General features: G+C 38.7%; 2 protein-coding genes across 4 annotated transcripts; one reads left to right on the forward strand and one right to left on the reverse strand.

The window, feature by feature from the left end:
- Nucleotides 1-9244: 9244 nt before the first annotated feature.
- On the reverse strand, nt 9245-14246 carry LOC127988592 (ATP synthase subunit delta, mitochondrial). The gene is made up of 5 exons (XM_052591368.1): nt 14001-14246; nt 12431-12584; nt 10631-10719; nt 9470-9604; nt 9245-9373 (listed from the first exon to the last, which is right to left on the reverse strand). Exons 1-4 carry the CDS (start codon nt 14115-14117, stop codon nt 9482-9484), a joined length of 483 nt encoding a protein of 160 aa, XP_052447328.1. The 5' UTR covers nt 14118-14246; the 3' UTR covers nt 9245-9373; nt 9470-9481.
- Nucleotides 14247-15486: 1240 nt separating this feature from the next.
- On the forward strand, nt 15487-40408 carry cbarpb (CACN subunit beta associated regulatory protein b). 3 transcript variants are annotated; one of them, XM_052591331.1, is made up of 10 exons: nt 15487-15729; nt 18307-18383; nt 20577-20722; nt 25826-25887; nt 26103-26265; nt 27545-27716; nt 29843-29995; nt 30154-30388; nt 34062-34251; nt 35876-40408. In XM_052591331.1, the coding sequence occupies exons 2-10, from the start codon at nt 18333-18335 to the stop codon at nt 37311-37313; spliced, it is 2610 nt and encodes an 869-aa protein (XP_052447291.1). In that variant the 5' UTR covers nt 15487-15729; nt 18307-18332; the 3' UTR covers nt 37314-40408. The 3 variants fall into 3 exon arrangements, with proteins under 3 accessions (XP_052447291.1, XP_052447289.1, XP_052447290.1); XM_052591329.1 differs by having other exon boundaries at nt 15489-15729; nt 25808-25887; XM_052591330.1 differs by lacking the exon at nt 15487-15729 and adding an exon at nt 16908-17939 and having other exon boundaries at nt 25808-25887.
- The last annotated feature ends 17004 nt before the right edge of the window (nt 40409-57412 follow it).

Below are 57412 nucleotides of genomic sequence, written 5' to 3' on the forward strand. Positions count from 1 at the left end.
AGGGTGGATGTGAAGGATTTGAAGTGTTGCATAGAATTGGCATCTTTATGTGCATTCAAATGTGTGAGACATGTGTGGGATATTTGTGGGCGTCTGTGCATGTGTGGGTGAGCAGCATTCCAAACCATCAAAGTCATTCCCGTTCCCATTTTCATGTTTGAGAAATTTTCAACAGTCTGTATCCGTCAGCCCCTTCCCCGCTTGTTGTTTACCCTGATTCTTTTGTTGAAAGATAGAGGGAAGCATTAGGACACGCCTGCCGATGCGTAGGGCCATGGTTCATAGGTCTGTCAACAGGAAGTGGGAATAAATGAATACTGTGGGAATGCAAAAATTACACAGGAATCATTTACACCTCCACCTAATTCACGTGAAAAGGTTACGAAGTAAGAAGACAACAAACTTTGTAAGTGTGTTTGCTTTTACAGTGTGTGGGAGATTTTTGACTACCATTCAGAAGTTTGGGGTTCGTACGATTTTTTTTGTTTTTGGTCTCTTCTGCTTCCCAAGGCTGAATTTGAAGGCCCAAATTTATTTGATCAAAAATACAGTAATATAGTGGTAATGTGAAATATTATTTCTCTTTTAAAATGAATATTTTCTACTTCAATGTATTTTACAGTAAAATGTATTCCTGTGATTTAAAAAAAAAGCAGAATTTTCAGCAACCAGACTCCAATCTTGATTGTCACTTGATCATTCAGAAATCATTGTAATATGTTGATTTGGTAATTCGTATTTGCGACATTGACTTTTAACTGTAAAGCTTACTTAACCAAATAAATAAATAGATTGACATGAAATATTGAAATACCTGTACCTTAATGCTTCCTCTAAAAAGTCCATTATAATGTACTAAACAACTGACCAAGCAAAAAATCTAACAATGCAACAATAAAAGTAATATTATTACCTTTATTCCGATTTTCCACTATTTTTGCAATTGATAGATGCATGATTGCGGCATTTGCATTCATAAGAAAGAAAAATCATCAACAACTACGTGATTGCGCAATACTAGAGAAAAATATAGTAGTGAAGCGAATATTATCTGACCAGTGATCTGTGATTAACCAATGAGATTCGATTCGATCCAGATACCAAGCCACTCAGCCAATCAGAGTTGAGGATGGAAAATAAAGTTTGTAGAAATTATGACATACTTGACCTACGTGATGCAAATAACAGCTTTTTCATTATTGAAAGTGTTTAATCCTCTGCTAATCACAACTCCATTGATGCAGGTATTATACATATATATCACAATATTGCAACTTTTGTTCCAGGCATTAGTAGCTTTGCAGGCATATCGCATTTGTATAGTCTTGCATAAGTAGCCCCCTGCAGTGTTTGACCAGATTATGAAAAAGTTCACGTAAACACTTCTTAATGGAAACCAAGCGCGAGCACTAACAGAATTCACCCAACACATCTGCCAAATTCCAAAGCAAATTAAGTGTGCATTGCTTGTTATTAATACAGATTTCATTTAATATTGTACAAGACATCACATGATGAATTAAGACAGAACGGAATTACAGGAGTATCTTTGTTAGCCTCATGTTCTGCAAGGTTTATTTGTTCTCAGCAAACCCTCGTTATCCACCACCCACTCAGCAGCCCACACTCAAACACACATTCTCCCATGTACTCTCGATGTCCTGCAGTCTTAATCCTGGGTTGGCTCGGATGAGCAACTTCCCACGTTAGGCTAATTTCATCAGAACACCGCTTCTAGAGAGAAGCAATGCATGGGGGCTGTGTGGCACACTGACATTTCACCTGTATCCGCTGTTTGACTGGTCGTGGTAATCTAATCACTGATATGGAAGGTTATTCTGGCCTTCTGATTCAATCTGTGACGTAGGAAGCTCGGTCAACCTGTATCCAGTCAGACTTTAAAAATAGAAACCTACACTTCAGAAGAATGCTATTATTTCCTGTCACTATTTGAGCTGCAATCCCCACGATCTGTGCTAATGCTAATGTTCCTTTTGGCTCACTTCCTTATTTCCCTATGCTGTTTGAGTTCACCACAGAGAGTTCAATTGTGTCGGTCCGGTAAAGCATTTACATGTTGGCCAATGAGCTTGTTTACTTTTACAACTTCCCACATAGTGACGGAAGGAATCAGCGTATGACCTCTATGAAGTGTTCTTGGAAAAAGATGGATTAATCCAAGTCTAAAACATTGCTTGTTTCTTAGACTCAAGGTGATCCTGTACTAGATTGCTCAATTAAGCTTGTCTTCTGAATATGAAGAATATCTTCCTTGATTAGTGTCTTAAGAAGTCAAGTAATAAAAAAATAATGGCTTATAATTACTTAGATTCAAGACTCGAGAGTTGGTGAGGTTTAGCATTAAAACAAGATGTATTTTTACAAGTGTATTGATTGTACCTAGTGTTACCTACTGGAAGAGTTTAAGTTTCAACATTCTTAAATTGCTTGATTTCAAAGGAAATGTAATTTGTTCATGCAAATTAATTCTTTTTTGTGCCTTTCAGTTCCTCATTAGTTGACAGTCAAACAGCTGCAAAGGTATTATGAAGCAAGAATGTGACAACACAAAACTGACAGAATCTGAATTGAATTACAATATATTTAGCATGAAATAAACACAAGAAACAGTATTTTCATCAGTAACATCTCAGGAAATATTTTATATATATATATATATATATATATATAATATACCTGGATAAACCTATCCATCTTCATTCCCAGTCATCTCAATGTCACTTGCTCGGCTGGTGTGAAACCCCATAGAAGTATGCATGTGAAATCTGCAGTCTTTGCTCATGAGTACTTATTTTAGCAGCCAGCCATGTGACTAATCACTCTAGAGCAGTGATCCTCAAATCTGGCTCGCAAGATCCACTTTCCTGCAGAGTTTAGCTCCAACCCTAATCAAACAAACCTACCTGTGATTTTCTAATGATTCTGAAGACACTGATTAGCAAACTCAGGTGTGTTTGATTAGGGTTAGAACTAAAGATGCAGCCAGATTTGAGGATCACTGCTCTAGAGCCAAAGAAAAATGACGCTGTGCTGGTCATAGTGCTGTTTGGATGACAGATGTACACACTGTAAAATCCCAACCGGTTTACTGGAATTTATCTAGTAGTGATGCCAAAAGCAGAGAAACAAAAAAGAGGTGTTAAACCAGACAATGCTAGTCAGCAAAACCTTAACACTTTATTGCATCAAGCATTACTTTGAGATGTTGTACGTTACGTTGCTTAACCCAGGGTTGAAACGACGTTAAGCATAGTGAGAAAAACCTAATAGTAGCTCTCATCAGAGTTTCCAATGTCCAGTGGGAGGAACAGCACTTTCCACTGAATCACAAAACAAACTCTCAATCTCTATATAGTATTAATTTAACAACCCTTAATGCGAAGAGGCGAACAGAAACTGATGCTGTCCATGTTTAGTCATGTCGGCATTTAGCAGTTCAGGTTATTTGATATGTGCAGCCATTCTAATTAATTAGTTGAAGAGGTCTATTTTTGTACTCTTGTTAACCTATCTGGCACTATGAATGAGAATGTGTTTACACGCAATGCTATGTTAATGCTATGCTAAGGTTCCTGAGAACTTACATTAAACTTTCTGAGGTGCATCACTTGTTGTTTGGGATATGTTTGCAGTGCGTCAGCACACTGAAGGCTCATTAGACGGCTTGTACACTGATACTGCACACTGTCCATGAGGTGTTCTTACTTAAATATCTTAATGCAAAACCACACCAGCAACCTTCTACTTATTACATGTAGAGGTTTCCCATAATCTGAGGCCTTGTGAATTCTAGGAGGTGATCTATTTAGGGGCTTGTCCCGGATTGAACCCAGTACCTTCTGTCTGTGTAATACCTTATCAACATTCTGTAACTGCTGTGATAAAATGCAGGCTACACAACACCATGGGTAAAAAGCTAAGATGCACTGACCAGTCAGTAATAAGTGCAGAAGGGACCACTTTGCTTCAAGTCACCCTAAAGCTGAAGCATTTGAAAGCTTTTACTAGCTCGAGTCGATAAAAGCTTGCTTTAGCATGCACGTTGACTTTCTGGAATGATGACGAGCTGGGAGTTCCAGGGAGTATTGCTTCAGAGAGATTGTCACTGCATAACTTGGTGGAAGGGCAACAAGGTGGTAAACATAAAAAAGGTCACCGTCAACCAATCGTTTCAGCTTATAAGGCTAGGCTATTCGTTTGGATAGTGCAAAACTGCTGTCATTACTTGTCGTCACCGTGTCCACCATAAACGCAAGTGACCAATGGTTAACATTGTTTTCCATTGAGTGAGTACAGTCAGTGCATTCCTGACCTCGCCTAACCACACAACCTTCCCCGCCCCACCACCAGCTGCTAATATCGGGCCAGCTGACAGAATAAGATCAATGGCTGGGCTCATGGTTATGTTTGATCTGCTGTCTGCCAGCAATGCAAGGCGTCACACATTTGCATGCGGGTGTGGGGCCTTGTGCCAGAGCCCGGGACTTGTCCGAAACAGCATTAGCATGTAAATGGAGCCAAGTCTACTTGGGTAGAGCTGGATGGAAACTAGCTTGATGGCATATTTTCCTAGTGCTTCAGCACAAGGACTTGTGATTAGGAAACCAGCACAGATCACTATATTGGGTTAGGGCTCAAGCACAAACCTGAATCTACTAGAACTATAAATGTATTAGGACTTTTAATTGAATGTGCTAATTTGTGGCAATTAACAATAATAATAATAATAAAAATAAATAAAATGAACTCATAAAACCCAAACAAATAATGCCACATGACCTGTACATAAATTCAAAAGGAATGTTCTTTTAGCATGGAAGAAATTTAATCTTGAAAATATGCAAAGCATATTTTTACAATTGTTTGTCAAAACCTAGCCTACTACAGGCAATGCACTTTGCTAAACCACAATTACATAAAGCTGGTAACAAAAAAGAAAGGGCGCATTCCTACAAAACGCAATCCTGTAAGCAAAGACACTGATACGAATGAAGCGTATCAAAAGTTGAACTACTTTTAACTTTTAAAGTTGAATTAAAAGTGTAGCAGAGACATCATGCGATGACCAATAGCATCTAATGCATGTGTACGAACACCAACGGGGGCATTTGCAAAGCTATTGATAGAAACTGACTTACGGGCCTGCGGGGCCATTTGCACAGAATGCGTTTTTGCATGACACAGGTGCAGGGCAGTGCATTTTGAAAAGTTGATTTTAACCTGAGAACTGCATTTTTAGAATGCTGTGTCATGCACGAGATGCTACAAAAGATGCAGGTGCAATGGTCAGACACATTCATCTAATACAAGTTTACATAGGAAAAGCAATTTGAAAGCAGCACGGTGGGATGCAAAACAGATTCAATGTGAACGGCCCTTTCTTAAGTTTGACACCCAAGCTGATAAAATGTAGCCTTTACTACATTTTATCAGCTTGGGTGTCAAACTTAAGAACCCGGGTTTGCTAATACTTCATCTCTAAACATGAAGTATTTACATTTTAGTGTAAAAAACTTTCTTATATTGTCAATTGATTGTACGGTGTTCATGTTGGCCCTGCAGTCTTCTGATTTTGTGTGCACTCAACTCACTCAATGTTTTTATCAATCAAGAGGTTCTACTTTGAGACTACAGATTCATGCATAGACATGCGAGTTTACTTTTTTTAGGGAAATGCTATTTCTGTCTGACAACTGAGTTTCCCCAATTGGTTTTCCATGCAGTGCTGCAGAACAGATTGCGCTCATGTAATGCATTGTAAGGGGCAATGTTTTGCACTTCATAAATCAGAGCTGTTTTCCAGCAGGATTCCTTATGTGGGAAAAAGTGATGGGGGCGGTGAGGGAAAGTGTTTCTTGACTAAGTTTAAAGGGGTCATATGATGCTTTTTTAAAGATCATTATTTTGTGTATTTGGTGTAACAGAATATGTTGACAAGCAAAGTCTGAATAACCTCCAATCCTAGGTTCACGAAAAGGTCATCCATAAAATGCGTTGCAGTTCTGTTATAAGAAATCTTAAAGATCACTAAATGCATACACTTTCAGAAGGCCAAATAAAGTGCTTTTGCGATGTAGACACGTGGGGATGTGTTAAAATGAGCCATTTTAGGGGGCGGGGCAGAGTCTGTACAAAAGGTCTTTGTATTCCGACAAGTTTAGGAGGAAGGTTTTGTGAACTGTCAGTCATTTCTTGATGTGTCTTACCTGTTTCACCGTCTCCTCGAAATGAATGCACCACAGCTTCTTTAGCCACAGACATTGTTTAAACCTTTACAGTCCACAATATGAATAGAGATGTTATGAATAATCAAACTAGGTTTTACTAAAACCATACTGTAGAGTTTGTGTACAGGGTTTCACTCTGTGAGAGACCCCTGTGCCCACACCTCACCCTCGCTTTTCCTGGCAACCGATTTAACAACCTCACCCTTCTGGAATGTGACACTTTGCCCAGTGGAACGCAGGACCGCCACAAACATCACTGTTAGCCTGAGGGAGATACCAGTTAGCACAACCTTTGCTTTACTGCAGCCGTAACATGGATTATCTGCAAGCAATAATTAAAAAGTGTGTCCTACCCTTCTGTAGTGGTTTTTGAAGAATTATGTGTGTTTGTGTTCCGGACCAAATGGGTCTATAATAATACAGAAAGTTAGCCATTAACCTTTCCATTCATCTCCATTGCTAAGCTTGGACTAACGGAAGTAAATGCCAAGTAACTAATCCCTCTGGAAAGATATTCGCAGCCAGATGGTCTACTTACGACAATGACTAGCAGGTACTAACTGATCAACGATAGCCAGCCAAAAAAGACCAGTGGAGTCATTATTTTTGCTATTCGGCTCGGCACCTCAAGCAAGATGCCTAACAAGAAGTATATTCAATATGACTGTTATGAAAGAGTTATGAAGAGATGCCATCCTAAATGCCTACATGTACAATTGATTACTTGAAATGATTACTTGAGATGTTTATCACTAGAGCAAAGCTGACAAAAGTTCAACCAAAAGGTTTTGAGGTGTGCTGTGGATTTGCAGGTTTCTCTAGAATGCTTGCTCTATATTCTATTTGTAGACACCTATGCATGTGTGGGTGAGAGCGATAAAAAAGGATGTGGTGTAGGGTCTACATTGAGAAACAGTCCTAAATGGCTGACCTAAGACCAGCTGCTTTTCTCGGAACTCCAGCCTTAGTCAGTTCCAGTAACTGCAGAACTGGTCGCGGATCTGCGCTGGACCGTATGCCTGTGTAGGCGGGAGTGTCAGGCCTCTACGCCCACTCTCAGCTTGCATGCAGTATCTCGCAGCCACCTGGGAGTCTGAAGCTGTGCAGACTGCAAGCGAAACAAGGTCAGAGCTTCAAGCAGCACTTTCTACAAACATCCGAAGCATGATTGTTACACCTAAGCAAGAGAGGTGTCCCATTCTTTTCTGGGAACACCATTCCTGCAGAGTTCAGCTCAGGGGTGGCCAATCTTGCTCTTGGGGAGCCACCTTTCAGATGTGTTTAGCTTCAGTCCAAATTAAACACACCTGAACCAGCTAATCAAAGTCATCGGGAAACTTTCAGACAGGTGTGTTGAAGCTAAGTTTGACATTTGGGAGCAGGATTGGACTGCAAAAGTTTGGTTAGACCAGGGGTGCCCAAACTTGGTCCTGTAGGGCTGGTGTCCTGCACAGTTTAGTTCCAACTTGCCTTAACACACCTGCCTTTAGGTTTCTAGTATAGTAAGAGCTTGATTAGTTGGTTCAGGTGTGTTTAACTGGGGTTGGAGCTAAACTCTTCAGGACACTGGCCCACCAGGACCGAGTTTGGACACCCTTGGGTTAGACCTTTCCCCACACCTGAACCATCTAACCAAAGTCTTTGGGCGCCTGCATTGAAGCAGATTGGATCTGAACTCCATGAAGGTGTCAGAACTGGCCACTAATGTCCTAGCCACTTTATTTGCAATGCAGAAGTATGCTATTGTCTTGCATGATTCATTATAAGTACTATAGATATAGGTAAATAACCAGAAGAACATCAAAGTGCAAACCAGTTTTTTAACAATGGACATCATTTTGTACCAATCTGGAATACTGTGTCTTTAAAACTCTTGATGCAGGACATCTTGTTCCTAAAATTGCGTATCTGCATACAGAGGTTTATACAATTTTTAGGAAGAGTTTTTGCAAGGGCAGGACTTCTGACCTAAAACTGTCTTTTCTCAAGACTGCAGAACGGTAATTACGACTAGAGGAAGTTTAAGAATAGAGGCTATACTCACACTCGAGCTGTAGGAACAAAGTATGGCAACAAGGGAAACATTGTGTGATATAAATAAAACCTTGTGGTTCTTTAAACCAAAGTAATATTAAAATCTTGTTTCAATCTTTGAAACACAGATTTTTGACACCACCAGAATGTGAAAAAGTTAAATGTTAACATACATCTTCATGATAGTTTTCATGCTATTTGGTCAACTATTTAAAAGCAATTCATCACAAATATTCAGTAGACATGCATGTTATGCAGTGCAAGGAACAATTAAGACAAACTAGTGAGCTCATCACCCTAAAAAACATCTTCTCATAGCAAAGAATGAGTCCTTTCTTGTTCGCTGCCAATTCTGTGCATGTGCTACTGGAACAAGCTGCAGCATGTTGCCACGATAGACGTCTGACGTTCATAAAGACGCATGTGGTTTAGTCTCATAAAAATCCAGTCAGCACATGCTTATAGCTCTCGAGCGGCCACGTAAAATTACCCTGTACTTAAGCAAATTCTAGACTTTTACACCGCAATGTCCACTGTCTGTAGGATGTTTTTTCTGGCTGCATAGACTAGCTGTATTTCTAATTCTGTAGCTGAATTGTGAGTGCCTTGAGCCAATTGTCTATCAGTTTTTAAGGATCTAGAAAATGCATATAAATACAACTTGTGTAGACGGACAATTAGCATAATGACTACAAAGCTTGAAAAATGTGAAGAAAGAAAAATGGAGTAAAAATAGTGTATTTTGTACAAAAATAGTGTCATTGATTGAATAATAAAGAGGAATTGATTCGCTCCCGTTTCCTTGGCAAACAGCTTGGAGATCATCTAGGTTCGAACAGTACCATACTGCCCCCTTTATGTCATGAACAGTACTGTATCAATGATAAAAAAAAAATTAGCCAGCAAACACAGCTTAAGTTAATTTTTGTGAAAAGTAATGAACATTAAAATGACACAGTGTGTTATTTCAAATAAATTTATTGTTAACTTTATCCACTGTACAAAGCAAGCAGTCAAGTCTCGCGCTTTGACTTCACTGGGCTGGGGAACAGACAAAGCCGGGGACCTTTTCACACCGACAGAATATTCGACTGAGAAACAGAAATGAGACATAAATTTGACATAAACAACATTAATTATACCGTGTAATGAGTGTGGTCCTGCATATGTTTACAATTTGTACATACCAACACAAACGGTTACTCCAATGCTTTGACGATTGCCTCGTTTGCTTCTATGCTGATCAGAACCTCAGTCCGGGCGGCTTCATCTGAAACGCCCCCCAGGTCCGACTGGGCTTTCTCCAGGTTCGCTTTCGCCGCCTGCACAAAAGACATGGCATACTCCTGACATTTGGTTCACATTCACTGTAATCTTTGACAATGATGTATCAGGCGACAATTCAATCTATAACGGCTGACATTATAAAAGGTGCCATCAATCGGAACGACTGTATCTTCAATATCTTGAAGCACCTTATAAGTGAGAAAACTCACCTTTGCCTTAAAAATCAATGCTACTGCTGCTCGAGCCACATTCTAGACTAGCAGTGTGAGCAAATAAACGTGGCCTCTTTCCTGTGAAGGACATTTGTCACAGTGGCGATTACACAGTGTAAAGGCCAAACATTGCTGGGAGTTAAAGGTCTCTCAGTGGGGATTTGACACATCTGCACCACTTCAACGGTGACTGACCTTTTCTTCCTTATTAACCAGCGAGGCCCCCAAGCACAGCTATCTCTAGGAAGAATAAAAAAGCGGCCTATTTATGTGGAATGAACCCAAAAGTGCTCTTTATTCCGTGTCGGAAAAAAGGGCATGTCCGAGAACATCCCGTTTGAAATGAGCTCATTCTTCGGTGTGTCATTCCCACCGTTTGACTCGTTCTGAGAAAGCGGTGACTAACAGAAAATGAAGACCTTTGTACGTCTGTGGAGGATAAATAGCATGGATACAATCAAACGGTGGCTTGATATGGTTTCAAATGCTAGATTTAAACGATAATCCTATAAACGGGGTGTCTACAAAGGCAAACAGACCGAGAACAAGGCGTTTCCGAAACTGTTCTTGAACTTTCAAATACTGCACGGCTATACAGATTTAACCTTATTAAACAATCCTCTATTATATTCTAAACTGTCTTTGTTTTCTAGCATTATGAAAACTCAAAAGAACTGTGCTTTTAATTCTTGAAATGGCATTCGTAACCCATTTTTATTCCACAATGTGATGCATTTCAAAAAAAAAAATCTTCTTGTACTGGAGTGTGAAAAGTGGAGAACAGAGCCATGCTTGAACGAGTTTTCCAATTATTCTTTGCGTTGAGATAACAGCATAGCAGGGACTCACTGCGAGGTCCAGGCTGTCCAGAGGAACGGCCTCCTCCGCCAGCAGCTGCACCGAAGAGTCGGCATTGACGGTGACTGATCCGCTGCTCACTGCAAAACACAAACCACATTTAATCTCGAGCACGGATGAGAGTTCAAGAGTTATGTCCTATTGTTCATTGACGCTTGAAAAGACTCTGCTTTGTAGGACAAGCCTGACCCCTTCTGGATGAATTTCTAAAACTAAAGGTTGTCTACTAAAGAAGCCAGTGTGTCACAAATGTGTCTTGATGGTGGATCGCATTTGAATCTGCTTATTTCACCACAGACAATCATTAGAAATCTGAATCACTCCCTTTTTAAGTGTGCTAATGAGGACTAAAACACCCACAAATCATAGTCAAATCCATCACCTATTTTATTTCTCCTGGCAAGTGTTTCTATAATTAACATATTAGAATTTAGAAATTATATCAAATGTCTTACCTTATTAACCGCACTCCTTCCAAATTAAATCATAGCATACTAATCAGGTTAGGTATTACCAATCAGACTTGATTTAAATTAAAGGGTTAGTTCACCCAAAAATGAAAATTATGTAATTAATAACTCATGTCGTTCCAAACCCGTAAGACATCCGTTCATCTTCAGAACACGGTTTAAGATATTTCTGATTTAGTCCGAGAGCTCTCAGTCCCTCCATTGAAGCTGTGTGTACAGTATACTGTACATGTCCAGAAAGGTAAGAAAAACATCATCAAAGTAGTCCATGTGACATCAGAGGGTCCGTTAGAATGATTTGAAGCATCGAAAATACATTTTGGTCCAAAAATAACAAAAATTGCAACTTAATTCAACATTGTCTTCTCTTCTGGGTCTGTTTTGAGCCCGTGACACTGCTGAGGCGTTATCTTTGTTATTGGGTGCACCAGAAAACACGTCAGCAGCGCGACATGGACAGTAGACCGTACACACAGTTTCAATGGAGGGACAGAAAGCTCTCTGACTAAATCTAAAATATCTTAAGATGAACGGAAGACTTACAGGTTTGGAACTGCATTAGGGCAAGTCATTAATGACATAATTTTAATATTTGGGTGAACTAACCCTTTAAATAAGGGTCAAATCAGTGTTCTGGAAAATCACCAAAACGAAGATTACTTTTAATATATGTGACATTTTAGCTTATTTTAGTTTAAGCCCAGTAGTTTGATGCCATGTATCAGTTTCTGAACTGGGTCAAATCAAAAATAAGTATGTTAATAAACGTTTAAAGAGTAAATAATAAAAATGTTTTGCATGGCACTAGCAACACCAAAGTCAAGGGTTCAATTACCATTGAATGCATGGAATATTAAAATGCAATACGCCCTACTTTTAATAAAAGTGTCTACCAAATGCATAAATATCTACGGAAATGAGATAAGGGATAAAAAAAAAGAGATCATTTATATAGAGAGAAATAAAATAAGTGATATGTACCCTTTGCTTTATGACTAAAAAAAGATTTTTTCCACTTCAAGAAAGAAATTAAGCACCATAATGCTGAAATTATCCTCATGAACAATCGTTGGTTGGTAGGTTGGTGTTTCAATGCCATGCCAGCTTCCTTCATTGCAAGTTAAAATACTAAAATACCATTTTAAAAACCTATTTCATGGTCACCATTGTAAATTATTTTGCTTTGACTCAGAAACTGCAGTCAGTCTCAGAACTGGTTGGTTTGGAATTCTCAAAAATCTCTTTAAGAGAAAATTGATGGAACCATAGCCACAAGAAGTGAGCATTATAACGGCTGGTGAAACAGAACTAGAGGGCTCACCGAAATACTTAGTAGAGGAACCATCGTCATTGAAGACGGTGACTACGCCGGGCCGGAGCACCTGCAGTGTGGGGACATGGGCTGGGAGGATACCAAAGGCCCCTGTCAGTGTTGGGACATCGATCTGTTTTACATTGGCTTCCTTGAAGAACACCTGCAAAAGGCATAACAAGCTTCACTGCACCAGATGAACAGTCTGATGTTTAACACGAAAGCTGGCAACCAAACTATCAAGTGTTTGAACTTCAAAAAGGAGCAACAAAACCCAATGTTTGAACAAGACATCTGATCGGGTCACTCTAGAGAATATCATTCGAATGACAGTGCACTTAGATACAATTATTAGATCGCATTAGATTAAAATGACACATTTCTAAATACAAAGCACCTGATCAATTGGGAACATTTAAAAAAAAAAAAAAGTTCCCACACCATCTGAATATTGGCAGTGATTACAGACAGACTGATCAGTTGTGATACTACTTAGGACACTTCAAATAATTTTATGATATTTTAATAGTGCATTCACAATAAGGGTAAATAAAGGAATAATAATAAAAAAAGTTATTAATTCCATTTTGAAATTCTGTATAAATAATCATACTCTTAAACTTAAAATTCTGATGAGTCATAATTGTTGTTATGATAATTAATGAGATGACAAGGTATACTTTTTTTTATTTTTATAATGCATTATGCATTCATTATAATGTCTTAAGAATACCCTCATAATGTATTATAAATATGGGCTTCATAGAAAGTGTTACCACAAATCCTTTAAAATTAAATAAGTGCACCTGGAAAGTAAACTATATTTAATAATTAAGTAAAAATAATAAAAATATTTTTTTTCCCTGACACTGATTAGCTGTAGAAATCATAATAATAAAACAATCTAAATACTCTTAAATATTTGCAGGTTTATGCATAATTTTTTTTTTTGCAGGTTTATGCAAAAAAAAAAAAATCTTCAAAGCTTAATATTGAAAATGCTGTGTGACAGTTACCTAAGCAAACACTATAACACTAATATGACAATATTATCCGTGTTGTAAAATTTATTGAGAGGATTAAAACGTAAAACAATAAGATATATATTTCACAAGCTGACATAAAACATTTGAAAAATCTGATATTCGTCCTGATGTGTCAAAAAACAAGTCAAGGTGATCGGTAGCAATGCTAACAGTCTGCTAAAGTCATTCAAACTTGAGTCCATGTTTTGCAAGCTAAAAATACAAACAAACTAACAAATATATATGTATGGTGTTCCCTTTTTACAGTGTTACACTAAGTTGATTCGCTTCAGATTCAAAAATGATTAATCTGGACCACAATATCTAAACAATTGACAAGCTTAGCCACGAAAGTAGCACGCGCAGCTTGCACGGGCACAATCAAATGAAGCTGCAGCTAGAATAAAGAGTATATCCAAGATAACCAGAATGTATACCGTGACATAATAACTTTTTAATAATATGACTAAACTAATCGTAGCCCGGTATCCGTGCTCAGCACTAGCGCGTTATCAGAGTCTGTAGGCCCGAGCGCGGAGTGTCTTTAATGTTACCTGAGTCGGCGACGCAAAAGTGAAGGACATCTGCTGCGACGCGGGCGCATCGGCGTAAGAGCGCGCGTGTCTCAGCGCGGGGACCGCGCGACGAAGGAGAAACCTCGCTGCCATCATTTTTACCACGGAGAAGTGAACCGACCTTTTACAACACGGTAATGCACAAGCCTCAGCTTCCCTGTCCACACAGACAGTCTGACAGAGCGCGGCTGATAGGACAAGGGCACGGGCAAACTTTCCCGTCAGGCCTTGCGAGTACTGATGGGAAATGTAGTTTTTTTTTTTTTACTTGGTTATTATTAATTCAAATAATTATACGTTTTTCAGCATTTGTCAAGCTATTTTTATATACGCTTGTTTTAGTCTCGTCCTAGATTCAGATTCAAAATTAAAAATATAAAAAATTGATCTGAAATAAATTATAGTTATTAGACGTTTGAAACTATTATGATGATTAAACAAAGGGGAAATAAAACAAAACTATTTTATGTATGCATGCATAAATGTATTTATATGCCTTTATATACCCAAAGGGCTTTATCAAGCACCCATCATAAAACAAACAAACAAACTTCATGTAAAATAAACAACAAGTTAAATAAGGTAAATCAGTTAAAATTGTTATTTAAAAAATGATAACTATGATTTACACACACATGCACACACACACACACACACACACACATATATATATATATGTGTGTGTGTGTGTATATATATATATATATATATATATATATATATATATTTATATATATATAAGGGGGGGGGGGTATGTCAATTTTTCACATATGTTTTTTCAAATAAAAAATTAGTGGCACTTGTCATTGAAGAGTATGTTTACAGTCACATATGAGAGTGAGAAGAAAACAGACAATTCAAGGTAGTAATTATCACTTGCAAGCAAATGTTTTTTTTTTTTTTTTTTTTTTTTTTTTTGCATGCTCACTGGTAGACATTGTTTATAGATGTTGATCAAAACAATGCTTTGGTTCTGTTTCTGCTCTCTGATTGTTATTATTATTATTATTATTTTAACTGTATAATGTTGCTTATATGCTTATAAGATCCATTGGGATATATTGTTACAAAATGTATATATTTTCTGGTCAACATCGAAATATTCATATGTCGTTTTTTTTATTTTTTTATTTTAGTCTTACTTAAGTCTGTTTAATAGCCTAACATAATCTTACTGATATCAATTAATCACTGAAGTAAAAATGATGATAGGCCTGAGGATGCAACGGATGACACGAGCACGAGGGGGCGCTGAGTAAATACAAATTTAACATTCACTGCACGACTTGAATTGATCCTTATCCTCAGTGGGTTCAAAGTGAGCATCTGTGTGGAACTGAATAATAATTCAGCCCATAGTGTTATTGCGTTAATCTAATCAGTATTATCATCCATAGCCTATGTTACCCAAAACTGCAGTGAGCCCAGACCGCATGGGGATGCCCGTTACTGAGGATTTTTCACTGACTCAAATGGGGGATTACCTCATTTCCATAACATCAGGAGAGGACGAGGGCGTGATAGACGCTTGTGATAAGTAACGCTGTACCTCACGGTCTGCGCTCCTCACTGGGCGACGGGAGAGTGGGTGTGTTTAACGGGAGACTTCATTCATAAAAACAAGAAGATTTAAAAGCCCAAATTAAAGAGAAGATCGGGGAATCGTTTGCGAGCGCTTTGTCTGATGGAGCACGTGAATTATAGTTAGGTGAGTTTTGTCGGCTTGCCATACACACCGCTTTTGTTTCCGTCACGAGCGTCTCAGTGTCTTATTAGAAAGGCGTCGTGCTTTATTATCGGAAATGAGGGAAATTGTAGTCTAAAAAGCGGAGAGCATTTGTTTGGAAAGACATACATGGGTTATATTTTGTTGTAAGTGGATATCGAGTAGAAATTGTCTAAGCCTGCCCTGAACATAACTGGTTTGGGAATGAGATTTAAATTCATTTATATGAGTTTGTATCGTCTGTCTGTTGATGCTCGCATCGCTTCTATGGCAAGCGGTTTAAACATTCATTCACGTAGACTAACTAGTATCGATTTTTATATTACCAATGCCAATTTTATAATTAGTTGTGAGTAGTCTAATACTGTGTAATAAGTCATTAGTAACTATTCCTTTAGTCATAATGGTAATCTCAATACCTAGTGTCTATTCCAGCTTTACTAGTACTCATTTATAGTATTTATTAGACTACTATATATCGCAGTTGTTACTAGAAATATGTATTTTATTCTCGCAAGTTGCAAGGCATGCTATATTAAATGACCAGGCAGAATAGCTACTTTATAGTTATAATTTAAATATTGCCAGTACAATTAAAATGTTTATTTAAAACTGTAATACTAAAAAAGATTGGCTACTAGTATCTATTCAGTTAGTAGCCTACTAGGAAAACTGAAAAACAGTAACTTTTTAAAAAGTTACCAGTGTTATTTTAGTACCACTGAGGTAGAAATATAACTTTTATTAAAATTTTGAAATTGTTTTTACATTATGTTTTCTGCTTTCGTTTTAATTAATTTAAAATTCTTATCATTGTGTTTATTTGATTTTTTTTATATTTATAATTTTCATTTTTTTATGTCTATATAGTTTTTTGTATAGATTTTTATTTCAGTTTTAGTCATTTTTGCACATAAAAATGAAAAAGAAAATGTAGCCATGGCAACTAGATTAAAATAAAATGAATGTACAGATTTTTCTATTATTTATTTTAGTTCAGTTAGAATGTATTTTAAGATACAAAAGTTTTTTATTAATGCTTTTAGTTGTAGTTAACTATAATAACCACTGTAGTTACAAGTAATTAAAATAAATAAATGTCTCTAATTAATATTTAGTAAAAACGGAATAAATCCCAGCAACAGTTTTTTTACTTGTCTGATTAAATTATATATTTGGAGAAAATAAAAATGAAATAAAATGGAATTTGTTACCAGTAGAAATGGAGTATATTCTTATCATTGTTAAAATAGCTCATTGAACTTAATGGTTAATAAGTAGTGATGATGAAAAAGATAACTGTTGGTATTATATTACTTAATAGTGATTTAAGCATGAAGATGCCAGTTTGTTGTAAGAATTAATGTTGAAATGTAAATAATGTACTATGCAGTTCTACAAATAATCTAAAAGAAATGCTTATGGAGAGATTCTTGAATGTGATACGCCTCTGCAGAGTCTGGCAGGCATGAAAGAGCATATGTTGCATAACCTTCATGGTTTGTTGATTGTGTTAGAGACAGTAAAATATGTTTCTTCAGGTAACCAAAAATGTAGAAACCCAAAACTTACTAGTTTTATTTATGTTAAAGCACAACCTATTCAACCTGACCACTTGAACTATACAAACAAAGGTAGTTTTTTTTTAACATGCATTTTGTACATTGTCACAGTTTAAATTTTTTATTTATTTATTTATTTTTTTTTATTTTTTGCAGTGCATCAATATATATGCAAACAGAATTGGTGCAAACCAAATAAATCACAAGTGAATTGAAAGTGACAAAGTAATTAAACATGAAATCTGGCACACCATTAGATCTGAAAGAACATTCCGGAACATTTCAAACGGGTCTCTGTTGATTTGTTTAATATCTATATCTAATAACACAGTACATTAGACGGCTCTCTGAACACTACAGCAGCATTATGCATCCGAGACACAAAAAACAAGCTTAAATGATCTCAGGAACGCCAAGGACCTGAGATGGAGAAAGAGAGAGAGAGAAGCTATGAAAACAGGTAGGTGGGCAGAAGCTGGATGAGTATGCAGCAGGAGCCTAAAGCTTTGCAGTCCGAGCCTTCAAACACACTGCTATCTCTGCATCTAATGCACACAAACACACGCTGCCTTCAGATAATGGGAGAAAAGGCAGCGTCGCAGCATTAAAGAAACAAGGACTGCTTGGGAGGTGAGTGCAGGAGTGAGAGAGCGGGGTTTTTTTGCGGTTTATGCAGAAAGCTGTGGCGTTGATGGTTTTAAGGGGAGCATATGCTGCTGGGCCTCAGCCACTGGATGAAAGAGGAAATGAAAAGGGATTTCTGGGGGACATTTTGTCACAGGATTGCATAAGTGTGTGTTTGTATGTACAAGAGTTGCAATCAAACATATCTGGGAACTATATTGTGGCTTAAAAGCTGAGTATTTCACAAAGCATTCAAAGGAAACTTCAGGGACGCATTTGTCTTATTTTCCTTGTGAAAAAGAATCCAAATCCTTCTTCAGTGCCATAACCGGCTTCAAAGCAGCTGCCTGACTTCCTGTAATGTCTTCCTCAGGGGGGACACTCTCTCTGGCTTGGACCATGAGCAATGAGTCTGCCATATGGACAAACCAGAACAGAACTTACCCCACCGTAAGTACTTGGGCTTCTCCTTCCTGCGCTGGTTACTCTCATTACGCCCATTCCCTCTCTTTGCAGCGCTATCTCCAGACATGCGAATTGAAAATATCCTGTTCTGTGTCCCTCGTAATTGGATCCGGCGCAAGATCTAAGCAAATTAGCCCTGGCGAGAGAACTTCGAGTCAGACCGAATCCATCGAGCCGTCAGACGATGTGATAGAGCGTCACAACCATGAGTTACTGTGAGGAACTTCAATTACCGGCATAAGCAGCATCATTAGATTAGATTAGAATAGAGACATTAATTAAGGAATAGCGACTAATTCTAGGATGTTCTGGGATTTTGGACCTTATAAATATACAGTTTACCCAAAAAAAATTTATTTACTCCCCTTCATGTTGTTCTAAAACTGTATGACAGACTGGGTAAAAAAAACGAGACATTTTTAAAGAACGTCCTAGCCACTCTTTTACATAGCTTCAAAAAAATTGAACAAAGCACCATAAATTTATCACAAATGTAGTAAATATGATTCATGCTCTATATTTTGTGTCTTCTGAACCCATATTGTAGCTTTGTGCGAGGAATAAAAAGAAGTAGTGAGGTCTAGTTTGTAAATGAATCCTTTTCAATGGAGTCAGTTGACTAAATTGTTCTTAAAAAGAAAGATAGTTGTACAGGTTTGGAACAGCTTGAGGGTCAGCAAATGATCAAAGAATTAGTGATGCACCAAATAATTTTTTAGAAAATATTAAAATTGAAAAAAAGAAAAAATTCTAAACGTCATTTAGCTGAAAACCTTAACCGAAAATATCCTCTCTATATTTCAGCCGAAACAAATTTTAAATTCTACTACCAATTTTCTTTTTTTTTCCACAGACATTTAGTGGATCATTAGGCAGAATTATAATATTTAGGGGAACTATTTATTTAAAGAAGGGATAATTTGGTTATTAAACAAACTCTTGATATCCTCAATGATGGTAAAGTCATATTTACTCCCGATCACATGAAATATGAAAATAACTAGTTTTCACCTGCGAAATGAAAAATTTATTTTATTTTTTTTTGTGACCCAATGTAGTCAGATTCAGTAATGGTTTTGACATAAATAAAAGCAATTAATTTTGATATTACACATTTTTAGATTTCCTTACAAAATATTTACACTTGATTTATATGGATGTTTTTATTTATTTTTATTAAAATGTTCCTTATGTTGCAGGTTCTTGAGATCAGTATCTACAGAATAAAAAGTGTAGAATGTAAACTTTTGAAAGTGTAAATAAATATATATTATAAATATATATATATATATATTTATATATGTTTTATCCATTTTGATGAAAACAAGTTAGCTTGACTTCTTCTTGAGACCTCCCAATGATGCTACTGTCCATGAAAGAGGTTCCAGTTTTCCCTTCCTTTGCTCTTGCCCATCTAGGTTAATGGCAGACTCTGTGATACATAGCCTTCTAGTTTAATGAAGAAAAAATAGTCTTGCAAACTCTTTCATTAACAAAGTAATAGACCTGATCTGAATAAACTCTTTCTAGATCTTCCCCTGAACAATGGCTGGTAATTAGGATGTTCTGCTCCACCAATTGAAAGACTAGATAACGTAAGAGTAATTGTAAGGTGCTTCATCTATAGCCCAAAGGCTCATTCAGGCCTTGTTCTTATGCTCTTATTTAGCATTCTTACCATTGAACATCTCTTGGGGACATGAACGAAGATGACAGTTAAGCAGGTGGCCGGGCGAGAGGTGTTGTATGCCTTTGTGCTTTGATGTCTTTGAGGAAAGAACCTTCTGTCTCTTTCATTCTTGTCTCCGAAGGTCTCCGCCTCTAGATCTTTCTAAACTCATCTTTGGCATGATGAACACTGTACTTAACATCTCAACTCAGACACAAAAGCCCACACATTTGAATGTCCTCTTCTCCAGAAACTGGGCTTTATGTAATATTACCATAGGGACCAGTCTTGAACAAAGGGGTTTTTTATTATTCAAAAAATGTCTGCGGTTAATGTCTGTGTTGGTAAAATGGTAACAGTGAAGGTTTTTGGGGGGCTTTTAAGACCTGAAAAGTTGGACAGTGGAATTGGGGAAACTTATATAATGTGAAAATTGAAGTCATGCAGTTTTACTCGGAGAAGGTATTTCCATTGTGACTGGTTTGTTTCTGTCTCTGGTACTCATCCAGGATGTCCCGTTGTCATCAGGGACACAGAATGGCTATGTCCTCCTGCTGGTCCTCTTGTCCATCTTTGTGGGGGGGACGGTGGTCCTGCTCTCGGTCCTTCTGATTGTCTGTCGCCGTTGTTATGAAGGGGACAGACGCCATGCATGGTAAGACCAATCCCTCACAACATAAACATTCAAAGGATCCTGAACATACTCAGTTCTGGATGAACATTTCTGTCAACCAATCAGGTCTTTTATTTATTTACTTTTTATATATATTTTAGTAATATATCATCCCTGAATTTTCCAATTTGTTCTATGTCCATAAAAAAAGTCACGTGGTGCAACCTAAATATATATTTAAAATAATATATTACCTTCATAATACTCTTAAGTCAATAGCAGTCATAGTAGTAACAGTAGCAAATAGTCAGTAATTGTATTACTAGTATTTACTTAAATCTATTATAGTATTTATTAATGTTTTGAATTATTCTACACACACACACACAGACACACACACATACACATAACATATAGTATGAATCTATACAGTTGTGGCGAGTGGGGCGGGGCCAAGAGGCGTGGGAACGAGGAGTGGGGCGCAGGTGTAGCTCATCTCCAATCACTACACCTGGCCTCACTCCTCGTTCCCACGCCTCTTGGCCCCGCCCCACTCGCCACAGTGGCTCGAGACTGCGCTCTACTCCCCCCCCCCCCCCTTCCCTCCTGGGGGGACCGCTCACAGGGACCTGCAGGAACCTGGGGGTAGGACAGACGAGGCGAGAGAAAAGGAGATGGAAGGATGAGCAACAAGGACGAGAGAGGGGAGAGAGAAAAAAAAAAAAAAATTTCGGTTCCCAGATGCACTGCTGCTCGGCCCTCCACCGGCTGGGTGATCTCCTCCGCGGTGCCCGGCAGTGGCACTGGACGGCCCTCGGCGGACGGCACGACACTCCTCCGCCGCCCGGTGGACGGCGACGGCTCCTCCGATTTTGGGCAGCGGGAGGAGTCCCCCGTTCCCTGCCCATCCGGATTCCGTCACGGAGGCGGCAGGCTCCGGCCCCCTGGCGAACGGCGCCGACTCCTCCGCTCCCTCACGGATGGCAGCCGCCCCTCCATATCGTGGGCGGTCGGCAGCGAGCTCGCCCGTCCCCGGCAACTCGCTCCAGCCCACCGCCTCGAGCGTCCATGGCGGCACATACCTCGCCTGCTCGAGGGCACCGCGGATTCACCACAGCGGCGAGGGATCTTCAGCAGCGCGTCCCTCCTTCTCCCGGGCTTCGGCACCACTGTAACGATACGAACTTCCTAATCATCCGGAAGAAGGAGGCGGGAACCGGCGCACAATCCAAAACACTTTAATAATTCAAAAATAAACAAAACAGCGCGTCAGCCCCTCACGGCGACTGACGCGCACAAATAAAAAGCAAACATAAAATAATGTCCCAGGCCTGGTCCTCTCTCGTCCTTCACTATAGTCGCTCCAGTTTTATATCCTTCCATCTCCTACGTGGGACTCGATACTGGCGGTGGGGCGCAGGTGTAGCTCATCTCCAATCACTACACCTAGCCTCACTCCTCGTTCCCACGCCTCTCGGCCCCGCCCCACTCGCCACAACAGTATATTCAGTTTTAAGTATATTCAATAATTTTAGTTTGAGCAATTTTAGTACTTCAATATTTAGTATTTCAACTACCACAAAAGTTTAATACTTTTAGTAATAATAATAAATTAAAAGTTTTCAAAAAGAGTTTCCAATTTATATATATATATATATATATATATATATTTTTTTTTTTTCAAAGCGACTTTCAATTATATATATATATTTTTTTTTTTCTTTTTTTTCTTTTTCTTGTACTTATCTTTTAAGATCCTCAGGAGTATTTTTATGGATACATTTGTACATATATAGCATTTTGTATAGTGATTGATATTATATTAAATTATTATGACAGATGGTTGCACCAACTGATAAGACTGCATGAGGTTGAGGTTAGGATGCTTTCACACAAGATGTGAAAAAATAATTTTTTTTTAAAATAGCTCAGATAAAATGAAGAAATGTGTACTGTGAATATTGAGAATGTACATTATGATAGTGATGTTTGCTTGTTGACACATGATGCTTATGATTACGTCTGACACTAAATTCCACATCAAATAAACCGTAACACAGAGATTCAACTGGAATAAACTGTTCCTCTGGTGAAGCCAAGGACGCTCGGCCCCGAAAATGTTTTCTGTGCACATTCGTCACAGCCTGGCTGTATTTCTCAGTGGCTGCTGAGAAGTGTAGAGTCTGCCTGCTCTCCAGGCAGCCTGGAGGAGTGCAGGCTCACACAAATGACGAGTATAATGAGATCTCATAGCAGCCATCAGCCACGATAAATCACTCCCGATGCGGGAGAGAGTGCACTCTAGCCAACACCCACTAACACACACACACACACACACACACACACTCGCAGTGTGCCACTGTTCACTGTGGTTAGAGGAATGGAAACCCATTTCCAGTTGCTCATTACCCACAGTGCCTTATGGTGAATGAAACTGTATATTGTCGTAATAAAGCCGGTGTTGTTATTGTGCCTATCATACAGCGTTTATTTAAATGTCAACGCAGGTGAATGTGAATGAGATTTTTTCACTGTTATTCACAGCTGAGACATTTTTAAAATCTGGTGACTTTCTCACTTGCGTGGCGTCTAAAGACCCCAGAAAATCATGTTTTGGCAGGACATCTCAAATGGTTTTGATTACATCGCAGACAAGTACTGTGATTAACTACACTTGGTGGAGAAACAATTTTAACTCAGAAATGTGCTATTAAATTTCACATTTAATTACAAGGAAATGACAAGTAACATAATTAACATTACATTTTGAAGTAGGTTGCAGGTGGAGTTGGGTGGGGGCATATTGATTTGAAACCGCATTTGATTGGACAGAAATCTGTGTAGTGCAGGATGACATCATCAGTATCTTTTTTTTTTTTTTTTAAGAAAAAGACGGTAAATTTACATTTTAGCTATATGTGTGTGTATGTACTGTGTATATTTATTCTGTACACACATACATGTCAATATTTCAGAAAAATAGGTTTTTTATATATTCAATTTAATATACAGTGGGGCTCGAAAGTTTGGGCACCCCTTGCAGAATCTGTGAAAATATGAGTAATTTTCAAAAAATAAGAGAGATCATACTAAATGCATGTTATACTTTATGTAGTACTGTCCTGAGTAAGATATTGTGCATAAAAGATATTAACATTTAGTCCACAAGACAAAAAAATGCTGAAATTATTAAAATAACCCCACTCGAAAGTTTGGGAACCCTTGGTTCTTAGTACTGTGTTCTGTTACCTGATGATCCTCGACTGTCTTTCTGTTTTGTGATGGTTGTGCATGAGTCCCTTGTTTGTTCTGAACAGTTAAACTGATCAGCGTTCTTCAGAAAAATCTTTAAGGTCCTGCAGATTCTTCAGTTTTCCAGCATCTTTGCATATTTGAACCCTTTCCAGCAGTGACTTTATGATTTTGAGATGCATCTTTTCACACTAAGGACATTTGAGCGACTCAAACAAAACTATTTAAAAAGATTCAAAGATTCAGTGATGCTCCAGAAGGAAACAAGATGCATTAAGAGCTGGGGGGTGAAAACTTTTGGAATTTGAAGATCAAGGTAAATTGTACTTAATTTGTGTACCGGGAAACATACAAGTATCTTCTGTTGCTTACGAAGGGCAGAACTAAATGGAAAAAAATATATATTTCAACAAAATAAGAAAAATTTGGCCATCTTCATCGTGTTCAAAAGTTTTCACCCCCCAGCTCTTAATGCATCTTGTTTCCTTCTGGAGCATCAGTGAATGTTTGAATCTTTTTAAATAGTTGTGTTTGAGTCCCTCAAATGTCCTCAGTCTGATAAGATGCATCTCAAAATCATAAAGTCACTGCTGGAAAGGGTTCAAATATGCAAAGATGCTGGAAAACTGAAGAATCTGCAGGACCTTAAAGATTTTTCTGAAGAACGCTGATCAGTTTAACTGTTCAGAACAAACAAGGGACTCATGCACAACCATCACAAAACAGAAAGACAGTCGAGGATCATCAGGTAACAGAACACAGTACTAAGAACCAAGGGTTCCCAAACTTTCGAGTGGGGTTATTTTAATAATTTCAGCATTTTTTTGTCTTGTGGACTAAATGTTAATATCTTTTATGCACAATATCTTACTCAGGACAGTACTACATAAAGTATAACATGCATTTAGTATGATCTCTCTTATTTTTTGAAAATTACTCATATTTTCACAGATTCTGCAAGGGGTGCCCAAACTTTCGAGCCCCACTGTATATATAGAATGTACAATATTATCATATAGATTTCCTGAAAGCTAGCACACATGGGTTAAAAGTCACAAATATCACAAATTTTTTAAAAATCTTGTTTTGATTACTTTAAAAAAAAAAAAAAAAAAAATTTCAAACCTTTTTAACATTGACAACAGCAATGAAACAAAATATTAACATTATTTTTTCCATTATTACTTTATAATATAATATAATATAATATAATATTAATTTTTTAATGCAAAATTTAAATCTTATAAAATGTGCAAAACTGAACTATTTAATTTAATTTAATGCTATCTTTATAATATAATATAATATTAAAGAGATTTTTTAATGCAAAATGAAATTTAAATAAAATAAAATAATAAAATAAAAATGTAAAAAAACAATAGAATCAAACCATTTCATTCTATTTAATGCTAACTTACTTTGTTCTGTAATATAATATGATATAATATTATGTTATATAATATGTTTTTAATGCAAAATTAAAATGTATAAACATTATTTAAATAATGATACAACAGGAAGTACTTCACCACTTTCGTATCATTTCAAAACACAACTTTTTAACACTGACAACACCATCAAAACAAAATAGAATTTTTTTTTTTTTTTACATTAAATACGTTATTTACTTTCTAATCTGTTCTAATCTAATATAAAAAAGGATAAATACATTTTTGATACAAAATTAAAATAATAAAAAGTGTGGAGCATGACTATAGAATGCTGCCTTTTATATTAGGTTTCTGTTTTTTTCCCATTAATGTGTGAAGTCCAGGAACATGTTTGTCATCATATTTTGAGAATGACCCAGGTCTGCATGTTATGAATGAGATGAACATGAATTTGAATTTGACTGGTTACGTGTTTGCATTGAAGGTTCATTGTTTGCCTCAGGGCTAGCGATGACACCGAGAAAAGTAATACCACCTATGTTGAGGAGGCCCAGCCAGTGCACGGTAAGAACTTCCTTAAAAAGTTCAATTCCACGTTACATGCCATCCGCCCAGTTACACTTAGTTATGAAAAGATGTAATGCATTCCATTTGTATTTACATATGGCTTCAGGTAAAGTGATAAGGTTAAGTTTAAGTGACAGTCTCACATACATCACCTGAGGGCATCATGCGAAAAACAAACCCATCCTGTGGTTAATCTGTCTCTCCCCGCACAGAGATTACGATTCGCATCGATGAGTCAGATTGCCTGTCGGCAGCCAGCTCCCACGACATTGAGACAGAGCGTTTCCTCTCCACGGGCACAACGGGCCGCCGGGTCTCCTTCAACGAAGCAGCGCTCTTCGATCACAGCAAGAAAGCACAGGAGAAGGGTCGAAGGTCAGCCGCCCACTCACTGGTACCACCCACTCTAGACACAGAGCGCTCCTATTCACAGCGATCGCTGCAGCTTTCATTACTCATCTATCTATGAGTTTTACATTGACATCTGGGCTCGTCAGATGCATGAGCCATTGAGGAATAACAGGGGCTTTAACTTGTTTGTCAACATCAAGATTTTGGGTAAAATTAATGACAGCATGTAAGGGAAAGTTTGTTTTGTACAAAAAAACTTGATTATCTGATTACTCTAAGCACCTTTACAAATTCATGTAATTCGATTAATGAATATTTGAAAGTACTTATAGTTTTAGATTTTTTTTTTAAGGTCATAAAAAATGTATGAATTATAAGTGATAAAGAATTATTATTAAAATTGTTAAAAATATTATATATATATATATATATATATATATATATATATATATATATATATATATAAACATACATACATACATACATACACACACACACACACTCATATTCTTTTTAAGATATACTTCATCAAAAAGTATTTCAATGATTAGCATTTAATGAGTTAATGAAAATCTTATTAATCTTATTAATTTATATAAATAAATTACATAAATAAATTATGTGTTTATAAATTTACAAAAAAAAAGTTAAAGAACAAAATGCATTACATATTTAATTTTTATATTTACTTTATCTGAAACTATATTAAAAATACGTATGCATAGATTATTACCTAAAATGGATAATGAACTATTATTAATTAAATATATATTTTCTTAAATATTAATCTGCCAAAAATGTATTACATTTTGTTATTATATATATATATATATATATATATATATATATATATATATATATATAGATATATATATATATATAGATATATATAGATATATATATAGATAGATAGATAGATAAGATAGATATATTGTTTTGTTTAAAAATCTTTTTTCTTTAACACATATACAAAATTAGAATATAATTAGAGAAAAAAATATTAATTTGTCAAATTTTGATACAACTAAATGAATAAAGATGACTAAAATGGTGATTTATGTATGTATATATATATAGAAAATTATTATTAAAAGTGTTATGCATAAATCGGTTTTTAAGCAGAATGCAGAGAAGACTTTGGTTTCTTTGGTTAACAGCTTCTTGAAATGCAATTTGTCTACAGTTAACTCAACTTCGCCTATCCAAACGATAATTTCAACACTCCCGTGATATATTTGTGGTGTCAATCTCTGATGAAGTGATAAATCCAGCCAGCATGTGTCATATTTCCACCTCGCCTCAGGTACACGCTCACGGAGGGCGATTTCCATCACTTGAAGAACGCGCGGCTCACCCACCTCCACCTCCCTCCACCCGCCCTCCAGATACTCACCATCCACGAGTGTGAGTCATCAGAGAACAGTATTGCCATGACAGCGCGCCCCGTCGCTAAATCCAGCCTCTCAGTTTTTCAGGTGACAGCCACATTGCTCTGCTAATAGGAGAATATGATGACAGTCATAACAAGGGCAGCATGAGATCCTATTTTTCTAGGTCAGTTAAAAGCACTGAGCTCGTGATGGATTGTCAGTTTGTTAAGTGCTGTGGTGTGTAAGGAGACGTTTATGCAGTGGAACAATTGATTTAATGTTTTAACATGTTAGGTTGTACTTTACTTTAACCATGTTGTGATGAAGTGACAAGTGGTAAATCCTGCTGAATCTCACAAATTGTACCCTTTTTTTTTTTTACCTAAGCAGCTGTTATTGATGTGAGCCTTGAAAAGAAATCGTTGTGTTCAGAATACTGTTGTAAAATTATATATTGTACAAATATACTGACTACATAGTATGCGAAACTGTATTAATCATTTATACTAGTAAGAGTTTGTTTTTGAAGGAAATTAATACTTTTATCATCAACAACACAATTAATTGTTCAAAAGTGACAGTAAAAATCTTTACAATTTACAAAATTAGACATAACAGACGTTGCAAAAGATTTTTATTTAAAATAAATGCTCTTCTTTGACCTTTTTAAATCAGTTTCCACCAAAAAATATTAATCAGAACATCTGTTTTTAACTGATGTTAATAATAATAAATGTCTCTTGAGAAGCAAATCAGTTTATAAGAATGATTTCTGAAGGATGATGTGACTGAAAATTTAGCTTTGAATATTGCATGTGAAAACATGTAATCAATTAGAAAACAGTTATTTTAAATTTTTATAATATTTCAGAATATTTTCTGGTTTTACTGTAATTAAATAAATGCCTCGGTAATTAGCATAAGAGACTTCTTGCAAAAATATGAAAAAAACTACACCCCAAATGTTCATTTTCCTAAATTTATTTATTTATTTTTTTGATTAGAAATAAATCGAAAACTGTGTTTTTAAGTGTATTATCTTTTGCTAATATGATCAAATATTAAGAATAAATGTTTAAAATAGTACTTGGTTCTTTCATCATGCTGGAAAAAGATTATCCACAGCATTGTGAGCATTCTGCTAATGCGTCATTCAATAAGCTAGCCCCTCCCACAGTAAAATCTCATTGGTCCAAAATTCTTCTTGCATGGCTTTATCAACCTTATTTTTAATGTAAGATAGCAACCTTTTTAAACTTGTATTTGCCAAGCTTCTGGTGTCATTTGCTTCAAGTTGTTTTAGCAACAAAAAACTATTTTTTTATTTTTGTATTTATTGTAAAATTGTAATCTGTAACACAAGTAGTTTTATCATTTACTGTTCTAATTATAGTTATTTTGCCAGTTGTTTAACTAAACCAACTAATAAATTGGAAGTCTCAGAAAAATAGATGAATAAGGTGGTTAAGAAACATAGGTCAGTCTTTATTAGGTCCAATTTTCGCTATTAGCAAACAATTAGCTACAACTTTTGCCTCAGTAAACTCCTAATTACTCCTTATTAATAGTTAGTAAGGTATTGTTAGGTTTAGGTGTTGGGATGTAGAATTTCTAAGCAACAGTAAAGTTTCGTCACCACAACAGAAGGTCCGCCTCTCAATTCATTCAATAGGACAATGGAAAAAAAATGCGAATGACGTCAGATGCTTTTTTTAAACTACAGGCGCTCAGACTCAGAGTGCTCCTGCAAAAACGTGAGGCGCAGTAGGCAGCTTAAACGCGAGGTGCACGGGGCACATAAACAGCTCGCAAAACACTCACTGCCAACAGAAAACTATTTAAAAAAGGCGCCTCTTACTGCAAAAATCTGATCGGGGCCTAATCGGTTAAATAGCGGAAGTTATTCCTCCACCACACGCGTGTGACGTCATTAACAATGGCATTATGTTGTTAACTAATGTGGTTCAAACGACAGAATTGCGACTGTCTTTGTGACTAGCTAGTTTGTTTCCAGAGAAATGCATCATACTATGGTGGTTAATCAGTGAGTTACGTCATTGTACGGGAAATGCACCCCTGGTTAGGACTTGATGTTAGAATGCTGCTTCAACAAAGTTACTGAGTCTGAATCTTTAATAAACATTTTTATATCTGTACGAGGCATCATGGTTAATCAGGTTTCTTATTATTGTCAAAATAATAACCGCCCATTGTGTTTGTCACATGGACAGCCACCAATATTTTCACTGCCCCAGACTGCCCTGACCAGCCGGACTCTGAGTCCCAGCTCTGCCCTTCCTGGCGACGCTCTCAATTCCACTGTGGACACCACGTTCTGTGAGAGCATCACAGCGGCCGGTCCTGTGCCGTCCAGCCCGTGTCTAGTGAGTCACAAACACTCACCCACTGACACATCACGATACACACAACAATCCACGTGAACGGACAACTCAAAGTTCATTTGAGTCACAAACACATGCTGAATGCATACAGCAGATCATCCGATTGTATTGCATTTATGTAATCTTGCGAACACAAACAGATGGAGGTCAGAGGAGGAGTCGGGAGGAGCACAGGCATCATAGGTAATGGTAGAGAGTGTGCGTCGGCCTCATCCATGGCCCTGTCCTCTTCTGGCGGGGTCCCACAGGGCCCCATGCTCCAGTTCTTCACCAAGCTCCGCCGACACGCCAGCCTGGAGGGAGCGAGTCCCTACTTCAAGATCAAGAAGTGGAAGTTCGACAGCAGCCAGAGAGCTTCAAGTCTAGACATGAGAGGTCAGTGACACATCCAGGAGCTGGCAGCAGATTAAAGAGAGCATCCGGTGTGAATGTAGGGCGCTGGTTTCATCACAAATAAACAGGCTGTGCTGATGAAACATTCATTTTACAGAGGTATTGCTATTTCATGCTGTTTAAAAAAACAATTCTTAAATCTAAAACCAACTGAATTTTTTAATACTGATTAAAAAGCGGTTGTACACGGTGCGTTTTTTGCTGTTGTACGAGCTCGCAGACAATATTTTTTTCTCGAGAGAGAATCTCAGATGCTGGCATGGTCACGGCCGAGCGGCAACCTCCCACTCTCTCTCATGAGGCCAATAAGGAAGTGATTAAAACTGCAATTCATGGACTGGCCACTTGAAGCTGGCTGCAGAAGAGAGTCAGTCCCCATGTTACAATGCCCAACTTTACAGCAGAAAAAAACATGTTTATAGCCTGGTTCAAAAAATTATTTTGGTCTATATTGCTAATTTTGCCCTTCATGACAACTGTGAGGGGGGGGGGGATTTTTTTTATAACTCATCCATTTAAATTATAATAAGCCTTAAAGTTCAGCATAATTAGGGCGTGGCCACTTGAGTGACAGGTGGATTGCCGCTGCTGACAATGCCATCGCGCTAGGTGGGCGTGGCTTCAGCAATCAGCTCCCGCCTTTTTGCCCATTTTTGATTTTCTGGGAGAGTCGTGCAGTGACACGCTGGCAAGATGGCGACGGCCCGATCTGCACACTTTAGGCTTCAAAACCGCTATTGAGGAGTCTATGGGTGACGTCACGGACACTACGTCCATATTTTTTACAGTCTATGGTCACGGCCCGTACCGTGTGAGAATAATTACGGGCCGATCTGTGAATGTTACGAGCATCTCCCAACTTCCTGATAATTGTCAAACATGTCTAAAAAATTCGGACACTGTCAGTTTAAATTGGTGGCGTATATGAGACTGAACGAGATGATTTGGCGATCCATCTGAAGTTGACCAATCAGAGGAAGACAAATCCCACATATTATGTTTATAAATAGTCTATATATAGTAAAAAAGGTTTTTTTATTTTTTCAAATTGTGCCAAATTTGCAGTTCAGCTTTATGAATGAATATACCTGTTGTATTTACATAAAAACTAGCAGAAATTTAGAAATAGCCTTCTCAACTCGAGTTGTTAATGAAGAACAGGAAGTCCATGCTTTTCTCTGCTTTTCAGCCATTCTCTTTGCCATGTCTTCATTTCTTTTTCTTTTTTCTTTTTCAGCCATAGCTGCCACAAAGAAAACTATTTCTTCTTCAGAATCCCTATTTTTATGAATGACGCGAAACGTAATGCTTTTACGTCAGAGTTTGTAAAATCGTACTAAATGTGTGACTGCCTCCATACGATTTTCAGATAAAAGGTGCGAGGCCTCACAACCTTCTGACCTTCAGAATCGCATCATGTACACCAACTTTAAAACTGTTTAGTTTTAAGATATTTTTGAGATTTGGGGATTTTTATCAGTGCTTAATCTATAATTAGCTTTAGAGCATTTTGTTTTGTTTTTAAAGCAGTGCATTTTAATTAGAAGCTTTAGAATATTTAATTATTTTTAATTAAACAAATCATTAAATATTATATTACAATTTAAATATTGTACTTAAACATACAATACCATAAAAAAAAAAAAAAAAGTACAGCAAAAACAGTAATATTGTGAAATATTATTATAATTTAAAATCAGTGTTTCTATTTTAATATATTTTAAAGCATCATTTATTCCTGTCATGGTAAAGCTGGATTTTCAGCATCATTACTCCAGCCTTCAGTGTTTACTTTTTAGTATCTCTGTCTTTGTAAACCATGATTTTTTTGATGAATAGAAAGTTTGAAAGAACGGCATTTATTTGAAAACTTTTGTAAGATCAGAAATGTCTTTACTGTCATTTTTTTAAATCAATTTAATGCACCTTTGCTAAATAAAATAACTAATGTATTAAAAGAAAAGTTTTTTGCAGAGGCTGCCATTGTTCTTCAAATTTACTTAACAATGGTGTGATCTCATTTTCTTCTCTTAATTTTATCAACTTTTTATTATACTGTTGCATTGACATGAAAAAAATCCTCTGACAGGGCAAGTGGGATATTGTTCTACCTCGTGTTTTAAATATGACAAAGTGCATGGTGTAGCTGATGGGATGGAATTAATTATATGCTGCTGTTTGATTATATAAGCATTACTGTAAAATATCTCTGGATTTATCCTCTCAGGTCTGACAGCTTGAAAGGAAGTGTGAGTGGAAAGTACAGACAGTGTTATGAACCTATGAAGCGATCAGTTTCCTAGCCTTAGGGGATGCAAAGCAATATTGAATGTTTCTTTGCTTTTCATTTAGCCCCGGCATTGTGTATTACCTTGGAAAAATGATTGAAGACCTTAATAGAGTTTTAGTGCCTTCATGTAGCATGGAGCAGAGAAATGGTTTGGCTTTTGTCCGTGTGTGTGTGTGTGTGTGTGTGTGTGTAGCAGACTATAGAATATTATCTCAGCCAAGACGAAGCTGCTGTATCTGAGAGCCAAGACTTACTCTCCAGCAGATGGCCGGATGACGCATGGCTCTTCCAATCCAAACTTTTCTTCCTTTTTTTTTAATGAGAGACAGTGAAAATGAGCATCTCAAACGCTCAGTGTTTTTTATTCGGTGTAACAATACGGTCATGATAAAAACTATGCTCTAAAAAAATGTAGCCCTATGAAACCAATAGTTTTTGTTCAAACAAACAATTAAATATGTGGTAAAATTATTATTTTTTAACCCTCATTCTGAACCTCTCCCAGAAACAGCTTTTATGAGTGGTTCCTTTAAAGCTGCAGTCCGTAACTTTTTTGTGTTCAAAATTGACAAAATTTCTATAATAAGCGAGTACACCATGAATCCATTTTTGAAACAGTGTTTTTGGCTTGTCCTGATTCACTTTGGTAGACCTATAATAATTGTTTATATTCAGACTATTTACACGGGTAGGTTCGGGTAGGTACCGCTGCGGAGTAGCCCAATACCCAAGTGATCCGCCATAGACATAAACAGAGAGTAGTAGCTCCCGCTAAAATGTTCTTCCGTAAGATGCACACAGTTCTGTTTATTAACCGCTAGAGTGCAAAATGTTACAAACTGCAGCTTTAAGGGTCCCTCAGTTATCGGCCAATGTTACGACTGAACGTCATTGCATCTGAAACAGTATCAACGCCCCCTCGATATTGCATGTTATGACGACATTATCAAAATAAAACAGTCATTTCCAGACAAAGCAACTAGAAATCATTTACTTACATACTGATGCAGCTGCAGTCAGATCTAATATGCTTCATTTTTCAACAAATGTTTTCTCCATAACACTGTGCCTCATTTACAAAACAAAATGCTCCAAAGTCTGAACGAGCTGTTTAAACCAAACGCATCAAAGCAAATGCTATCTACAGTTTATTTAATGGAAATATGTTTTTTTAGAAATCATTTAACTTTGTTGGTAATGATGGCATTTGCAACTACAGTTGGCATATACAGGTTTTTTTTTTTTTGGTGGACCAAATATTTGTTGACAATAAAATCTGAAATGTGAAAACTTTACTTCATGTTAGCATAAAAATTGCTTTGTGAGTCTATTGATGATGCCACAAAATTCACGTTGTCCCCACAGGTTCCCCCAAGCGGAGGCAGTTCCAGCGGCAGCGTGCAGCCAGCGAGAGCATGGACCAGGAGGATCATGACAGCCATCACATTGACCTTATCCAGTACATCGCTCGCACCAAGGATGTCACCTACTGCCCCACCCGGCCTAGTCCACGACTTCTCTCCCCACCTTCCACACCCCCACCCTCCCTCGGCAGGTATCTTTAATTGCTTCGCCCATGCATTTGCTATAGCAATCATCTGCCTCACCACACCTCATACAGCAGACCTCATTCCATGCTGGACTGATCTCAGCGCGCTGATCGCATTGACTTATCATGGCGTCATCAGCTTACAGTGCATAAAGCTTTGCTTTAGATTTGGTAAGCTGTTTTCTTGAATTTGGGTAAATACCACAGGTGTACATTTTGGTATTTTTAGCCATCAGTTTGCAATTGTTTTGCAAAATGGGCCAAGAAGGACAATTTACATGTTAATCAACATTAGCTTAATTCCTCAAATAAAAACTGGGGCCTTTATGTACCTGAACTGCAGAAGGTAACAGGCTTTTATTTGAAGCAGGCTTTTATTAGAGGCAGGCCTTTATTTCTAATTCCATCTTTTTGATAAATAATTGTTTTAAATAAACCGTTTTAAATTAAAAGCGAAAGCGTTCCAGGACAGAGATCACAACATTAGCACAGAATCAGTTCAGAATAAATCACCAAAAGAATCAGTTCGGTTTAGACGCGCTCTCTGTCAGTCTGCTTCACGCTGAATCACGCATGCGCAGTATAATCAGATCCTCGGTTCTCAAATCGGATGCATCCGACAGAAACTGTTCTCAGTTCAGTGTATTGGTGATCCGAAAACCGATGCAACCGGTTCTTGACTCGAGAACGAGGAACGCTCCGGCAGTGGGCGTGTACGTTAGTTATCTGGCTCTGCAACACAAATTTCCCCCCGGCCTTTAAGACCGGCCTTTATTTGTCTGTGTTGACCCCGCCCCCGGCCACTATCAGAGGCCCGATGTTTATTTGACTACCGGTTTTTATTTGAGGAATTACGGTATATTTGTTTATATTTGCTTACCTATCACAACTGACTTTCCTGTCTCTGTTGCTGTGTACTGGTCTCAAATTAACCATCACAGAGTGAGTCACAACCATCTGTGCACTAATGGAGGCATCTGTTTTAACATTTCTGAATCTGGACTCCAAGCTTTAACGGAAGGGAAAATAAACAAACCTAATATGTTTGGGGTCACTTATTCAGCGAAGATGCATTAAAGTGGTCCAAGTGACATTAAATATATTTTTAATATGAATTACTACAGGATATTGGTTTGTTTTAACTCAGAGGGAGTGTCAGCAACATTAAAAAAGTTAACAGCTTAAGTCTTTCATGGATTAATGCTTATTGGAGACGCAAACCGTTTCAAACGATTCAGTTTAATTTGGTGAACTGTTTCAAGAAGATCTGGTCACATTGAGTGATTTGTTCGGGAACCAGATATCACTACCATAACACGCTCACAACAGACCCGGAAGAGAAGACAATGCTGAATAAAGTCGTAGTTTTTGTTATTTTTGGACCAAAAAGTATTTTCAATGCTTCAAAAAAATTCTAACCGAACCTCTGATGTCACATGGACTACTTTGATGATGTTTTTATTACCTTTCTGGACATGGACAGTATACAAAAATGTATTATATTTAAAATTTATTTGAAAAAACCAGACTGACAAAACAAATGTTGTGCTTCACTGCGGCATATTCTAAAGAAATACTTACTATATTTAAGAAAATGAGCTTGATAAGCTTGATTTGTGCTGTTCTTCAGGTTAAAGGTGGAGGTGATGGTGGAGCCCAACTGCAGCAGAGCGATGGGTCCCGGAGTGATTGGCCTCACCTCTGAGCCCCCGGAAGAGAGTCTTGAAATGGGCTACCATCAGGAGAGCTTAGAACCTCAGACCTTGTACCGTGATATCTGGACTCTTCGAGCCTCCTTTGAGCGGTATGTCTCGTCTGACCAGAGCAGCAGCAATGACAAAGACTCTGTCCGTAGTGACGCGGACAGCGTGTGCTCTTTAGGGGTTAAGACTGAGATGGGAGGGCTGCCTAGGTACCCCTCGCAGGATATTGGGGATGAGATGGAGGGGGATGCGGACTTGCCTCTAGATGAGGGATCAGAGAAAGGTCGCAAACAGGATAGTGTCGATTCAGAAAGGGGAAGTGACGGAGAGCCAGGAAACCGTAAGTTGCTCCAAATGGACAGCGGTTACGCCTCGATAGAAGCACCTTCGCGTGCTCCCGAGGAGTTGCGACTGTTTGGTAGCAGCAGTAGCAGTAAGGATGGCTCCGCCGTGGAGCGCAGGCACTTCTTCAGTTCTGGTCGCAAAGGGACCGTTTGCGAGAGCTTCGACACAGACATCTTGGATGAAGAACTCGAAGAGGAACCAGCGGGGGCCAGCGGCGGGGTGGATGGAGTGGAAAAGGACGAGAGCACCATGCTGTGGTCCCCCTATGGCCAAATGTTCACTCAAAGCGACGTTCAACCTCAACCCCCCCTCTTTTCCCGGCGTGACTACAGCATCGATGAGAAAACCGACGCACTTTTCCACGAGTTCTTGCGGCATGACCCACAGTTCGATCAGCAGGAATCTCCACTGCGCTCCAAGCATCGCTCCCGCGTGCACCTGCGTAAGCAGTGGCAGCGCTCCAAACAGTACAGCGACCCAGGCCAGCGCTTCCAATCCTCTTTTGACCGGTACCGCGCTCCGCTCCGACGTGGCGAAACTGTCAACTACCCTCTAGAGACTAGCTACCACAGCACACTCCCACGAATCATTAGTGCACCTGATGAAGAGAACAGCGAAGGTGCAACCAGTACACCCGAAACACCCAAGGCAGATCCGGATACCGCTACTGATGTGGATCCTGACAAGAAAAGAACATCTTCCAGCACCGGAAGCAGTGGAACCATCAATGAAAAGGAAACCCTTGAGGAATCGCAACCCCCTCCAATGACTGACATTTCTGGAGAGCAGCCGGTGGGCCAGGAGAACTCTAGGCAAACATTGCCACCACCTGAGCCTCCTGATGAACGTACACCCAAATGTACAAGCTATGGCCCACAGACAATCACAGAAGAGCTGAGCGACAAGCTAGCGGCAAGCCTCGAAGAGCGGCTGTACTCAGATCTCCGCAGGACCAGGGAACCGCCCGAGTGTAGTGCAGTGACTGTGACCTACACATCCCCTGATCACAGTCCAGTGTAGCATGTGGCTCCCTTCATCACCTCATGCAAGAACACTTCACGGCGACGACAGGTCCAAAGTTTTGATCGACATTGGCTCCGATCTGAAACAGGTTTGCTTTGGTCATTTAAATGGTGAGGAAATCATTCTCATTATGTCCTAGACCAGTGGTGTAGAGACGCTTCTTCCATGCTCAGTGTTAAATAAATGGCAATTAAGGCTCATACCTCATGTTGCTCAATGCACCAAGTCTTAAACAAATGAAATGTCAAAGTCTGTTATTAAAGCTCTCCATTTAGCTACTTGTTGACTTCAAAAGCCAATATTTCCTCTGCACTAGGTAATCCACTGTGAAATTGGGTGCTATTAGATTTAAGATTGATTATATTTGTAATTGCATGAATTATATTGCAATGCTTCCTATCCGGATGTCTGTTCATGACCCAAATCAATATTATTTTCTTTCACTTGTTTTTAAATGTACAAGCGAGCCCTTCATTCGATTATTAATGTTTTGTTTCTGAAGTTGTAAAATACTCAATACTACTTATTATTAGCTTCTGGGAATTTGTTGTGTGGTTGAACCTGCTTTAAGATTTTAGAAAGAAAAAAAATGCTATCAATTATAAATCATAATGGAATCATCATGGAATAAACTGTAGAAATGTCCTTGTATGGGTAGACATGTCTAATTATGTCACATAACCCATATTTAAAAAACAACAGCATATCTGAAACACCATGGCATTGGGCCAGTTCCTAAGCAAACATAAACATAAGTCTTTTCCCTTTTAACTTCACAGTGTTTATAATTTGGGTTAAATAAGATGGTAATAGTTGCACTATATCACTAGCCGTGTTAGCTTGTTTCCCACCAATTTGTTTGCAATCCATTATTAACTGTCCTTTTCATTAAATAGTGTTATTTTACCATTGAAGCACTGAATGGCTAAAACTGCCTCTTTGTGAGATACTGTAATTTCATGACCATTGAATTATTATTAATGTGATTTTCATCTTTTAAGTGTATAATCTGTTCTGTATAATCGATCATATCTGTGAGAAAAAGACAGAACGATTTTTGAGAATACAGTGACAAACTGTTGTCAGGTAATACCAAGATAAAACATTAAAACACAACAGTTTGGAAAACGGAGAAAGAAAAGACAATCCTGCAAAATAATGACCACAGATATTCCTCTCTAAGGGTTTGAATCAGGCCTGAGAAATTTTTATGAATTTCATTATGAGAAGGGCATGCCTTTTCCTGCATGTATTTCACGAAATGAGCTCTGTGTGTTAGTTAACAGTACTTTTATGTGAAAATTACCAAGACAAGAATCCCTAGAGGTGGATGACTGCATAAGCTGCCTTTGGACAGAAGCGTTATTTAAAATCATTTAAAGCAAATCCCACTGCCTAGCAAAAGCAACTGTTGAATCTCGGTACAAATGCCACCATTCACGTTGATCTGAATTATTCCAATGAAATGGAATTCTAGTATTCCCGCCTGTCAGCTACGTGTTGCATTCTATATTGATGATTATGGGTTTGATCTTCTTGGAAGCATGCAAACAAAAGGTTGTCCTTGGCGGATTCTCAATTGTGATGTGTTGGAAAGTGTATCTTTGAGAAATCTGAGCAAAAAGGCCATTGGTGATAGAGGTTCTTGATGTAATGAAGAAAACCCTTGGCTAGCATCCACAGTCCTTGTCTATGAAGGCTCACATTTTTTTGTGGCCTTTTAGGGTGATTGTCTTGAGCTGTCGAGTAGTTCTATAAAGGGTACATGTAATATTTAGGGTGCATCTGAAGTGCCCTGTCTAGAATTAAAAGGCTTTCATTATCTAGGTGAACAATGACTGATGTATGTGCATGGAGTAATTAACAATGCCAGAGAAAAAAAGAGCTTCAGACTAGCTCAAATTGTTGATTGATTGTCTCTGGCTAAATGAAGCATACTGACCATCTCACATGATTAATATGGTGCCTTCCTCTGTGTTTAACATTTAATGGGATAGTTCACCCCCAAAAAAGTCCATGCAGTGAAAGACTGTGGGGTCCGAACATTGTTGTTTGGACCCCATTGACTTTGATTGCATAAGCAAAAACAGTTGAAAAATTATTCAAAATATCTTCTTTTGTGTTCAACACATGAAAGGCAGATACATGTTTGGAATGACGTGAGGGTGCATAAATGATGCCAGAATCTCCATCTTTGGATGAACCGTAACATTAGGTAAACAATTTTTATGCCCAGATCTCAGTAGAGCACTTATTTCTTGTATCCTAGTTTGTCCGTAATTGAACAGACCAAATTACCATATAGAGATTAATAAAAAATAGAAAACAAACAGAAATAGGAATCTGTAATTTGTATGTCAAATACATGTACACCTACAGTATTTTAGCGATTACAATTCCAGTCCTTGGTTTTAATTAACTGTAATCCAGAACATGTCATGGACAGTGAAATCTTTACATTGGAAAGTAGAATTGTATATAAGCACAATGAGGTCCCAGTGCAGGCACTAGAATAGTCTATGTCTTGGATTAGACATAAACCTAGTTGGGGACCTTACAGTATGTGCACAATCAAACAGCCTGTCAGTTGAAAGATTACTGTGTATAGATTTGCATGTGATGACAAATTATTGTTTAGCAGATCCAAAATGAAACTTCAAATGACAGATATTTTTAATGTGACTGATAATTAAAAGAAGTAGACTTGGTACTAAAATATTGTAAAGTATTTTAAGGAGTCTGTTATTTTAGAAGTTCTGCTTCGCTGACTTGATGAGATTTTTTGCCATATTTCCATGGACAAAAAGGTTTATTTCTATTGCTGATTATATTTCGATGAAAGAGAAAATATATTTATGTGCAAATTTCCATGTAGAAAAAAAAAATCTGTAAAAAATCTGCTTGACTAATTACTAATTTAAAGAAAAAAAACAACTAAAAAGAGAAAGCGAGGCAAGATTTCTGAACATTTTGTTTAGTTTACCTGGATCTCTTTGTTCTAGATCTACTTAGCCTTGAGGGACCAACCAATCTAAACTTTTATTTTCATGTTATGTTTTTTCAACTAGTCAATAAAGAATGATGCATTATGATTTTGCCCGAGTCCTTTTTCGTTTTTTTCATCTCAAGATCAAGAGTTTGTCGGCTCGCTCTGGCAAACTGTTATCAGCACCTATGTTCCACCCTGCCATTCTCCTTCTTAGGTGCTGAAATATCCCTTTGGGAACATCAAATATTCATATCAGCCAAGCTAATAAATTAAAGATGGCTGTACAGTCATTATGATTCCAAATCAATAGCAACTCCAGGTAACTAGGGAGAATGGGAACGGGCCTTTAAGCTTGTGACAGCGGCTATCAATCATCTGCGCAACGACACAAACAAAGACCACTGACACATGCGATTTATTCATGCCCCTCTGCTGTACTGAATGTTCCTCATCTGAATTGACTAAGACCAACTCTAGGGATGGTCACAGCCTTCTGAGATTAATTTCTCCACTGGGGACCATATGTTTGATCACAACTCAATTTCACATCAAAATTTATGCATACACAGAATAATTGATAACTGTGGTGAGGGAAGATATTTACCAGATATTTGCCCTCTCAAGTTTATTTAGGTATATCATTTAGCCTAATGCATTGTGTATTTATTTCCCATCGCAAAAGCATTTATATAAACTAAGTTCTGCAATCGTCAGAAAGCTGCTTATCTAGATAGCGGAGTGAATGTATACAATGGAGAGGGTATGTTTATATGGTTGTTAATTAATGGGATCCAATCCAATCCATTGGATTTTGACTAAATATCTTTGATACATTTTGGCTTTAATAATATTTCCCCAAGACATAGGTAAGAACAAAGCTGCCACACTGAATTAATTTTGTTCTCACAGTGACAAAGCACTTGAACACGACATACTTGTAATTGACCCTTCGCAAAGTACCCCCCCACCCCCACCCCAGGTACAGTTGCTATGTCCAACAAACAATACCGTTCTCACGCAGTGAAAATTATATTGTAAAGTAAAGGGGCAACTGACAACACGCCAACAGACAAGATAGAACAGGTTACTACTGGTATGAGACATAAAATGATTGAAATGTTTTCATTTTTTTAAGAAATTCAAACAATAAATACAGTTTTGTGGCTCTTTAACGTGTTGTGACAGATCGAGATCACTGTAGTGTGCCTCAGTTCAAGTGGAATGTGAAATGAACATCTCTTCCTCTTCACTGGTTATAGCACAAAATAAACATGAATGAACTTCAGAAGGTATTTTATTTCGATTTTGCTACTAGAGAGCATTTGATTGGACAAAAAAATGTTTGTTCTTCAATTTTAAGTATATCAGGGCCTTGACAGTAAATTTTTGAAAACTTTTTAGTAGAACATTAACTAATAAACACAACCCAAGAGCCACAGCACTCTTAATCTTATTTGAGATGAGAACTTTATGCATGGTCACACATTGCATTTTATGCTAATTGAAACCTCATTCAGTACTTCAGAAAGTAAGGCTAAGAGTAAAAAAGCCTCGGCTCACTCTTCAGAGCTTGGCACTCATTAGGATGACTGTACCCTGTGAAGCATGCTTGGTGTACATATGCCCTGCTCCAGGCTACAGAATACGATGTGCTTCTCATCATCATAGTGACAGCACATATGGTTTCAGTGGAAAGCGTCTTCTAATGCAGTCATTTCGTAGAGGTCTACTAAAAGCAAACTATCTAGAGACGAGGGGATGGGTTGCCCTTGCAGACTTATCTGCACATTGTTCATTTATTCCTATAATGGAAGCGTCGACTGTGCCCAGAACCGCTGTGAGAGTCGAAGTCACAGGAAAAAAATAATGTCTGAAATATCTCTGCTTCGTGAAACACAATATCCTGTGCAATCCATTAGGCAGAGATGGCCAGTGAGTCACCAGCAATGCACAAATTAATGGAGATGAAATGTAACTCACTCCCCACCCCATCCCATCAGCAGACAGAATGGTACTTTGCAAGAGCACAGCATCAACATTTCAATCGGCCCATTCCCTTCTGCGAGGGATAAAGTGCGTGGGAGACACCGTTGACTCATACTAGATAAGACACACTTTTATCAGAAGGTCACTCAGGCTCTCCTCTCTAATTAAGCCGTGCTGAAAATGTTCAAATCTGGTTCCTGGACTTTTTGACATACCAGACTTCAGAAGCATGGGAATCTGTGCCAAAAAACGATCCGGGTTCCATAGGAAAGGAAAATTACAACGGAGATGTCTTCCATATCTCATTTGTTTCTCCAATATGTATATGTGCACATATGTGTGTGTGTGTGTGTGTCTCTCTCTCTCAACAAATATTTCTCATACCACCAAGAGCAAATTATCAGAGCTACTCCCCACCCCCCCTACAAACTGGGTCTAAATACATTCATATATTTATTGTGTATATTATGTTTCTCTTTAAGACAAGACTAAAAACTAAATGAAACTGAACTGAGTAAAGAAAGCAACCTTTATCTTATCTCTTCCTTTCTGTGTTTGTTCTGACGTCACATGAAGAGTATCATCTTCGTTTGAGCACACTTGGAATCAGATAAACCGCGGATGGACATTCAGATAAGTCTGCAAATTTCAAACCTTCCTGATCGTTGGTACCTTTCCCCCTAGTCAGAGGATGCCAATGCTTCCTGCCATGTTATCCCCAACCCTCTTTTACATTCACTATGATGAATGGTAATGGTTGCATAGGGAGCAAGATGTGAGGTGGTGCACCGGGTAGGCAGAGGAAAGTGGGAACTTGTTTAGAGACTGAGCCAGTGCTTATGAATGAGTCATAGAGAGTGTAACCCACATGAATGGGCAGGTGTCACTGCAATGAAAAAGGAGAAATAGAAAGAGAAGATGAGGGGGTGATCAAGAGGTATAGAAAGAGACCTAGATAGAGAGAGAGTGAGAGTTCCCTGGAAAGCTGATTAGGATCCAGCTCATGCCCACACATCCACCCACACGCTCTCCCTCCTCTGTTTCTCTTCCTCGTCTCTTGAGGATGATGAGCATAGGGTTCCTCTTGTCTGCGTCCACCTCCATAATGGCCCCGTTGTGTTATTCTTCTGTTTCTTCTTCATCTGTTGGTAAAATAAAAAATACACTTGAATGGTCCTAATCTAAAGAAAGCCCTACCACATAAATGTTTAACCAGAGAGGAATGATTCACATGAAAAGCTTTTCAGCCTTTGAATTTTCCTCCATTACTGAGAGCTACTGTATAACTTATATATATATATATATATATATATATTATACTCACCTTCAAAATGTATTTTGGGTGAACTGGACATCTCTGAAACCATGGCTGGCTCCCTAGTCGTCTCATTTACGTCTCATTGTGAATTCCAGGTGGTTGCTTACTGACCCAACCATAAGCTTAAATGATATTCCAGTCTCTAAAGATTCTTCGGTATAACTAAAATGTATCTTTTTATTCATTTTATGAATTACCAAATCTGTATAGAAATGGAAACACATTTTTAACCTACATTATATTTAAGTCGATCCTAAATTTGGGATTAAACTCTACACTGAATTTTAAGATTGACTGATGTACAATAAACTGCTTCAGTCTAACCCTATGAAATCATGACATTCTTTATCACCGATTTGACAGCAATTACATTCACTATCCAAGACATTATTATGATTACTAATAATATTGTTAGCCATGCCTTAATAAATTACAATGGTAAACTGATTCAATCTTTGAACAAATTCTTATTTTATTGAAACAACTTGAATTTAAGGTAGTAGATGGCTATGCAATATAGTAAATGGCTCTCAATTATGTCAAGGCTATCACAGAACCTTCCACTCTGACAGAACAAGCACTCTTCACATAGGTGTACGTCACAGATTGACCCAATCAGAGACTGTAAACGTCGGGACTGCAATGACAGCAGCACAACAATTGTAAATCTGTCGGTGTAACTGAGCAACACCATTAGCTCTTTATCAATTAAAGATTCTGGGGAGTTGCTTGATAACACTGGCCTTGAGATATTAGCTTGTCTAGCCCAAACAGTAGTGTGCTGCCGCTTACTGTGAGTTCATTTAAATGCAATTGACCCCTGCGCCTGTGGTTTATAGGTAATGGAAGTCATTTCCTTGTGTCTGACACCGGAAAACACAAAAGAATGCACACTAAGACCCGAGATGTGGCCGTGTTAAAAGAATGACACAAAGGGGAGCACATTCTATTGCCGCAGAATGACTCACAGTTGCCATGGCAACTTTACCACTCACCACTTTCTAATCGGCTATTTCAACAGCCCGACAGAGAAAACAAGAGCGGAGTAAAATGCTACATGCCGGAAATAATCAACGCATGGTGCTGGACAAAAATGGTGTTTTGACAGAAATTCTAAGTATACTTTTAAAGAGGTTCCAGAAGGGAGTGATGTCACAGAAAAATTATTATTGGGGTTCCCAAAGAACCTTTCAGTAGCCAGGTATCCATCCAAAGTTGTGAGTTTAACTTGGAATATCCTTTAAAACATTTGCAAACAAGCAACGTTTCCATCCAGCGAGTCATCACTTCCTGATGAACTGGCACTATAAATCACTAAAAAAAGTAGGAGAAGCTATACTGAATATAATAATTTTCATTTAAAAGAAAGTATTTGCACAACAGAGCAACCAGACAAAACAATGAATGCGGTTATTGCTTTTGGAGGTGGATGCTGCTGTCGTAAGACATTTCTGGTATGCAATTATACAGAAATACTATGATGAAAGACTTAGCTCGGGCATTTCAAATGATATAACAATATTTCAGATTCATTGGAATGAGATCGTTCCCCTGGTTAGTCAGGTTTTGCCACAGTGCAAAGTCATGTTACGTTTTTTTGATGTGCTTGGTGGAATTCATTTGCAAAATGCATTTCCATCTCCCATTATTTGCATAAACCCTTGTCAAGTTCCCTCACTCTAGTGAAGTTCAACCCTGCAATTTCCCCCACTTGAAAGGGTATGCTTGCTCTTGAAGGTTTGGACTGGATTTTACTCAATGACCAGGAATCAATTCTTTCTTTTCTTTCTTTTATTTGAAAGTTGCCATGGCCAAAAGCAGGTAAAAAACCTTAAACACAAATACAAGTAATCAAGAAAATATACAATAAACCCAAGTAACCATATTAAAGCATCAAAATCCAGGATCAAATACTTAAATTTAAACACAAATTAGTCTTGAAAATACATTGAAAGAAAAACCCCATATCTAGAGCACCCAAATAAATTGAAGACACTTTTAAAGCACTACTCAAATAATTCTACCCTTAAACTCTAACAGCTTTAATCTATAAAACCACAATTTCTCACTTCCAGCCTCCTTAAAAATCTTAACACATTTCTTTTAACTACCTTCATAAATGTTAAATGTATAACACTTTAGCTTACAATCCAAACATGATTTCATAACATTTAAACACATTTTTCCTTAAGCATAATTACATGATTTACTTAAATGTTAAAATCCACCACACTTTACAAACAAATGCTCACCGACTCCTTCCTTGTTCAAACAAGCTTTAGTCCTGCAATATCACTTTTCAGGCCCAGTTTCTCCACACATCTTGCCAACCTGCTTTCTATCCTGTGAGTGACTCTGATTCCCTTAAAATCACTAGATCCTTCCCACCTGGTGACTAATTAACTATCTGCGGCTGGGTGCCACACCTAGCACCAAAACCACCCGGGCAGAAAGGGTGTGGTCTGTAGCTCAGCTCAACACCTCCCACTCGATCTTCCCACGGAAACCGCTGGAAAGATCGCACACAGTAAACTAGTAGTCAGAGATGTCCTCCTGGGCTCCCTGCCTGCTCCTCCACTGGCAGTAGGACCACCAACCGCCGGACATCCCGGTGAAGAATTGTGGACTGAAGGTCCCTCCGAATGCTGGAGACATGATGCTTGGATGTAGGATATTTGGATGCTGATGTTACAGGCCTCACCTCCGGAATACAGGAGCTTGCCACAACTCTAATATTCACATCCCGTACAATGTTTCTAGAATCAGGATTTACACTGATGACTCTTCCAAGCTTAAAGTGGCCCCTCAATGCATTCTGATCACAGAGCCAGACAATATCTCCAATTGCGACATTCCTCTGTGCAGTGTGCCACTTGCTCCACTTGCTCCTCACGAAAAGATTAGGACCAGCAAGTTGGCTCCAGAATCTCCAGAATTTGTTGACCTGATGCTGCATTTCCTGAAGTCTTTTATAGGGATAGCTTGCAAAGTCAAATGTTTTCCAGTCACCACTTGATGATGCTCGTCCCAGCAGAAGTGTATTTGGCGTGACGTACTGCACTGTATCTTCAAGGCTCTGCACCCTGGCATCAATGGGCCGCTCATTTGCCAGATTAGCGGCAAGCTGAAGAGTCGTCTGAAGCTCGCTGAAACAGAGCCCTGACTCTCTTCCCAGACTCTGGAACGCCTTCTTCACAATCCGAACAGCTGCTTCCGCAGAGCCATTCCGATGAGGTGAATCAGCTGGCAGAATTTTCCAATGCCAGTCAGTTCCATTTTGAGCTGAAGTATCCTCCACAGCAGACCTATCCAGGCTGTCCAGGAACTGATACAACTCCTTCAGAACAGACTTGGCACCAACAAAATTAGTCCCTGGATCAGACCATATCGTCTTAGGGTGGCCTCTAATTGCGGTGAACCTCTGATAAGCCATCAGGAAGCTTTCAGTTGACATTGTGTTGGTGAGCTCCGTATGTATTGCTCTGCTGACCATACAGCAAAATACAACTCCCCAGACTTTCATTTTTACTCTTTTCCTAACATCATCTTTGACCTGATAGGGTCCAAACAGGTCAACGGCTGTGAACTCAAATGGAGATGCTGGCCTGGTTCTCTCTTGAGGCAGATCACCCATAACTTGCTGACATCTTCTCACTCTGGCTTTCTTGCAGACCACACAATTTTCAATGACTTTTCGAGCAATTATTCGTCCCTTGATGACCCATGCTCTCTTTCTCACCTTCAATAGAGTGGCAGCCACACCCTCGTGACCCTTGCTATGAGCTTCCTGAACAAGCAATGTTGAGACCCAGGCGCTGCAAGGTAAAAGAGGGACACTAACTTGGTCTTCATTAAAGGCTTGGACTCGACCACCACAAACCAGTAACCCAGTTTCTTCCTCTTTGAAGACTACCAGCCGGTCTATTGTGGTTGCTGGAAAGGTCACCCCCTCTTGTGTGGCAAGAAACAGATCCCTTAAAGCATCTTGGCGCTCTATCGTAGTGATGACCCTGGCTGATGAGACTGCCTCCCACTTTGGAGCTCCCAGGATCTTACTTTTAGCTGCAAAGCATTTTGCTGCCCTCCAGACCCAGGCAATGGTCTTAACCAGACGAGTCAGGTTGCTGAACCGTCCTTCATCCACCAGGTTTCGGACAGCAGCCCCAGCAGGTGGCCTTCGATGCTCCAGGTTTAGTGCCTCTTTCACCTTAGCTCTTGTGAGAGCCGCAGCAAATGATTTCTTCTGCATCCTTCCAACACTCTCTCTGGCAGTTACAGATACATCCTTTGCAGACTTAATCGGCCACTCCTCAACCGGTAGACTCAGAAACTTTGGTCCTTGCTGCCATGGTGAATTTTCAGCCAACTCCTTTGGGCCAGACCCACGAGTAATGATGTCAGCGATGTTCAGGGATCCAGGAATCCACCACCAATCCTGAAGTTGTGTGCTGGTTTGGATTTCTCCAATCCTGTTGCCAAAAAAGGTCTGAAAGCCATAGCTCTCACGTTGAATTGAACAAAGTACAGTTTGACTATCAACAAAGTGGTACCATTGCTTAACTTGAATTCGGCTATGTTGCTCAAAGTACCTCTTTAACCTGGCGGCGAATACTGCTCCACATAGCTCTGCCTTGACTGCTTCCCCCTTGTGGTCTAGGGGGGCCAGTTTAGCTTTAGACTCCACCAGCCTCACTGTTGGACCTTGATCACAGTCCCACCGCAGATACAGGACGGCACCATAGGCATGATCGCTCCCATCAGAAAAGGTAATTGCATCAGGCTCAGCTGTCACACTCACTGGTGTCAAGGCTCTAGGGAACTTGACTTTGCTCAGCTCAACGTATTCTTCAAAAAGGCTGATGGCATCTTCTCTGAGATTTTCTGATAGCGCAAGGTCCCAAGTGTCCCTGACAGTGCTGCATTTGTGTTTGGCCTCTTGAAATGCTCTCCGAACCAAAATGGCTCCTTTCTGCTTTACAGGCGTCGTCAGACCAACTGGGTCATACAGCCCAGAAACTTGGCTAAGCAACTCTCGTCGTGTCAGTGGGTCTGGCGTCTGAGATCTCACCTCTTCCTTTTGAAGGTCTTGGCCAACTCTCATCTTTCTCTTCCTCTTTGAAAAGTTTACACCAACCATAACATGAAGCTTGTCATCCTCCAGGGTGTAGCCGAGGCCAAGAGCTTTGTTGTCCTCCTCCTTGAGCTGATTTGGCAGGATTACAGTCTTTGGAGTAGCCTTCTGTTCCTGTTTTCCGAGAGAATCCCTCCTACTTTCACCAGAAAAGACCCACGGCTTCAACTTGAACCCTCCTGCTCCCAGGATCTGTTCCACATTTTCTGTGATCACTTTGAGCTGGTCCAAGTTGTTATGGGAGGTCAAGATATCGTCAACATAGCTGTCCTCCTCTAGCACCCGACGTTCTTCCTCAAGATGGCTAAACTGGGGGAGATTCGCGGTCTCTCTCATGGCGAGTTGAGCAATACAACCTGCTGGCTTGTCACCAATGTTTACTCTTGTGACTGCATATATGCCAAGCTCCTCCTCTTCAGAGTCACGCCACAGAAACCTATGCAAATGCACTTCCCGATCTTCAAGCCACACTGAATTGTACATTTTCCTTATGTCTCCCAAAGCTGCAAACTCTCCCCTCCGGAACCTGAGAAGCACAGCACGAATGGAATTTAAGACGTCGGGGCCCTTTAACAGGAGGTCATTTAGGCTCACACCTCTACACTTCTGACTACTGTTCCAGACCAGTCTCACCGGAGTTGTGACGGAGTGTGGGTTGGGTGCGATGAGGTGGCTAATGTACCACACTGGGCCAGTCCATGTCTGAAGGACATCTTTAGGCAACTTCATTTCCGCCCCACGCTCGACCATCTCGTGAACTTGAGCAGCATAGGCAGCCTTCCACTCCGGCTCCCTGGTCAGCTGCCTCTCCGTCCTGAGGAAAGTTGCCTCAACTGCACACCTATTACTTGGTAATGTGGCTGGATCTTCTACCCAGGGGTACCTGGCGTGCCAGTGAGGAGTCTCACTGTGCTCATCAGCAACTACATATGTTAGCCCATTCTTTACCACCTCCAGCTCCCTTTCTTCTGCGAGGGTCATTTCTTTGCCGCCTGGCTGGCAGTTTCCACAGCGACAACCCCCACATTTTGGGATGCAGCCAGCACCGATGCTATCCCATTTCCACCACTCGAGGAAGCTAGACGTAGTAGTCCCACAACTGAATCCCTGAAGTTGCTGGCTTTGTTGACGATTAATGGGAATCACGCAGGTGTGTTCTTCATATTTTACCGCAGCAGTTCTCATAGACCTTGCGAAATGCGTTCTCGATGTGTGGGCTGAAACAGTTACCGCCTCGAACAACTCAGGATGGGTTCCAGCAACGGTCTTTCCCATTGGTCCGTCCCACAACACAAGGTCCCCCACAGTGCGGACTTTCTGCGGAGCCAGCTGTCCTTCCTTGTGACTTACAAGGAGGTGGATCTCCCTTGGCCTTGCCAGGTCACTGAGTGGAATGTCTGGGAAGAACTCTTGTAGTTTTTTAGCAGACACATGTCTTTGAATGTCTGCAATGCTGTCTAGGCCATAGCAAACCAGCTGGTGGGATCTGAGAGTGCCTCTTAAGGTGTTGACCCGAATTTTCAGGAGGTACCGCTTTGTCTTGACAAAGGCTTTCATGCCTCCTACACCATGGACTACAAGCGTGATGTCTTCACTTCTGAGATTGAGCCGACCTGCTGCCTCATGGGTGATATAATTTGTATCGGAAGCTAGGTCGATAAGGGTTCCAATTTTCTGCCCAGCATTTGCTGTTACCTCCAACAGCATCATGATGACAGGCCACTCCGCTAGGCCCCTCTCTACCAGAAGACTTGAATGACTCTTTGCAAGATGGGAGGTGCTCGCTGCCGTGTTACAGAATGCATCCCGACATTGTTTGGCTAATTCAGGTGAGAGTTTTCTGAAGAATTCCTCCTGGGCCTCGGTGTAATTCCTCCAGCTCTCACCTCCCACTGTGGTTTTTCTCCTCCTCTGAGCTGTACTGTCTCTGGATACCTCAGCACTGGGACACAGATAATAGTGATGGTCTGCAACTCTCTGCTCTCTACAATCAGGACTTTTGCACAGAAACAAAGTTTTGCAGTGATTACCCTCGTCATGGACCTCCAGACATTTCCAGCAGGCTCCCAGCTTCCGCACCGCATCCTTCTTCTCTGTGAGCTTGAGCACACGAAACCTTTTGCAGAAGTACAGTTTCTTCTTATGCTTGATGTCCCCACAGATTACACATCCTGAGAGGTTGCTACTTGACTGGATTGATGCTCTGGTCCTAGCCTGCCTTTGTTCAGGCCGGTTTTCTTTCCTCAGTGGCTCTTCATCCCTCAATTGATCCAGCTGTTCGTAGATGCTCTCTTGACTCTTGAGAAAGGCCAGAAGATAGTCGAAGCGCTTCTCTGGGTCAGTACTGCTTCTCTCAGCTGCATAAAGAAGCCACTCTTTCTTCAGTGCATCTGGAAGCTTACTTTCAATCGACTTTGTCACCAGAGGATTCTTTAAAGCACCAGTGTCACCCAGGTCACTCAGGTCTTCAAGGGCCTTCTCCACGGCTTGGATGAGCTCAACAATTTTCTTGGGCTGGTGACATTTTGCAGCTGGAAGTCTCTGGAGCTCCTCTACTATTTCAATAGCAATCGCAGTTTGGCTTCCAAACCGATTCTCTAGGACACGAAGAATGTCATCTGCTGTGTTATAGGTCATCAATCGAAGATCTCTCATTAATTTCTCATCCAAGCTGTCAAGAAGCTGAAACTTTTTGACTTCTTTTGACCCAGTGGGTTCTCCTTGCCTCTGGAGGGCCTCCCAGTCCCTTTTCCAGCGATGAAAGTCTCGCCTGATGCCAGTAAACTTGGGGAGGGAAGTAGGCTTCAGTCTAATGGCTGCTGTTGGATAGCTGATAGAAGCTGCACTCACAACTCTTTCGGCGTCTTCTTTAGCTTTTACTTGAATGAACTCAGCTTTTCTTGACATTAACTTGGGGATGATCTGCTCAAGACCTCTGACCCGCAGCTGGAAACCTTGTCGTTCAGCAGCAGGAGCCCAACACTTCCACTGTGCGTGCAGCTCTTTTGCCCTCTTAACCAGTTTTTCCATGTAATCAAACATGAAGTCATAAACCTCTTTATTTCCACCAGGTCCAAAGGATACCACCCTCTCTACTTCCTCCTCCGCAGCCTTCACTGCCATTGTCAGTTCCTCTTCTCCAAAGTTGGTCCAGAGTGTCTTTTGGATAAGCTCTTTGAGCTCATTCAACCTCATCTCGCACTCACTTGCGGTTTTCCCAATGTCGGCCTTTTGCTGCTCATCCAACCTGGGAACTCCTTCGGAATCTGGATCCAGCTCGGCTTCTACAAGGTACTGGGCCCCTACATCATCATTGGCTTCCATGTCCTTGTTGGCCTCAATTATGAGCTTTTTGAAACTGTCCCTGAGCTCCTCTTCAGGTGTGATGGCATACATTCGGACTACGTTGTTAGCCAGCCGTGAGAATTGTCGCTTTGCGGATGTCCTATTGCTCTTTAGCTGCTCCAGTGTCTTTGAGTCAGCCATCTTTTCAGCAGGATTGGGTTGGAGGATTTCCTGTTTTATCAGGCCTGGCTGGTTGCTGTTCAGGATTCTTTGTTCCAGTCTTCACAGCGGTTTTTTACTGTCAAGTTCCCTCACTCTAGTGAAGTTCAACCCTGCAATTTCCCCCACTTGAAAGGGTATGCTTGCTCTTGAAGGTTTGGACTGGATTTTACTCAATGACCAGGAATCAATTCTTTCTTTTCTTTCTTTTATTTGAAAGTTGCCATGGCCAAAAGCAGGTAAAAAACCTTAAACACAAATACAAGTAATCAAGAAAATATACAATAAACCCAAGTAACCATATTAAAGCATCAAAACCCAGGATCAAATACTTAAATTTAAACACAAATTAGTCTTGAAAATACATTGAAAGAAAAACCCCATATCTAGAGCACCCAAATAAATTGAAGACACTTTTAAAGCACTACTCAAATAATTCTACCCTTAAACTCTAACAGCTTTAATCTATAAAACCACAATTTCTCACTTCCAGCCTCCTTAAAAATCTTAACACATTTCTTTTAACTACCTTCATAAATGTTAAATGTATAACACTTTAGCTTACAATCCAAACATGATTTCATAACATTTAAACACATTTTTCCTTAAGCATAATTACATGATTTACTTAAATGTTAAAATCCACCACACTTTACAAACAAATGCTCACCGACTCCTTCCTTGTTCAAACAAGCTTTAGTCCTGCAATATCACTTTTCAGGCCCAGTTTCTCCACACATCTTGCCAACCTGCTTTCTATCCTGTGAGTGACTCTGATTCCCTTAAAATCACTAGATCCTTCCCACCTGGTGACTAATTAACTATCTGCGGCTGGGTGCCACACCTAGCACCAAAACCACCCGGGCAGAAAGGGTGTGGTCTGTAGCTCAGCTCAACAACCCTTTTTCCCACAAGTCAAAAACCACCTCAAGCGAGCGTAAAAACTTTTTTGTGAATTAAGCAAAATTTAGCATTTCACAATATTTCACAATATTCTGATGCAATACTTCAAAATGTGCATAAAAGCAAGGGGATGGTAACATAGCTAGAGGAAAGAACCATTTATAAAGAACACTTTAATAATACAAAGAACCGTTTTCCACTATAAAAAGAACCTTTTGCGATGATGGCATAGAAGAACCATTTCGCTACGTTTCAGTGAACCATTTTTTCTCTTTAATTTTTATGAGAACATTACCACTATAAAAGAACCTTTTGTGCAATGTAAAGTTTCCACGGAACTTAAAGGTTCTTTATGGAATTATATATGCCAACAGAGAACCTTTATTTTGAGTAGTGTAAATTAAACTGGTTGACAGGTGTTTGGGAACAAGAATGATGGCATGATTGTGAATGGGGGAACAAAATGATCTGACTAGTCTTAAATAGGTAATATGATTGATGGAGTGAGCAGGTTTTCTGTATGCTCAGACTGTTATGCAACAAAGAGTATGTTTCTCACCATTCAATTCGAGTACATTCGAAAAAGTGGTTTGAAGCCAAAAATATGTGTTTTTTACATGTGTGAATTTAGGTTTGGACCAAGTAATCGAATGTGTAAAAGCACATTGACATTGTAAGTTTGATCTCTCATCTCCTTTAGACTAAAATCAGAACACAGTTACCACCTTAATGTACAATCAAAATGATCATTGTTCCTTGACTGCACACAACCAAGCATTATTCCAACCCAGGGGGTAAGCTTTTAATAATCAAAACAGGACATTGTGAAATTAAAGAGTTCACAGAAATAAAATTTACTTCTAGGTGTCCCGCTAGCATTATGTACCCGAGGAACAAATGAACCATTTTAGATTTATTGCCATTTACTAGGATAATGACACTTCAAAAACTGGATTCTGACTGGTAAAAAAATAAAAGCTTAGATTATGAGCTTGGTACTCATTATGAAATGTGTAATGGGATTGGCCCTGTCTGACCTCATTTTAGATTATTAACTGAGAAATAGAAATCAACAGGCAAAATTAACTACTTTTTCAATTTTGAATGGACTTTTTAGTATTGCAGAGGTCTCCAATTTGCAGATTGAGGTCTAGGAAGCAAGATTGGTTACAAATAACCTGGAATTAATTATTTGCACTTCTATACTTGATAAATACACAGGCTTAGTAAGACTAGTCTGGTTATTTAGAATGTAATATTTTTAGGGCATATAGCATGACTTTCTTTTTTTTTCAGATCATTTTCAGATGTTATTGTTAACCTAGAACTAGTCATTTCTTTTTGTTATTTGAAATTAAGTTGTTACTTAAACTAAAATTCAAATATATATATATATATATATATATATAAAACCATTTTTGTTTTGTTTAAATATTTGCTAAAAAGATAATTATAGAGACAGTTTTATGCTAAGACTGAAACCTCTTGCTAAAGTTACCATTTGTTTATGAGAACCTGTCTGCAGTTAATTTAAGTGAGACACTGCTGGCTATTCATTTTAATATATACAGTATGCTTGTCCAACTTCACCTTGAGAATTAAATATTGATAACAAAACCACAACAGCAGTTGCCAGTAACTTGTGCGTCATGACCTCAAAGAAATAGCCTTTTAGCCAGCTCTTCGTGTTACACAAACTATGACTAATATTGCTTTTACCTCATCACCAGGGAATAAAGCACAATGTGTCACCAATCAGATGCTATGATGGAATAATACTGCCGTATGCTTTGGTACAAATCTTAATAAGCAAGTGGATACAAGGAAGTCAACATTTATAAGAGAAGAAAGAAAAAGAGAGGCCACGAGAAAATGAGTTCAACCCAGTGAACATCTATCTATAAATTAAATGTTATTTAACATTCATTAAAAGGTGTGTTTAAACTTGGTATTCTTGGTTTACTGGGTCCAGACCAAAAAATAAAATGGTACATTTAGTCCTGCTTAGGGACTGCTTACACTGTTATTTTTAACACAAACCTAAAGCTACAAAACAAAACTAAGATGTTTCTAAGATGTGAACCAAAGTTCATATAACAGCATTCACACTGATTCAAATGAACCACATTAACAGAGTCACACCAGCGTTTGTTTCACACCAGAGTTTGTTTCAATTTAAGTCTAAATGCACCCTAAGAGAACATGTAGGTTTGACAGAGTTATTTCAGTTCTGCTCAGAAAACTGAAGGGTTTTCTCAATCAAACCCAAACTGATCGCCACAGCAGATGTCCTCGCACCAAAGGTCATTTACTTCTGAAGGTGGTTTGTTTAAAAAGGACAAACTAATCTTGCCCATGGTTGAAAATGTTCTTAGGTCCAAGGAGAACAGATTGGCATATTTAGCATGAAAATAAAGTTAGTCATGTTTTGAATATAATCATACAGAGGAACAATTCGGCCTCTAGCTATGCGTCATATGTATGTAATGAGCTTTTATTTTTTAAATATTGTCCCTAACGCCAGCAACAAAATTGTGCTACAGTGTGCACAGAAGGTGTGTATATTTACGTTCCCTAACCATTACCTTGTGACAAAAGCGAGAACTTTGCCAGTTTTGCGGTGAGTCATTAAACCTTGTTTAGTCCTAAAAGGATGCAAATACAGAGTAAGGTCAAAGTTTCGTGATGAGGAATTCAGATAACAGCTGATTCACTCAGACATGGTCTTTATGAATATGTAAAAGACTACACCTGATCCATGTTAATCATGCAGAATGTAAATTTCAGCCTCACAAATGCATAAACAAGGGATGCGAAGCCATAAAAGTGAAAAAGTAGGATTCAAAAGCATTTCCATGCAATTCAATGTGGCCGAAAGAACATAATAAGAAGACAGACTTATTGTGCTTAATGCTGCTCCTCAAGACCAGGATGTTTTCTGAAAGAAGTCATTAAATATGCATATGTTACAGCATGGTGCCTACATCCTATGGTAAATCCCCTTAACATTGATATCTGCATGGAGCTGTGCTGTTAATTTTAAAGACCCGTCTGCCCTTTTGGTTGTTTAATTATTTATAAAGTTTCTTTTTCTTTCAACCTTTGCCTCATATCCTGTTTCATGTTGAGTACTGATTGAAGGGTAATTTATTTCATAGAAGAATAAATGACAGCTGCATCCTTCCTTATTCTGTATAATTATAATGATGTTTTACTACTGAATGAGTGCTATCGATGAAATAAGGATGGGCTGGAAAAATTTAATAATAGGACTTTATAACTATTCTGGTTGCTCTTATTTTGAAGAAGAAATGCATTTGGGAAAAAGGAAATGCAAATCTGTTTGAAAATATTCTAAATGGGATAATTTCAATAAATAATATAAAATCTCAAAGAACAAGAAAATGTTATGTTTTTATTTATTTATTAATGTCACATAAACAACCATTCACAACAGGGCATCACTTTTTCGTTCTGACATGTCTAATGACCGTGATAATGAGAGTAAATGAGTCAGATTAATGGAGAAAAAAACTACTACAAATGATTCATACATTTCTGCGAATCACTCAAAAGAAACTTGAAATTTGACTTATTGCACAGAAATTTGACTTATTGTGCTGTTTGCTTTTATGTTTTTGCAGTAATTCAGGAATCACTTTTTAGTGCTGTTACAGTATCAGTGAAAAAAGAAACTTGTGAATCCAATTGAAAAGCATGTTCCATTTTTGTTAAATGCTTCAAAGAATTTTTCCCCTATTAAAAAATAATAATAATAAGTTTCACCTTCCTAGTGTCCCATAGGCACTGCTTACACAAGAAAAGAGTGTGCTAGTTCCACTAGTCTTTCATATTTTTTTAGTAACAGTTAATAACTATTTTTATTCACATTGTAATGTTCGTCTACATGTTTAGGTGACTGTCACAGAATCGTTTTAAAGGTTTGAAGGACTCTGCTGACAGTGCTGTATGCACAAACTAATTTGATTTTACTTGTGCTATCAGTCTCTCAGTATCAGTTTTCAATATCAGTAAATTGATTTTAAAAATGTAATGGCCCTATGTTTACACAGAGTATTGCCCAAGCATTATAAACACAAGAAAAGGAATTATTAAGTGCAACAATAACAAATAATAACAAGGGGAATGAGGGGCAAAAAGTAAAGTGGGGTTTGAATTCACGATATTTACTAGTTGCCATATCAACACTGTATATAAAAAAAATAATATATATATATATATATATATATATATATATATATATA

Source organism: Carassius gibelio, chromosome B22 (genome assembly GCF_023724105.1).
Source record: "Carassius gibelio isolate Cgi1373 ecotype wild population from Czech Republic chromosome B22, carGib1.2-hapl.c, whole genome shotgun sequence".
Taxonomy (NCBI): Eukaryota; Metazoa; Chordata; class Actinopteri; order Cypriniformes; family Cyprinidae; genus Carassius; species Carassius gibelio.

Excerpts from the sequence above, each read along its gene's own strand:
- LOC127988592 (XM_052591368.1), bottom strand. The coding sequence starts at position 14,117 with ATGATGGCAGCGAGGTTTCTCCTTCGTCGCGCGGTCCCCGCGCTGAGA. Across the intron at positions 12,585-14,000 it reads CTTTTGCGTCGCCGACTCAG|GTGTTCTTCAAGGAAGCCAA; the intron begins GTAACATTAAAG and ends TGCCTTTTGCAG. Across the intron at positions 10,720-12,430 it reads TTCCTCTACTAAGTATTTCG|TGAGCAGCGGATCAGTCACC; the intron begins GTGAGCCCTCTA and ends TGTGTTTTGCAG.
- cbarpb (XM_052591329.1), top strand. The coding sequence starts at position 18,333 with ATGAGCAATGAGTCTGCCATATGGACAAACCAGAACAGAACTTACCCC. Across the intron at positions 27,717-29,842 it reads CCAGCCTCTCAGTTTTTCAG|CCACCAATATTTTCACTGCC; the intron begins GTGACAGCCACA and ends TCACATGGACAG. Across the intron at positions 29,996-30,153 it reads TGCCGTCCAGCCCGTGTCTA|ATGGAGGTCAGAGGAGGAGT; the intron begins GTGAGTCACAAA and ends GAACACAAACAG.